Source organism: Carya illinoinensis, chromosome 9 (genome assembly GCF_018687715.1).
Source record: "Carya illinoinensis cultivar Pawnee chromosome 9, C.illinoinensisPawnee_v1, whole genome shotgun sequence".
NCBI classification, from domain to species: Eukaryota; Viridiplantae; Streptophyta; class Magnoliopsida; order Fagales; family Juglandaceae; genus Carya; species Carya illinoinensis.
The window spans coordinates 31,402,865-31,474,953 of NC_056760.1; the positions used below are offsets into that span (position 1 = coordinate 31,402,865).

General features: G+C 38.5%; 1 protein-coding gene across 1 annotated transcript; it reads right to left on the reverse strand.

The window, feature by feature from the left end:
* Positions 1-28,389: 28,389 nt before the first annotated feature.
* LOC122275760 (serine/threonine protein phosphatase 2A 57 kDa regulatory subunit B' beta isoform-like) lies at positions 28,390-35,652 on the reverse strand. Its single transcript, XM_043084975.1, has 2 exons — positions 34,022-35,652; positions 28,390-28,960 (listed from the first exon to the last, which is right to left on the reverse strand). Exons 1-2 carry the CDS (start codon positions 35,198-35,200, stop codon positions 28,637-28,639), a joined length of 1,503 nt encoding a protein of 500 aa, XP_042940909.1. The 5' UTR covers positions 35,201-35,652; the 3' UTR covers positions 28,390-28,636.
* Positions 35,653-72,089: the final 36,437 nt, after the last annotated feature.

The window sequence follows — 72,089 nt, forward strand, 5'->3', positions numbered from 1 at the left end:
TTGGGGGATTGTTACGCTTCTTGGGCTTGACTGAAACCAATGCTAAGGTGTACGTGGCCTTCAATTGCAAGAATGAAATAAATGACAGGTGTCTTGGTGCCAATTCGCCAGATTCTATTACCGAACTAGGCAGGTTAATGTGGAGTGTAAGTAGTGAAATTTCTCTTGTGAAAATATTGCTGATGGCCGATTTGTCGCATTGCACATGAAGGGGCAGCTAGGTGCCGATTTGCAGTGACTTGGTCATCTACATGGCTTTGCCTCAACAGACATTTCTTGGATCAAGACTGATCTTCTAATTGAACCCAAGAATCATGGAAAACAACAATAAAATCAACAACGTTTAAGGAAAAAAGGTAAGAAAAAATGTTAAAAGGGAATTGAAGCACAAAACATGGTTTGGAGATGAGTAATGATGTGTACGTTGAATATTGCCCTTTAACTATAGCTAGAAGCATAAACATGGCTAGATGTGAAGCTTGGGGGCTTGTTACACATTTTGGGCTTGACAGAAACCAATGGTAAGGTGTATGTGGGCTTCAACTGAAAGAATGAGATAAAAGACGGTAGTTTCTTGCAGCTAATTCATTGGATTCTAGAACTAAACTAGGAGGGTTAAGGTGGGGTGTAAATAGTGAAGTTTCCAATGAGAAAATGGTGTATAAGGCATGGGCTTGGTGCCGATTTGTTGCAATGCCCACATGAAGGTGCACCGACGTGGCGATCTGCGGTGACTTGGGCATTTACATGGCCCTGTTTTGATTCACATGTCTTGGATCAATACGAATATTCTAATTAAATCTAAGAATGATGGAAAACAACAATGAAAATAATAAGGCCAAGATAAAAAGGGTGAGAATGAATATTTAAAGATAAATTACTCTTAAAACATGGTCTAGAGATAAATAATCATGTGTAAGTCGATTATTGCCTTTAACTCAAGTCATAAGTTTAACCATGGCTAGACGTGAACCTTGGGAGATTGTTACGCTTCTTGGGCTTGACTAAAACCAACGGTAAGGTGTATGTGGCCTTCAATTGCAAGAATGAAATAAAAGACAGGTGTTTGGGTGCCAATTCGTCGGATTGTATTACCGAACTAGGCGAGTTAATGTGGTGTGTAAGTAGAGAGATTTCTCTTGCGAAAATATTACAAAAGGCGTGGGCTAGGGGCCGATTTGTCGCAATGCACACAAAGGGGCAGCTAGGTGCCAATTTGCGGTGACTTGGTCATCTACATGGCTTTGCCTCAACTGACATGTCTTGGATCAAGACTAATCGTCTAATTCAACCCAAGAATGATGAAAAGCAATAATAAAAGCTACATGTTTCAAGGAAAAAAGGTGAGAAAGAATATTAAAAGGGAAAATTAACCACAAAACATGCTTTGGAGATGAATAATCATGTGTATGTTGACTATTGCCCTTTAACTCTAGCTAGAAGCTTAAACAAGGCTAGATGGGGAGCTTGGGGGCTTGTTACACATCTTGGGCTTGACAGAAACCAATGGTAAGGGGTATGTGGGCTTCAACTGAAAGAATGAGATAAAAGACGGTAGTTTCTTGCAGCTAATTCATTGGATTCTAGAACTAAACTAGGAGGGTTAAGGTGGGGTGTAAATAGTGAAGTTTCCAATGAGAAAATGGTGTAAAAGGCATGGGCTTTGTGCCGATTTGTTGCAATGCCCACATGAAGGTGCACCGACGTGGGGATCTGCGGTGACTTGGGCAATTACATGGCTCTGTTTCAATTGACATGTCTTGGATCAATAATAATATTCTAATTAAATCTAAGAATGATGAAAAACAACAATGAAAACAATAAGGCCGAGATAAAAAGGGTGAGAAGGAATATTAAAAGATAAATTACTCTTAAAACATGGTGTAAAGATAAATAATCATGTGTAAGTCGATTATTGCCCTTAACTCAAGTCATAAGTTTAACCATGGCTAGATGTGAACCTTGGGAGTTTGTTACACTTCTTGGGCTTGACCGAAACCAACGGTAAGGTGTATGTGACCTTCAATTGCAAGAATGAAATAAAAGACAGGTGTCTGGGTGCCAATTCGTCGGATTCTATTACCGAACTAGGCGAGTTAATGTGGAGTGTAAGAAGTGAGATTTCTCTTGCGAAAATATTGCGAAAGGTGTGGGATAGGGGCCGATTTGTCGGCAATGCACATGAAGGGGTATCTAGGTGCCGATTTGCTATGACTTGGTCCTCTACATGGCCTTGCTTCAATTGACATGTCTTGGATCAAGACTAATCGTCTACTTCAACCCAAGAATGATGACAAGCAACAATAAAAGCAACATGTTTCTGGGAAAACAGGTGAGAAAGAATATTAAAAGGGAAAATTAACCACAAAACATGGTTTAGAGATGAATAATCATGTGTATGTTGACTATTGCCCTTTAACTCTAGCTAGAAGCTTAAACATGGCTAGATGTGAAGCTTGGGGGCTTGTTACACATCTTGGGCTTGACAGAAACCAATGGTAACGTGTATGTGGGCTTCAACAGAAAGAATGAGATAAAAGACGGGGGTTTCTTGCAGCTAATTCATCTGATGCTAGAACTAAACTAGGAGAGTTAAGGTGGGGGTGTAAATAGTGAAGTTTCCAATGAGAAAATGGTGTAAAAGGCCTGGGCTTGGCGCCAATTTGTTGCAATGCCCACATGAAGGTGCATCGACGTGGCGATCGGCGGTGACTTGGGCATTTACATGGCTCTGTTTCAAATGACATGTCTGGGATCAAGACTAATCGTCTAATTCAACCCATGAATGATGGAAAAAAACAATAAACGCAACAAGGTTTTAGGAAAAAAGGTGAGAAAGAATATTAAAAGGGAAATTAAGCACAAAACATGGTTTGGAGATGAGTAATTATGTGTACGTTGGTTATTGCCTTTTAACTCTAGCTAAAAGCTTAAACATGGCTAGATGTGCAGGTTGGGGCTTGTTACACATCTTGGGCTTGACAGAAACCAATGGTAAGGTGTATGTGGGCTTCAACTGAAAGAATGAGATAAAAGACGGTGGTCTCTTGCTGCTAATTCATTGGATGCTAGAACTAAACTAGGAGGGTTAAGGTGGGGTGTAAATAGTGAAGTTTCCAGTGAGAAAATGGTATAAAAGGCATGGGTTTGGCACCGATTTGTTGCAATGCCCACATGAAGGTGCACCGACGTGGCGATCTGTGGTGACTTGGGCATTTACATGGCCTTGTTTCAATTGACATGTCTTGGATCAATACTAATATTCTAATTAAATCTAAGAATGATGGAAAACAACAATGAGAACAAGAAGGTCAAGATAAAAAGGGTGAGAAAGAATATCAAAAGATAAATTACTCTAAAACATGGTGTAGAGATAAATAATCATGTGTAAGTTGATTATTGCCCTTAACTCAAGTCATAAGCTTAACCATGGCCAGATGTGAACCTTGGGAGATTGTTATGCTTCTTGGGCTTGACCGAAACCAATGGTAAGGTGTATGTGGCCTTCAATTGCAAGAATGAAATAAAAGACAGGTGTCTGGGTGCTAATTCGTCGGATTCTATTACCGAACTAGGCGGGTTAATGTGGAGTGTAAGTAGTGAGATTTCTCTTGTGAAAATATTGCAGAAGGCCGATTTGTCGCAATGCACATGAAGGGGCAACTAGGTGTCGATTTGAGGTGACTTGGTCATCTACATGGCTTTGCCTCAACTGACATGTCTTGGATCAAGACTAATCGTCTAAGTCAACCCAAGAATAATGAAAAGCAACTATAAAAGCAACATGTTTCAAGGAAAAAAGGTGAGAAAGAATGTTAAAAGGGAAAATTAACCACAAAACATGGTTTGGAGATGAATAATCTTGTGTATGTTGACTATTGCACTTTAACTCTAGCTAGAAGCTTCAACACGGCTATATGTGAACTTTGGGAGCTTGTTACACATCTTGGGCTTGACAAAAACCAGTGGTAAGGTTTATGTGGGCTTCAACTGAAAGAATGAGGAAAAAGACGATGGTTTCTTACAGCTAATTCATCGGATGCTAGAACTAAACTAGGAGGGTTAAGGTGGGGTGTAAATAGTGAAGTTTCCAATGAGAAAATGGTGTAAAAGGCATGGGCTTGGCGCCGATTTGTTGCAATGCACACATGAAGGTGCACCGACATGGCGATCTGCGATGACTTGGGCATTTACATGGCCCTGTTTCAATTGACATGTCTTGGATCAATACTAATCTTCTTATTAAATCTAAGAATGATGGAAAATACAATGAAAAAAATAAGGTCAAGATAAAAAGGGTGAGAAAGAATATTAAAAGATAACTTAATCTTAAAACATGGTCTAAGGATAAATAATCGTGTTTAAGTTCATTATTGCCCTTAGCAAAAGTCATAAGCTTAACCTTCGGAGATTGTTACATTTCTTGGGCTTGACCAAAACCAATGGTAAGGTGTATGTGGGCTTCAATTGGAAGAAAAAAAATAAAAGATGGGTTTCTTGTAGCTAAGTCGGCGGATGCAAGAACTGAACTTGGATGGTTAATCTGGGGTGTGAATAATGAAATTTCCCACGAGAAAATGGTGCAAAAGGCATGGGCCTGGGGCCGATTTGTTGCAATGCACATGAAAGTGAGCCTAGGTGCCGATTTGCGGTGACTTGGGCATTTGTATGGCTTTGCTTCATCAATTGACATGCCTTGGATCAAGACTAATCTTCTAATTAAATCTAAGAATGGTGAAAAACAAGAATGAAAACAGTAAGGTCTAGGTAAAAAACGAGACAGAATTGAAAGGGAAATTAACCTCAAAACTTGGTTTGGAGATGAATAATCATGTGTAAGTTGATTATTGCACTTGAGTCAGAAGCTTAACCACGGCTAGCTGTGAACCTCGGGGGTTTCTTACCCTTCTTGGGCTTGACGGAAACCAATGGTAACGTGTATGTGGGCATCAATTTGAAGAATGAAATAAAAGAGAGTTGTCTGGGAAACAACTCGTCGGATGCTGTTATTGAACTAGGCAGGTTAAGGTGGGGTGCAGGTAATGAGATTTGTCTTGCGAAAATGGTGTAAAAGGCGTGGGCTAGGGGCCAATTGGTTGCAATGGACATGAAGGGGCACCTAGGTGCTGATTTGCAGGGACCTGGGCATTTACATGGCTTTGCTTCACTTCACATGTCTTCGATCAGGACTGATCTTCTAATTCAATCTAAGAATGATGAAAAATAACAGCAAGAACAGTAACGTCCAGATCATAAAGTTGGGAAAGAATATTAAAAGGGAACTTAATCTCAAAAGATGGTTTAGAGATGAATATTCCATGTGCAAGTTGATTATTGCCCTTAACTCAAGTTAGAAGTTTAACCACAGCTATATGTGAATCTTGGGGGTTTGTTAACTTCTTGGGCTTGATGGAATTCAATGGTAAGGTGTATGTGGCCTTCAATTGCAAGAATGAAATAAAAGATAGGTGTCTGGTTGCCAATTTGTCGGATTCTATTACCGAACCAGGCAAGTTAATGTGGAGTGTTAGTAGTGGGATTTCTCTTGGGAAAATATTGCGAAAGGCATGGGCTAGGGGCCTATTTGTCGCAACGCACATGAAGGGGCTTCTAGAGGCCGATTTGCGGTCACTTGGTCATCTACATGGTTACTTCAATTGACATGTCTGGGATCAAGACTAATCATCTAATTCAACCCAGGAATGATGAAAAGCAACAATAAAAGCAACATGTTTCAAGGAAAAAAAGGTGAGAAAGAATATTAAAAGGGAAATTAACGACAAAACATGGTTTAGAGACGAATAATCATGTGTATGTTGACCATTGCCCTTTAACTCTAGCTAGAAGCTTAAACATGGCTAGATGTGAAGCTTGGGGGTTTGTTACACATCTTGGGCTTGACAGAAACCAATGGTAAGGTGTATGTGGGCTTCAACTGAAAGAATGAGATAAAAGACGGCGGTTTCTTGCAGCTAATTCATTGGATGCTAGAACTAAATTAGGAGGGTTAAGGTGGGGTGTAAATAGTGAAGTTTCCAATGAGAAAATTGTGTAAAAGTCATGGGCTTGGCGCCGATTTGTTGCAATCCCCACATGAAGGTCCACCGACGTGGTGATATGTGGTGACTTTGGCATTTACATGGCCCTGTTTCAATTGACATGTTTGGATCAATACTAATATTCTAATTAAATCTAAGAATGATGGAAAAGAACGAAAACAATAAGGTCAAGATAAGAAAGGGTGAGAAAGAATATCAAAAGAATATCAAAAGACATCAATGTAATGCTCTATCTCTCTAATAGGTGGCAATCCACTAAACACTCCGCTAGGAATTACGACCTTATATCCCTGCAACAAAGACATAACAATATTAGGCAAAGATTCATTAAATCCATTAGTAGTAAAATTCGCCTTAGCATAAAAACTCACTTCTGTCTTTATTTTTCTCTCAGTTTCTTCACTCCTGCTTTTCTATTCACTCTCTTTTTTCTTTTCACTCTCTCTCTTTTCTTCAGTCTCTTTATTCTTTTCACTCTCTATTTTTTCTTCACTCTCTTTGTTCTTTTCACTCTCTCCTTCTCTTGAGGTTTTGGCCTCACTATTTCTTTTTTTCTCAATCTCACTTTCACTTTTTCTTTTTTGATCAATCTCACTTTCACTTTTTCTTTTCTGATCACTCTCACTTTCTCCCTTTCTTTTTTGATCAATCTCACTTTCTCTCTTTGATGGGAACCAAGGTGGAGCTATCCTTAAAGATCCCTTGCAAATTCCAGATGGGCCAATTACAAGATCAAGAGCCAAGAAGATCAAGGAAGCAATGCAAGGATTGGTGCAATCCACTTGGGATGAAGCTAGGAAGAGCCCAACACTTAAGATGGGCTTTTAAAGGAAAAAGAACCAGTTTTGATCCACTTGATACAAGCTATCGAAGACATGACTTAAAGATTGGGCCTATTGTTGTTAAGGCTTTCAATTTGTTTGACGGTATTTTATTATTAGTTTAGAAGAAGTGGGCTTGAGGATGCTTGGCCCATGTATGTCTTATTTCTAATGGACTAGGGTTATTTTTGGGAAGGCCTTGTATTTTTGGCCAAGGGTTTATTTGGAAAGTTATAATTTTATGTCTTACTAGGGTTTCAGAAGTAACTGTAGCGCGGCGTATGGCACTGTTCACGCTACAGTACCCGACGCATTGTTTACTTAGGGTTTTTGGGGATTGTCTATTTAAACCACTTGTAACCTCATTTGAGAGGAGACTATATGGAATTGTTTGAGAGTTGAGTTATCTCCTCTTGTTCTTCTTGAACTTCTGAACTTATCAAAGGTAAATCAAAACCTTTGTGGCGTTCTTCCTTTGTAATCTAGGTTCTTGAGGCGGGTTCTTCAATGGGTCTAGATTTTGATATAATCTAGGTTCTTTAAACGAGTTCTCATCGGGTCTAGATTTTCCATCCATATACCTGAGTTTGGCTTTCTTGGGGTTGTTTTTCCAGTATTGTTGTTGGGTCTCAAAGCAAGTCTATTGGGGTTCACATCACTCTTTCTTTTTTGATCAACCTCAACTTTCAACTTCAGTTGGTCCTCATGGACCTGTGTTGGAGTTAAAGGAGCAAGTTTGATTGCTTTTCCATCCTTTTCAAAACTTTACATGTTCCTAAACTCATCATAGATCACTCTCCTATCACACTGCCACGGCCTCCCCAACAAAATATGGCCAGCATGCATAGGCACTACATCACAAAGTACCTCACCCTTGTACCTCCCAATTGAAAAAGATACTAACACCTGCTTATTTACCCTAACCTCCCCACAATCATTCAACCACTGCAACTTGTATGGTCTAGGGTGTTTTAAAGTAGGTAAATTCAATTTCTCAACTAAAGTAGTGCTAGCAACATTAGTACAATTCCCTTCATCAATAATCATACTACATACCTTGTTGTTGATGTGGCATCTAGTATGAAAAATGTTATCTCTTTGTTGCTCTATACCATCCATCTTAAATTCTGTATTGGGAGCATGTCTAACAACAAGAGACTCGCCATATTCTTCATTCTTATTGTACCTATTCTCAATACTAGGCTCACATCTCATCCTATCTCTCCCACTTTGCAAATTTCTAATCAATGCACCTTGTTTTTCCATCTTATCCCTCACTTCCCCCAACTTCAAATTTAACCTTTCAAACTTTTGTTGCATGGACTGCAACAAAAAGAATGAATTGTCTGACATCCCCTTTGGTTATGAGTTATTTTAATGAGACATCATATGTGCTGCACAAAAAATAATGTTAGTGGAAAAAGACCTCACACGCTCTCCCTCACATGTTTACACTCAAATAATGACACTCCACTCGTGTTTCAATCTTAATTGGCTTTTTCCCGATAATAATCTCACACTCTCTTGCCTTTTACCTCAAGAGTTTTCTCACTCAAGTTCTTTCAAAACTAATTGAACTAAATCAAGACAATACAACCTTATTTTATCCCAACTAATAATTAGGTCCTAGAAACAAGAACAAAAGAAACACGAAAGGAATAAAACAACAAGAGAATTAAGGAAATTATTGGATGGAAGGGTAACTATAAGACAAGATATCAACTAGATAGATGTATTCAGCCCCTTTAAAGATAACGCTCAATCAATGCCAAACCATTCAATCTCATATGGCAAAGTATTTCAAACAACTTATACTCAAAATCCTTTTCTTTCTCTACTTTTTTTTTCCGAATTTTTTTTTCCTTTTTTTTTTTGTTCTTTTCCTTTCCTTTCCTTTCCTTTTTTTTTTTTCTTTTCTTTTCTCAACAATTCAACCACAAACCGGAATATTCAATTGTGATAATCTTTTCTTTTCTCAACAATTCAACCACAAACCGGAATATTCAATTGTGATAATCAAACAACTGAATTCAAACACATACAAATTGATAAGGAAATCAATGAAACCCTAGAAATTTCAAACCCTAGATGGTGCAAATTTTGGCAGCCCTAGGAAAAACGAATTTTTTTGCTTTTTTTTTTTTTTGGCAATCCTAGAACATTGAAGCCCTAGAATTAACAATATAATATAAATAAAAAGATAGAATCAGACCTGATTGGAAACCTTGCTCTGAATACCAAATGATATGAACCCCAATCGACTCACTTTGAGACCCAACAACAATATTGGAAAATCAACCCAAGAAAGCCAAAATCAATCTATGGATAGAGAATCTTGACCCGTTAAGAACCCGTTTCAAGAACCTAGATTATATTAAAATCTAGACCCATTGAAGAACATGTCTTAAGAACCCGAATTACAAGGAGGCACGCCACAAAGGTTGTGATTTACCTTTGATAAGTTCAAACGTTCAATCAAGAACAAGAGCAGTAAACTCAACTCACAATGAAAATTGATCAATTGTCAAACCTTCTCAAATGAGACTACAAGTGGTTTAAATAACAATCCCCAAAACCCTAAGTGAGCCACGGTACTGTAGCATGAACAGTCCCGAGCTACAGTACTTCTAAAACCCTAGTTTATTTTAAATAATAACTTTCCAAATATGCCCTTGGCCAAAATACAAGGCCTTCCCAAAAATCCTAGTTCAATAGAAATAAGACGTGTGTGGGCTGACATCCTCAAGCCCACTTATTCTAAACTAACAAATAAGCTCTTTTATTGAAATAAATAAGTCCAAGGCCTTCAATAACAATAAGCCCAAGTCATGTCTTTCATAGCATATCACGTGGATGAAAACTGGATCTCCTCCTCTCAAGCTCATCTTGAATGTTGGGCTCTTGCTAAACACTTCTCAAGTGGATTGCACCCCCATCCATGCATAGCTTCTTTGATCTTTCTAGCTCTTGATCTTGTAATAAACCCATCTGAAACTTGCAAAGGATCTTTACGACTTGGTCCGCCTTGGGGCCCATCACCTTACTTCTATTGACATGTCTTGGATCAAGACTAATAATCTAATTCAGCCCAAGAATGATGAACAGCAACAATGAAAGCAACATGTTTCGAGGAAAAAAGGTGAGAAAGAATATTAAAAGGGAAATTAACCACAAAACATGTTTTAGAGATGAATAATCATGTGTATGTTGACTATTGCCCTTTAACTCTAGCTAGAAGCTTAAACATGGCTAGATGTGAACCTTGGGGGCTTGTTACACATCCTGGGCTTGACAAAAACCAATGGAAAGGTGTATGTGGGCTTCAACTGAAAGAATGAGATAAAGGACAGGGGTTTCTTGCAGCAAATTCATCGAATCCTAGAGCTAAACTAGGAGAGGTTTAAGCTGGGGTGTAAATAGTGAAGTTTCCAATGAGAAAATGGGGTAAAAGGCATGGGCTTGGCGCCGATTTGTTTCGATGCCCACATGAAGGTGCACCGACGTTGCGGTGACTTGGGCATTTACATGGCTCTGTTTCAATTGACATGTTTTGGATCGATACTAATATTCTAATTGAATCTAAGATTGATGGAAAACAACAATGAAAACAAAAAGGTCAAGATAGAAAGGGTGAGAAAGAATATTAAAAGATAATTACTCTTAAAACATGGTCTAGAGATAAATAGTCATGTCTAAGTCGATTATTGCCCTTAACTCAAGTCATAAGGTTAACAATAGCTAGATGTGAACCTTGGGAGATTGTTACGCTTCTTGGGCTTGACAGAAACCAATGGTAAGGTGTATGTGGCCTTCAATTGCAAGAATGAAATAAAAGATAGAAGTCTGGGTGCCAATTCGTCGGATTCCATTACCGAACTAGGTGGGTTAATGTGAAGTGTAACTAGTGAGATTTCTCTTGTAAAAATATTGCGGAAGGCGTGGGCTAGGGGCCGATTTGTCGCAATGCACATGAAGGGCAGCTAGGTGCCAATTTGCGGTGACTTGGTTGTCTACATGGCTTTGACTCAACTGACTTGTCTTGGATCAAGACTAACCTTCTAATTCAACCCAAGAATGATGAAAAACAACATTGGGAAACAAACCCAAGAAAGCCAATATCAAGTCTATTGGATGGAAGAATCTAGACCCAATGAGAAATTGTTTCAAGAACCTAGATTATATGAAAATCTAGACCCGTTGAAGAACCCGTCTCAAGAACCTAGGTTACAAAGAAGGAACGCCACAAAGGTTGTGATTTACCTTTAATAAGTTCAAACGTTCCATCAAAAACAAGGGGAGATAAACTCAACTCTCAATGAATAAAATTTTTCAATTTCAATAATGTCTAACCTGCTCAAATGAGGCTACAATTGGTTTAAATAAACAATCCCCCAAAACCCTAAGTGAGCCGCGGGTACTGTAGCTTGAACAATCTCACGCTACAGTAACTCCTAAAACCCTAGTTCAAACAATATAATACTTTCCAAATAAAATACAAGGCCTTCCCAAAACTCAAGTTCATTAGAAATAAGACATATAAGTACCCTCAAGCCCACTTGATGGGAACCAAGGTGGAGCTACCCTTAAAGATCCCTTGCAAATTCCAGATGGGCCAATTACAAGATCAAGAGCCAAGAAGATCAAGGAAGCAATGCAAAGATTGGTGCAATCCACTTGGGATGAAGATAGGAAGAGCCCAACACTCAAGATGGGCTTCAAGGAAAAAGAACCAGTTTTGATCCACTTGATACAAGCTATGGAAGACATGACTTAGAGATTGGGCCTATTGTTGTTAAGGCTTTCAATTTGTTTGACGGTATTTTATTATTAGTTTAGAAGAAGTGGGCTTGAGGATGCTTGGCCCACGTATGTCTTATTTCTAATGGACTAGGGTTATTTTTGGGAAGGCCTTGTATTTTTGGCCAAGGGTTTATTTGGAAAGTTAAAATTTTATGTCTTACTAGGGTTTCAGAAGTAACTGTAGCGCGGCGTATGGCACTGTTCACGCTACAGTACCCGACGCATTGTTTACTTAGGGTTTTTGGGGATTGTCTATTTAAACCACTTGTAACCTCATTTGAGAGGCAGACTATATGGAATTGTGATTGAGAGTTGAGTGACCTCCTCTTGTTCTTCTTGAACTTCTGAACTTATCAAGGGTAAATCAAAACCTTTGTGGCGTTCTTCCTTTGTAATCTAGGTTCTTGAGACGGGTTCTTCAATGGGTCTAGATTTTGATATAATCTAGGTTCTTTGAACGGGTTCTTATTGGGTCTAGATTCTCCATCCATATACCTGAGTTTGGCTTTCTTGGGGTTGTTTTTCCAGTATTGTTGTTGGGTCTCAAAGCAAGTCTATTGGGGTTCACATCACCACTTATTCTAAACTAATAAAATAATCTATTTTAATGAAGTAAATAAGTCTAAGGCCTTCAATAAAAAATAGGCCCAATTCCTATATTCCATAGCGTATCACATGGATGAAAACTGGATCTCCTTCTCTTATGCCCATCTTGAATGTTGGGCTCTTGCTAAACACGTCTCAAGTGGATTTCACCCATCATTGCTTAGCTTCCTTGATCTTCTTAGCTCTTGATCTTGTAATTGCCCCATCTGAAACTTGCAACAAATCTTTACGACTTGGTCCACCTTGGGGCCCATCATTCCCCCTTTACTCAAAAGGATTCAAGCTCGAATCTTCACCTGGATCAAAGCGAAAAATATCAGAAACATTGAAAGGAGTAGAAATATGGTACTTACCTAGAAGATCCACTTGATATGAATTATCATTAATTTTCTCAAGAATGTGAAAAGGTCTATCCAAGCCACTCATATCATCAACAAGCAAAAACATCAATACTAAAGGAGTAAGTGGATTAAAATCATATACAATTTCAAAATGAGAATAAAAAATGATAATATGTATGGTCCTATTATATGCAAACTCTAACAAAGGCAAACGATACTCCCGCAAACATTCATGCAACAAGTCAATGAAAGGAAAATGATACTCCCACAAACGTTCTTGAAACACATCTAAAATCTTCCTTACACCAAAATGACATCTCCAATTATATGCGACCTCAATGAATGGCAAACCGTATTCCCAAAAGTGTTCATGCAATACGTCTAAATTCTTCTTTACACTAAACTGACCACTCCAACTATATGCAAACTCAATGAATGGATAACAATACTCCCACCAATATTCATGCAACACTTCTAAGGTCCTCTTTACACCAAAATGTCCAATCAAAGCACCTCCATGTGCTCCAATCACAAGCAACTCACACATAAAACTATTAGGCACAAAAAGTCTATTCTCTCTAAATAAGTACCAATCTAGTCTATAGAACTTACCAAATGCTACTTTCTCACATACTCCATATACACTATCAAAGTCATCATCACTAGCATGCAATTTCTTATCATATTCAAATCTCAATAACTTTGCATCCAAAATGAAGACAAGGACATACCTTCTTGATATTGCAACAACCACCAAATTTTCCTTACCATGTGTGTATTTGATGACATGAGAAAAAGTCCCATTACATTCCTCCCACTTGGCATTCATTCTATTAAACTTACATTGTCCTTTCAAGTGAATCAAGGACTTATGTTTGGTATGTAGGACAAATTCTTCTAGCCAAAGGTAATGTTGCCAATTCTCCAATGCTGTCACACTATTAATTTGATGCTTTATTCCTCTAAAAAGTGACAATCCACAAAGAACATCACTAGGCAACATGACCTTATATCCCTCCAACATAGAGATAACAACACTAGGCAAAGATTCTTTAAGTTTGTTAGTATTAAAATTCACCCTAGTATAAAAACTCACTTCTCTCTTTTTTTTTCTCTCTCTCACTTTCCTCACTCTCGTTTTTTCTTTCAATCTCTTTTTTCTTTTCACTCTTTTTTTTTCTTTCACTCTCTTTTTCCTTTTCACTCTCTTTTCTTTCAATCCCTTTTTCAACATCTTTTTTTGAACTCTCGGCCTCACAATTGTTTTTCAACTTATTCTCTCTTTTTCTTGAGGTTTCATAATTTCTTTCTTCCTCAATCTCACTCCAACTCTTTCTTTTTCGCTCAACATCAATTTTACTCTCTCTTTTTTTATCAATCTCAGTTTCTATCTTTCTTTTTTTATCAACCTCACTTTCACTCTTGCTTTTTTGATCAATCTTACTTTTCAACTTCAGTTGGTCCTCATGGACCTGCATTGGAGTTAAAGGAGCAAGTTTGATTGTTTTGTCATCCTTTTCAAAACTGTACATGTTTCTAAACCCATCACACTACCACAACCTCCCCAACGAAATATGGCCAGCATGCATAGGCACAACATCACAAAGCACCTCATCTTGATACTTTCCAATTGAAAAAGATACTAGCACTTTCTTATTTACCCTAATCTCCCCACAATCATTTAACCATTGCAACTTGCATGGTCTAGGGTGTTTCAAGGTTGGTAAATTCAATTTATCAACTAGAGTAGTGCTAGCCACATTAGTACAACTCCCCCCATCAATGATCATACTACATACCTTGTTGTTGATGTGGCATTTAGTATGAAAAATGTTCTCTCTTTGTTGCTCTGTATCATCCATCATAATTTGTGTATTGAGAGCGCGCTTGACAAGAAGAGACTCACCATACTCTTCATTCTTATCATACTTATTCTCAATACTAGGCTTACGTCTCCTCCTATCTCTCCCACCTTGCAGATTTCTACTCACTTTATCTCAATGATCTATCCTATCCCTCACTTCCCCTAACACCATGTTCAACTGCTCAAACTGTTGTTGCATGGCCTACAACACAAAGGAGCTATCTACCATCCCCTTTGGTGATGAGTTACTTTTATGAGACATCGTATGTGCTGCACAAAAAGAATATTAGTAGAAAAGACCTCACACGGTCCCTTACGTGTTTACACTAGAATAATGGCACTCCACTCGTGTTTCACTAATAATTGACTTTTTCCTAATAATGATCTCCCACTCTCTTGCCTTTTACCTCAAGAGTTTTCCTACTCAAGTTCTTTTAGAACTAATTGAACTAAATCAAGACAATACAATCTTGTCTTATTCCAACTAGTAATTAGGTCCAAGAAAACAAGAACAAGAGAAACACGAAAAGAACAAAATGACACAAGAATCAAGGTAAAATTATACGAGGGAAAGAGTAATTACAAAACAAGACAACAACTAGAATGAGGTAACAAGAGGTAATTTAGCCCCTTTAAGGACAAGACCCAATCAACAAATTTTTTTCTCTCTCTTTTATTGTAACTATGTAGCAACCATTGAATATGCTACTTTTACTTTCCTTCTCTCTCTTTTTTTTTTTTGGATTTTTCTTCTCTTTTCTTTTCTTTTATTTTCTTTTCTTTTCTTTTCTTTTCTTTTCCTTTCCTTTCATTTCTTTTCTTTTCTTTTCTCAACAATTCAACTACAAATAGAAATATTCAATTGTGATAATCAAACAATTGAATTCAAACAAATACAAATTGACAAGGAAATAGAGGGGAATCAATGAAACCCTATAAATTTCAAACCCTAGATGGTGCAAATTTTGGCAGCCTTCAAACAAGGAATTTAGCCACCCTATGATGATGAACATGAAACCAAAATGATAGAGTAAATTGGCAGCCCTAGGAAAAAATGAAATTTTGCACCTTTTTTTTTTTTTTTTTTTGGGAACTCTAGAACATTGAAGCCCTAAAATTTAAGATGCAATAAATAAACGATAGAATCAGACCTGATTGGAAACCTTGCTCTGAATACCAAATGATGTGAATCCCAATTCTCTCGCTTTGAGACCCAATAATAATATTGGAAAAACAAACAGAAGAAAGCCAATATCAAGTCTATTGGATGGAGGAATCTAGACCCGATGAGAAATTGTTTCAAGAACCTAGATTATATGAAAATCTAGACCCGTTGAAGAACCCATCTCAAGAACCTAGATTACAAAGGAGGAACGCCACAAAGGTTGTGATTTACCTTTGATAAGTTCAAACATTCCATCAAGAACAAGGGGAGATAAACTCAACTCTCAATGAATAAAATTCAACAATTTCAATAATGTCTAACCTGCTCAAATGAGGCTACAATTGGTTTAAATAAACAATCCCCCAAAACCCTAAGTGAGCCACGGGTACTGTAGCTTAAACAGTGTCGCGCTACAGTAACTCCTAAAACCCTAATTCAAATAATATAATACTTTCCAAATAAAATACAAGGCATTCCCAAAAACTCAACTTCATTAGAAATAAGACATATGTGGGCTAAGTACCCTCAAGCCCACTTATTCTAAACTAATAAAATAAGCTCTTTTAATGAAGTAAATAAGTCCAAGGCCTTCAATAACAATAGGCCCAATTCCTATCTTCCATAGCGTATCACATGGATGAAAACTGGATCTCCTTTTCTTAAGCCTATCTTGAATGTTGAGCTCTTGCTAAACACGTCTCAAGTGGATTTCACTCATCCTTTCTTAGCTTCCTTGATCTTCCTAGCTCTTGATCTTGTGATTGCCCCATCTAAAACTTGCAACAGATCTTTACGACTTGGTCCACCTTGGGGCCCATCACCTTACCATTGACTTCCGTCAAGCCCAAGAAGTGTAATAAACCCCCAAGGTTCACATATAGTCGTGGTTAAGCTTCTGACTTGAGTTAAGGGCAATAATCCACTTGCACATTAATATTCATCTCTAAACCATGTTTTGAGATTAAGTTCCCTTTTAATATTCTTTCTCAACTTTTTTATCTAGGCCTTATTGTTCTTCTTGTTGTTTTTCATCATTCTTAGATTGAATTAGAATATTAGTCTTAATTGAAGGCATGTGAAGTGAAGCAAAGCCATGTAAATGCCCAGGTCACTGCAAATCGGGCTCCTAGGTGCCCCTTCGTGCGCATTGCAACAAATTGGCCCCTAGCCCAAGCCTTTTACACAATTTTCGCAAGAGAAATCTCATTACTTGCACTCCACCTTAACCTGCCTAGTTCAGTAATAGCATTTGTGATGCCCCCAACTCCCACGTATGGACACGTGGAAATTAAGGCGTCGGGATGATGACAACATAGGTCACGCATCCCATCGCCAAGTGCCAAGTGTGTCTACATACAACAAGTGTACAATAAAACCATGCAACAGATACTAAAAGTCTTACAACTAAGTACCATAATTTTGTTTAAATACAAACTCGCTTAAATCACACATAATAAAATATTACAAGTCTCAACATTGTTTCAAACCCAAATTACATAACATAAAAACTAGTAGAGATAATTTCCAACATAAAACAACTCCAAGTCAATACTCTGGCGGAGCCGCCTCCTCGAGCTCAGCCTCCTCCTGACCTCTGCATCAAAATCTACGGTACCAAAATGGTGCCGCAAGTAAGTAATAATCCAAACACCACAAGATAAAAAAATATTACACTCAACAATATGCATGAAAAGATGTTGAATACACATGTCCCAAAATTCACATTTTTCCACGCACGCCAAAAGTCTCATTTAGCCCCAAAATATTTCCTTTAACTGTTCCTCGCCATTTTCCCAAAAAAATGGCCCAAAATCAAAATCTCAAAACAATTTCCATTTTCATTAACCGAATACACCATGACCTCCCCTAGGGGTCATCCGCACACTCTGGCTCCCTTCGTTACACCCAGTTCTGCGCTCCTCGCGTACGTAGCCAAGAATCCTCTAGCCCCCGCCAGCAGTGGGGCCACAGAGTCTGTACGAGAGCGTTACCATCCCGCCTGCTCCAGTTGTTGTCCAGCGACAACCCAGGGGATGTCACTAAGTATATTACACTCCCGAGTGACCAGAGGAGCTCTACCGAGATAATGCCCCATTTCAGCTTGGGGTCGTGATACACATGCATCCAAAAATCTATTTACACATGAAAACTCAGTTTTCATAATTTAACACATGTACATGTATGCACCATGCAATGCAAATGGCAAGACACATCAAGATACAGACTAACCAACAAAACTCACATCAACAATAAACAAACAACTCCATCCTCAAATCCATCCAACCCCCGACTCCTCGGACTCAGTCAGGAATAACCAACCAGTCACAAATTTATTGTAAAAGCAATAATATATTTAAATCTAAAATGAAGTTTGGAAAATACTTACAGCACTATATAATAATTTTCAAAGGATCAACGAGCTGAAAAGGGCGAAGAAAAAGTAATGTACCAGTGTAAAAACACTGTGGCCGGGGGTTGTAAAATACCCACTTTTGAATGGGGACGAACCAAGACTTGAGATTGATATGGAATGGCTTAGAGGTGTTTATGAAGCTAGTGGGAGGGTTGGCTGTGGGTGGTGGCGAAAACCACAGTGGAAGGCCAAAAATCTAAAAATGGAAAGTGAGGTCGTGGGGGCTGCTCCGATGACAGATCAGAACTGGAAATGGGTGGTTTAGTACAGCAAGAGGTCAGTGATGAAGCTGTGAAGAGATGGTGGCCGGAGATGGAACGACGGCAGCGGAATGGCCCAAAAGCCGTGCGGCTTGAAGGAGTTCATGGGGGCAAACAGTGGCTCGGATGGAGGTGAAATTTGGTGAGGATGATCACCGGTTGGAGGGGAAGAAATCTGGATGGGTGGTGTAGGTCACAGCACCAGCGAACGGCGACTCTGGGCGGCTGAAGGAAAATGACGAAAATGGAAGAGAGAGAGACGCGCGCATGGGGAGAGAGAAACCTGAGGAAAGAAGTGGAGAAAAAGAAAGAAAAAAAAAAGAAAAGAAAGAGAAAGGAAAAAGAAAAAAGAGAAAAAGAAAAGATGGGGAAAAGAAATGAGGTCCAGTCCTTACCTCTGGAGTCCAAAAACTAATCCGGCGAAAATAATTTTAAAGGCTATAAATCGAATAAAATAATTTAAACACAACATCTAACTAAAATATAATAAATAACTAGTAAAAACTAACAAAAATTTTAAATCCAGAAACAAACTAAAATAAACTAAACAACAATTTAAACTAAAAATAATAATTAATATTAAGAAAGCTCTACAAAATAAAGTTCAATCCTAAATAAATTCAATTAAAATACGATAATTTAAAATAAAAAAACCAATATTTTAATTAAATCAAATTACTCCTTCAATAAAAACACACGTAAAACGGGGTATCACAACATTTGATGAATTGGCTCCCAGGCACCTGTCTTTTATTTCATTCGTCCAATTGATGCCCACATACACATTACCATTGGTTTCCATCAAGCCCAAGAAGTGTAAGAAACCCCCAAGGTTCACAGCTAGCCGGGGTTAAGCTTCTGACTTAACTGCAATAATCAACTTACGCATGATTATTCATCTCTAAACCAAGTTTTGAGATTAACATCCCTTTTAATTCTTTCTCTCCTTTTTTATCTAGACCTTATTGTTTTCATTGTCGTTTTTCATTATTCTCTGATTGAATTAGAAGATTAGTCTTGATCCAAGGCATGTCAATTGAAGCAAAGGCATGTAAATGCCCAAGTCACTGCAAATCAGCACCTAGGTGCACCTTCATGTGCATTGCAACAAATTGGCCCCAAGCCCATGCCTTTTGCACCATTTTCTCAAGGGAAATTTCATTATTTACACCCCAGATTAACCCTCCTAATTCAGTTCTTGCATCCGCCGAATTAGCTGCAAGAAATCCATCTTTCATTTTTTTTTTTTCTTCCAATTAAAGCCCACATACACATTTCCATTGGGTTTGGGTCAAGCCCAAGAAGTTTAACAATCTCCCAAGATTCACATCTAGCCATGGTTAAGCTTATCACTTGAGTTAAGGGCTATAATCGACTTACACATGTTTATTTATCTCTAAACCATATTTTGAGATTAATTTATCTTTTAATATTCTTTCTAACCCTTTTTATCTTGACCTTATTGTTTTCATTGTTGTTTTTCACCATTCCTAGATTTAATTAGAAGATTAGTACCAACACATGTCAATTGAAACAAAGCCATGTATATTCCCAAGTCACCGCAACTTGTCACCCTGGTGCACCTTCATGTGTGCATTGCAACAAATTGGCGCCAAGCCCATGCCTTTTACACCATTATCTTATTGGAAATTTCACTATTTACACCCGCACTTTAACCCTCATAGTTTAGTTCTAGCATCCGATGAATTAGCTACAAGAAACCTATCTTTTATCTCATTCTTTTAGTTGAAGCCCACATACACCTTACCATTGGTTTCCGTCAAGCCCAAGACTTGTAACATGCCCCCAAGGTTCACATCTAGCCATGTTTAAGCTTCTAGCTAGAGTTAAAGGGCAATAATCAACATACACATGATTATTCATCTCTAAACCATGTTTTGTGCTTAATTTCCCTTTTAATATTCTTTCTCTTCTTTTTTCTCTAAACCCTGTTGTTTTTATTGTTGTTTTTCATCATTCTTGGATTGAATTAGAAGATTAGTCTTGATCCAAGATATGTCAATTGAAGCAAAGCCGTGTAAATGACCAAGTCACCGTAAATCGGCACTAACTGCCCCTTCATGTGCATTGCGACAAAGAGACCCCTAGCCCACGGCTTTCGCAATATTTTTGCAAGAGAAATCTCACTACTTACACTCCACATTAACCCGCCTAGATCAGTAATAGAATCCGACGAATTGGCACCCAGACACCAGTCTTTTATTTCATTCTTCCAATTGAAGGCCACATACACCTTACCATTGACTTCCGTCCAGCCCAAGAAATGTAAGAAACCCCCAAGGTTCACATATAGCCGTGGTTAAGTTTCTGACTTGAGTTAAGGGCATTAATCCACTTGCACATGAATATTCATCTCTAAACCATGTTTTGAGATTAAGTTCCCTTTTAATATTCTTTCTCAACTTTTTTATCTAGACCTTATTGTTCTTATTGTTGTTTTTCATCATTCTTAGATTAAATGAGAAGATTAATCTTAATCGAAGACGTGTGAAGTGAAGCAAAGCCATGTAAATGCCCAGGTAACTGCAAATCAGCTCCTAGGTGCCCCTTCGTGTGCATTGCAGCAAATTGGCCCCTAGCCCACGTCTTTTACACCATTTTCGCAAGAGAAATCTCACCCCACCTTAACCTGCCTAGTTTAGTAATAGCATCCGACGAATTGCCTCCCCGACACCTGTCTTTTATTTCATTCTTCCAATTGATGCCCACATACACATTACCATTGGTTTCCGTCAAGCCCAAGAAGTGTAAGAAACCCTCAAGGTTCACAGCTAGCCGTGGTTAAGCTTCTGACTTAAGTGCAATAATCAACTTACACATGATTATTCATCTGTAAACCAAGTTTTGAGATTAATATCCCTTTTAATTCTTTCTCTCCTTTTTTTATCTAGACCTTATTGTTTTCATTGTCGTTTTTCATCATTCTTAGATTTAATTAGAAAATTAGTCTTGATCCAAGGTAATGGGCCCCAAGGTGGACTGAGCCTTAGAGATCCTTTGCAAATTTCAAATGGGGCAATCACAGGATCAAGAGCTAGGAAGAGCAAGGAAGCAATGGACAGATTGGTGCAATCCACTTGGGACGTGTCTAGCAAGAGGCCAACAATCAAGATGGGTTAAAGAAAATCCAATTTCATTAATGTGATATAACAAGCTACGGAAGACATGCCTTGGGCTATTGTTCTGGAAGGCCATGGACTTATTTATTTCATTAAAATGGCTTATTTTATTGGTCATCAAAATTAATCTAGAATAATTTGGCTTGGGGGATGTCCAGCCCACACGTCTTATTTCTAATGAACTAGGATTTTTGGGAAGGCCCTTTATTTTGGCCAAGGGCTTATTTGGAAAGTTATTGGTTTATTTGAATTAGAGTTTTAGAAGTTATTGTAGCGCGGCACTATTCACTAGGATTTTTAAGAATTGTTTTTTTAAAGCACTTATAGCCTCATTTGACGGGGTTAGACATTATTGAATTTTTATTGGTGAGTTGAGTTTACTCCTCTTGTTCTTGATTGTATGTTTGAACTTATCAAAGGTAAATCACAAACTTTGTAGCGTTCCTCCTTTGTAATCTGGGTTCTTGAAACAAGTTCTCAGTGGGTCTAGATTCTCCATCCATAGACTTCAGTTTCACTTTCTTGGGTATGTTTTTTTCCAATATTGTTGTTGGGTCTCAAAGCAAGTCAATTGGGGTTCACATCATTTGGTATTCAGAGCAAGGTTTTCAATCAAGTCTGATTCTATCTTTTAATTCTTGCATCTTTAAATTTAATTATAGGGCTTCATTGTTCTAGGGTTACCAAAAAAAATTAAAAAAAAAAAAGAGCAGAAATTCATTTTTCCTAGGGCTGCCAAATTACTCTATCATTTGGGTTTCGTGTTCATCGTCATAGGGTGGCTAAGTTCCTTGTTTGAGGGCTGCCAAAATTTGCACCATCTAGTGTTTGAAATTTCTAGGGCTTCTTACATATTTGAATTGTCAATTGATTGGTGTTCTGTTTCGTTGTTTCCTTGTACTTTTATCAATTCTGGTGTGTTTGAATTTAATTGTGTGATTTACACAATTGAATATTTCTATTTCTACTTGAATTGGTGAGAAAAGAAAAGAAAAAGAAAATTTCAAGAAGAAAAAAAAAAAACAGAGATTACAAAGGGGCTGAATTCATATCATTATAGTTTGTATCTTGTCCTGAGATTACTCTTTCCCTCGTATCATTTCCTTGAGTCTCGTGTCATTTTATTCTTTTCATGTTTTCTCTTGTTCTTGTTTCTTGGACCTAATTACTAGTTGGGATAAAATAAGGTTGTATTGTATTAATTGAGTTCAATTAGTTCTTAAAGAACTTAAGTCGGAAAAATTTTGAGGTAAAAGGCAGGAGAGTGTGAGATCATTATCGGAAAAAAGAAAATTGAGAGTGAAACACGAGTGGAGTGCCGTTATTCGAGTGTAAACACGTAAGGGAGCGTGTGAGGTCTTTTTCCACTAACATTCTTTTTGTGCAGCGCATACACTGTCTCATAAAAGTGACTTATCACCAAAGGGGATGGTAGATAACTCATTTGTGTTGCAGGCCATGTAACAACAGTTTGAACGGTTGAACATGGTGTTAGGGGAAGTGAGGGATAGGATAGATCATCGAGATACAGTGAGTAGAAATCTACAAGGTGGGAGATATAGGAGGAGACGTGAAGATGAGTATAAGAATGAAGGGCGTGGTGAGTCTCCTATTACCAAACGTGCTCTCAATACCCAAATTAAAATAGATGATATGGAGCAGCAGAGAGAATATTTTTCATACTAGATGCCACGTCAACAACAAGGTATGTAGTATGATCATTGATGGAGGGAGTTATACTAATATGGCTAGCACAACTTTAGTTGAGAAATTGAATTTGTCTACCTTGAAACACCCTAAACCATACAAATTGCAGTGGTTGAATGATTGGGAGGAGATTAGGGTAAGTAAGCAAGTGTTAGTTTCTTTTTCAATTGGAAAGTATTATAATGAAGTGCTGTGTGATGTAGTGCCTATGCATGTTGACCATATTTTGTTAGGGAGACCATGGCAATATGATAGGAGAATGATATATGATGGGTTCAGGAACATGTACAATTTTGAAAATGATGGAAAAACAATCAAACTTGCTCCTTTAACTCCAACACAGGTCAGTGAGGACCAACTGAAATTGAAAAGTAAGGTTGATCAAAAAAGAAATAGTGAAAGTGAGGTTGATAAAAAAAGGAGTAAAAGTGAGATTGATAAAAAAAAAAAAAAAAAAAGAACGAAAGTGAGGTTGTAAAAGTGAGTGTAAAAGTGAGGTTGAGCGAAAAAGAAATGGTGGGAGTGAGATTGAGGAAGAAAGAAATAGTGAGACTAAAAATAAGAGAGATAAAAAAAGAGAGGGAAAAGAAATGAGGGTAAGGCTGAAACCTCAAGAAAAAAATAGAGTCAAAAGAAAGAGGAGAGTGAAAAGAAAAGTAAGAGTGAAGAAAGTGAGAGAAAAACAAAGAGAGAAGTAAGTTTTTATGCTAAGGCAAGTTTTTATACTAACGAATTTAACGACTCTCTGCCTAGTGTTATTGTTTTTTTGTTGCAGGGCTATGAGATCATGATTCCTAGTAGTGTGTTTAGTGGATTGCCACCTATTATAGAGATGGAGCATTACATTGATTTTGTGACGGGTGCAACAATTCCTAACCGACCTCTCTTTGAAGAACATGAGTACTATAAAAGAAAGAATGAGTGGGTTGTTACACAGCCACACCCTTATTTTTTTCTCTCTCATTTTTTTCTCTCTCTCTCCTTTTCGGTCTCACTATTTCTTTCTTCCTCAATCTCACTCCTACTCTTTCTTTTTTGCTCAACCTCACTTTTACTCTCTCTTTTTTTTATCAATCTCACTTTCTCTCTTTCTTTTTTGATCAACCTCACTTTCACTCTTTCTTTTTTATCAACCTTACTTTTCAACTTCAGTTGGTTCTCATGAGCCTGTTTTGTGGTTAGAGGAGCAAGGTTGATTGTTTTGCCATCCTTTACAAAGCTGTATATGTTCTTGACCCTATCATGGATCACCCTCCTATCATACTACTACGGTCTTCCCAATAAAATATGGCCAGCATGCATAGGCACTACATCACAAAACACCACATCCTTGTACTTTCCGATTAAAAAATAAACTAGCACTTGCTTATTTATCCTAAATTTCCCACAATCATTCAATCACTGCAACTTGTATGGTCTAGGGTGTTTCAAGGTAAGTAAATTCAATTTCTCAACTAAAGTAGTGCTAATCACATTAGTACAACTCCAAGTCTCTAACAATGATCATACTACATACCTTATTATTGATGTAGCATCTAGTATGAAAAATGTTCTCTCTCTGCTGCTCTGTTTCATCTACCTTGATTTGTGTATTGAGGGCACGTCTAGCAGCAAAAGACTCACCATACTCTTCATACTCATATCCATTCTCAATACTAGGCTCACGTCTCCTCCTATCTCTCACACCTTGCAGATTTCTAATCACTGCACCTTATTGATCCATCCTATTTCTCACTTCCTCCAACACCAAATTTAGCCATTCAAACTTTTGTTGCATGGCCTACACACAAAGAATAAATTATCTGACATCCCCTTCAGTGATGAGTCACTTTTGTAAGACATCGTAATGCGCTGCACAAAAATAATGTTAGTAGTAAAAACCCCACACACTTCCTTACGTGTTTACACTCGAATAATGGCACTACACTCTTGTTTCACTCTTAATTGGCTTTTTTCCAATAATAGTTTCACTCTCTTTCCTTTTACCTCAAGATTTTTCCCGCTCAAGTTCTTTAAGAGTTAAACTAAATTAAGACAATACAACTTTATTTTATTCCATCTAGTAATATAGATCCAAGAAATAAGAACAAGACAAACACAGAAATAATAAAATGACACAAGACTCAAGGAATTGATACGAGAGAAAGAGTAATTACAAAATGAGATACCAACTATAAAGATATATTCAGCCCCTTTGATGATAAGGCTCAATCAATTTTTTTTTTTCGAATTTTCTTTTCTTTTCCTTTCTTTTCTCTCCTTTTCTTTTCTTTTCCTTCATTTTCTTTTGTTTTCTTTTCTCACCAATTCAATCACAAATAGCAATATTCAATTGTGTAAATCAAACAATTGAATTCAAACACACAAGGGAAACAATGAAACAGAATTCCAAGCAATTGACAATTCAAAGATGCAAGAAGCCCTAGAATTTATAAACCCTAATGAAGCAAATTTCAGCAGCCCAAGGAATTTCGGCCAACACCAAAAACCCTAAGACAAATCTTATGCAGCCCAAGGAAACCCTAAGAATTTCATCAGCCCCTTGTTTTTTTTTTTCGACCAATAAGATAATGTAATAATTACAAGATAGAATCAGACCTGATTGAAAAGCTGGCTCTGAATACCAAATAATATGAACCCGCGGAATTGGAATCCCTTGAACCAACAATCAATTTGAAAACTCACCCAAGAAAGCCAAAAAATCAAGTCAATGGATGAAAAATCTAGACCTGTTGAGGAACTCATTTCAAGAACCTAAATTATATTAAAATCTAGACCCGTTGAAAGATCTGTCTCAAGAACCCAGATTACAAAGGAGGAACACCACAAATGTTGTGATTTACCTTTGATAAGTTCAAAAGTTCAATAAAGAACAAGAGGAGATAAACTTAACTCACAATGAATAAAATTAATCAAAATTCATAAACTTTCATAAACTCCTTAAAATGAGGCTACAAAGAGTATTTAAACCAAAACCTAATTAAAACCTTAGCCAAAATAAAGCCCTTTCTTCCAAAAATGCCTCTCAATGAATTGTGCATGGCTACAGTACCGCTATAGTAACTTAGCCTCTTAAAACCCTAGTTCAACAAAACAAAATATATGTGGGCCAAGCATCCTCAAGTCCAATTATTCTAGACTAATTCCTATAACTAATTAAAAGTCCTTTTAATGAAATAAACAAATCCAATGCATTCAATAACAATAGGCCTAAGTCGTGTCTTCCAAGCGGATGAAAACTGAATCTCCTCCTCTCAAGCCCATCTTGAGTGTTGGGCTCTTGCTAGCTTCATTCCAAGTGAATTGCACTCATCTTTGCATAGCTTCCTTGACATCATAGGGGACCTTCTTATCTTTGGAGAAGCATTTGGGGGGCAATACCTTTGATCAAGGTAGGAATGAGATGGAGAGTCGAAAATGGAAGGAAGTTAATGATTTGGAGAGACAAGTGGTTATCTACCCCCAAGTATTTTTCAAGTGTAGTCACCAACGAAGATTTTAGATCAAGAAGCAAAAATTAGTGAGCTGATAAATCAAGATGACAAGAGTTAGATTGAAGGACTTATCTATCAGGTGTTTAATGAAGAGGAAGCAGCAACTATTTGTTGGCTGCCACTTAGCAAGTTAGGCCCTAACAACAAGTTTATCTGGGAGATGAGTAGAAAGGGCTTGTTTAGTGTTAAGAGTGTATATTTTTTAGCTATCCAGGAAAAGAAGCAGTTGGTGGGTGAGTCTTCAAATAATGATCGAGCCATAGCAAGATGTCAAGGCATATGGAGATTGAAAGTGGCACATGCAGTGAAGATTTTCATAAGGAAATTAATAAATGAGGCCAGTAACTGATATAGATTTATGCCCTATTTGTAACTTGGCAAAGGAAACAACCTACCATGCATTGTGGAGTTGTGCAACAGCTTCTGATGTTTGGGTAGACCATCTCAGTCTGTTACAGGAGTGGGGTAGTGCAGAAGCAGCAGATTTTAGAAGTTTATGGGAGAGAATGGTCTCAGTATTAGATTTGCAGAAATTGGGTGAGGTAGCCTGTGTTTTAAGGAAAATTTGGTTCAGAAGAAACAAGGTTATCTTTGAATCCAAGGGTGGCTTACAGTAGTGCAATAACTGAGCATGAAGAATATTAGCAGGCCCAAACAAGAGCTGTTAATGGTGACAGTCGTGATTCTGGTTCTGTTTCAACTAATAGGGAGGTGAGATGGCAGAAGCCAGATCATGAAGGGGTGAAGATGAATTGGGGTGCAGTTTAAGAGGGTGACACGTACAGAATGGGTGCAGGGCTAATAGCAAGAGATGTTGAGAGTGAGATACTAGTAACTCTGTACAGATCACAAGTGCATGTTAAGCTGCCAATCATTGCTGAATTATATGCCTTATGGAGAGGCCTAACTCTTTGCATGGAAATTGGACTTAATGAGGTAGTGTTTGAAGGGAATTCTCACGTGGTTGTTAGGGAAGTTAATTGTGCAGCAGTGAACTATTCTAAGTATGGTCAGATAGTGAACGATATTAAGGAAGTTCTAAGCAGTAGACCATCATGGCAAATTAAGTACACTCCTAGAGAGGGGAACAAGGTAGTCAATCAGTTAGCTAAGTTTGATTTAAATTGTGAGGATGAGAGAGTGGGTGGAAGAAGGTCCTTCTTATATTCATAATCTTGTCATGCTTGAAAAGCACGTTTCTGTATAACTGTTTATCACGAGTGAATGGAATACCAATGTTTTGAGTTCAAAATAAAAAAATAAAAAATTATGCATGTTTCGAACACCCGAATTGTATTTTAATATTTTCTGTCTTTTACTAACATCAATATACCAGATTCAAACTTGTCAAAAATCACCGGATTTATTAAATTGACCCTTGCCCAATTCTGAATTTGCTTATGATTTTTCAAGCCTTTCTTGTAACACAACTAGCTTAATTACCGCTTAAAAACACTACTGTGATAATTATGGTTTCTAATAAAATTAAAATTAAAAAAATTACCTTCAAGACATGATTGCCACATGAGAGGTATTATCTTGAGCGTTACACTGGAGGTGTTTTATATTCTATTTTAAAACAAAAACCATTGTAAACCGAACCACCCACAATATGAGGATTTTCAAAAAACTAATATGAAAGAAAAAAAAGCTCTATTCATGGAAGCACGAACCAAAAAAAAAAATCATCCTTCTCTTTCTAAAAGAACCAGAAAGAGGTAAAAAAAGAATACAAATATATTTCAAAACTCATTGTTAACAACATCATATACCTAACAAATTCCATGCACTTAAATTACATTTTTATCGCTGTTCCTTACGCTATCTTCAATAATTGGACCGATCAAAAAATAAAATACGAAAATTTTCTTAAAAAGAATAACAGGAAATGGAGAGTAGATTCAATATCTTATCTTCCATCCACCAAATCTCTTTTGATTGTTTCCACCCAACCCGAGTAATCCATCTACACTGTAACCATATCCTCTCCCGTGCTCTGTGCTGCAAAGTCTGCAAGTTTTTTCCACGTCAGCTCCCGTTGTTCTTCCACCTCTCTGGCCCTGCCCTCATTCTCTACATACTGCCTCTGGCACTCTTCAAACAATTCAGCATCCATTTCTAAGAACATTTTCCGAACATTGACGGTCAGCCCATGAACTGCCTGGTTCCAGTGACTCTGAATATTCTTCTCCAATGCCTCAAAGATAATTGGAAGTATAACACCCCGATTCTGGGCAATTAAGCTCACTATATGCTCATTATTCCAAAAAAAGAGGGCTCGTTCTGCAACCTGCAATGCAAATATAACTAAGCCAAAACTTCGAAGGAAGTGAAGCTTTTACAAAGTGAAAAGCTAAGGCCTAGTTTGCTTACACAAGTTCTCAAAATTTTTAATTTTTTTTTTTTCCAAATCAAAACAAACATCTTTAACTCTTGAAAAAATTCTGTCAACTTTTCAGCTTTTCATCAAACCTTACTCAAAACACAAAAATCAATACAACTTTTAACAACTCCAAAACAAAAATAATGACAAAATTGAGACAACTTTCCAACTCTACCTATTTACTACCTGGAAAATTTTTTTTTTTGATAAATACTACCTGGAAAAATTACAGAAAATCTACGTAAAGTTAGTTTAATATTCTCACCGATGCATTATGCAGTCGTCATATATAGGAAAACAAAATATCGGATGATAAAAGATGGCTGAAAGTTATTACTCAATCTTCAATAAGATAAGTTAATATTATAAGTAATGGCCATAAGCAGCAGAGACCACCCACTGAGTGCTTCATCTGAACTAAGGGACTCCACAAGCATAGAAAAAGGAGAAAGACAAAAAGGCATGGAGCGTTCAAGCTTGAAAAGACACAATCGCCTATTGGGGCAAAAAGAAAACAACTCTATATATCTGCATTTCAGACTCAGTTCTTGACTTGCGTTGATAAAGAAAGTGCAGGAATGGATAAGTTGAAAAACTGTGAACCTCTCCTAATGACCTTACCACACCAATCACTAAAGCTGTTAAAATACAATGAGAACAGTATAGAAGAATCATACATACCATAAGTAAAGTTCCAAATAGGCAACCATTGGTGATCATGTTTCGAAAGATGATGTAAACTAATTAAGATCAGGTCACCCATTTACTCATAACTCACCAACCAACACTGCAAACTGGACAGTCTGGACATGATTTCTGATAGGTCCCAAACTCAGATAATACAAGAATAAGTGAATTGGTTTCTCTTCGGGTGAGAAAGTACCACAAATTTTGAATAACAAATGATTTCTTTATTTCCATTGATAACTTCGGCTGCTTTAAATAAGCAAAGCCATGTACAAGAAACCCGAAATAAAAGGAAAGCTAGTAACTAACAATTGGAACTTAAACACACGTAAAAACAAACATACCACATACGTAAACACAAAGCATAACTAACAGAATAAAAGTAGCATAACGAATGGAAATACAAGTGACGTAAAATGCGCAACTGCAAGCGACCCAGTCCTGCAGGTGACCCAGTCCACCCCAGCGTAACCTTCTCATTCTTCATGTGCCCGTAAGCTCTTCTCTGCATGCATGTCGCATGCAACAAGCTTTTCACGTCCAACTTGTTTTGTTACGTGCGTTCCACGTACCTCACGTCCATCCTCACAGAATGTCGTGGCCTAACAATACCTTCCCCATCAAGTGGATCCTTGTCCTCTAGGTCCATATTCGGAAACATCTCCCGTAGCTTTTCTTTTTTTTTTTTGGATCCCACGTTGCCTCCTCAGCTAGAAGATGTTTCCATTACACTAAAATTTATTCCACTTCCCCTCCACCTCGATCAGCCTCCAATGTCCGTTGATCAATGATGTCCTCACATACCAAGTTACCCACTTGTCCCTCCAAGAGTAACAACTGGGGTCTTCGGCATCTATGCCTGGCTGTAAAATGATCATTGCAATGGAAACAAAGGTCTTGTGCTCTCCTCTTTTGCATTTCATCCCATTATAATCGCTTGATCGGATCAGCAGGTGCTGCGGGAGCTGCACGAGCTGCTGGTGGGAGAGCTAGAGGAGCTCGTGCAAGTGGGGGTGGTTGTAAGAACTCCCGCTGCCGTGTGAGCTGATCGTCTCTCATCCGTGCCAAGTTAATGGCATCTTTGAGGGATTGCGGTTTAAACATTCTGATCCCATCGGCAATTTCAGCGTTCAAGCCGCCCATGAATGTCCCAACTAGAGCCTTTTGAGTCCATCCTCGTACCCGATTGCCCAAGCGTTCAAATTCTCACTGGTAATCACGTAGAGAGCCTAATTGCATGATCTTTGAAAGAGCTTCATCAAAATCTTCACACTCCAAAGGCCCAAAGCGCGCCCAAAGTTCATCTTCGAAATCTACCCATGAGAGAACTCGTCCTTCTGCTTGGAAAGTCCTGCAGATCCACTGCCACCACTGGTTGGCCTCTCCTTCCAAGTGATAGGAGGCCAAAGCAACTTTCTGGGCTTCGGGAGTATTTTGAAATTAAAAAAAATTGGTTCAAACGATTGAACCACTCCGTCGATCCAGAGAATCGAGGAAACTCTAGTTTTTCCGTTTTGGAAGAGACAATGTGCCGTCCACCATCGTGGCCTTCACGGTAGTGGTTACCGTGCTGTGGAGGCTCCTGATTTGCAAGCAATACATCAGAGAGACGGTTAAGAGTTTCTTCTAAATGTCAAAGCTTGTCATCCATGCTGAGCTCCATCCTGTGTAGCCCATTTTGCACTCCACCGAGTCTTGCCTCCAACTGCTCAATACGTTCCTTATTTGTTCCCATAAATAACCAAGCTCTAATACCAATGATAGGTCCCAAACTCAGATAATACGAGAATAAGTGAATTGGTTTCTCTTCGAGTGAGAAAGTATCGCAAATTTTGAATAACAAATGATTTCTTGATTTCCATTGATAACTTCGGCTGCTTTAAATAAGCAAAGCCATGTACAAGAAACCCGAAATAAAAGGAAAGCTGGTAACTAACAATTGGAACTTAAATACACGTAAAAACAAACATACCACATACATAAACACAAAGCATAACTAATGGAATAAAAATAGCATAACGAACGGAGATACAAGTGACGTAAAATGCGCAACTGCAAGTGACCCAGTCTTGCAGGTGACCCAATCCACCCCAGCGTAACCTTCTCATTCTTCACGTGCCTGTAAGCTCTCCTCTGCATGCATGTCACATGCAACAAGCTTTTCACATTCAACTTGTTTTGCTACGTACGTTCCATGTTCCTCACGTCCATCCTCACAAAATGTCGTGGACTAACAATTTCCCTCAAGCAGGTTGTTTCTTTTTAACCTCTCACTTTAAACATAAATAAGGAACGTCTTCTCTCACGTGTGTGTGCATGCACATACATATTTCCATTTGAAGACAGTCTAGCATTGACAAAATAAAGTACATGGAACGTCTTCTCTAACATGAGTGTGTGCATGCACATACATATATCCATTTGAAGACTGTCTAGCATTGACAAAATAAAGTATTCTGACATGAGACATACTAAGGAAAAACAGTATGTTTGCCAGTAATGGCTTGTGGATAGTAATTTGTAGATCTGCAGTTAAGAATTCAGCAGAAAGCTTGGGTTTGTACAATGTATTAATTTTTTTGATAGTTAGGATTTTGTACAATGTATTATGGATTGAAATAGTTGAATTTTGATGGATGAAAGAAGCAGGAAACAAGGGCAATCACCAGGGTACAGTTTTCTGGCCGCAATCAAAGGCTGTGCTTTTAGAATTCTGGGCATCTTTGGATAACAAAACCCTCCTTGAATGGAGAGGGGCTTACGAAAATTTAGAGAGTTTTCATTACCAAACATAAAATATCAACAGTGTAAAAAATGCCTAGGATTTTCAAAAAGACCAAAAACTCAACAAAAATCTCCCAAACCTAATTTAAAAAAAAAAAACAAACAAACAAACACCACACAATGGGCCCAAAGATCCAACCGCCTTGGTGGCCAAAGGAGTCACCACCACCACGATGCAACCGAATCTGGGCAGCCATAGGGGCCAAACTGACAAGAGCCCAATCTGGGCAGCTTGTGGTGGCCAGAGTCTCTAGGCACTAAGACCAGCAGCCCAACTTGGGCTGCCTCTGGCTACCACGAGTGGCCCAATTTGGCCACCTTTGGCTACAGTTTTCAGGCCAACCCATGGTGGCAGCCACCACAGGGTGTAATTTTGTATACAAATCAGAATTCATAAGATTTCAGGAAGTAAATTGATGAATCACATTAAGGCGTCATTTGGTTACACAGTTCAAATGAGATGAGATGAGATGTTTTGTTGAAAGTTGAATAAAATATTGTTATAATATAATTTTTTAATATTAGTTTTTTTTTGCAATTTGAAAAAGTTGAATTGTTTATTATATTTTTTGTGGGAATTTCGAAAAATTACAATGATTATATGAGATGAGATGAGATGAGATAGTTTTGTATTGTGTAACCAAACCAGCCCTAAAAGTTATCTTGACCCTAGATTCCTAATGATTTGACCTTCAAGACGACCGTATGAGCATAATCTGACGTCTACGACATCTCTCTAAATCAATAACTAAGGAGCACTTACCCAAAACCTCCCCAGGGGTCCTAACAAGGCCATTGTCCCTCGTTTAAACACATTTCAAAATTGTACTTCTCCAACACATTAAAAGAAAGCATGAAATAAGCTAAGTAAACAAAAACTTTGTAGCTAGGCAATCTAAGATGAAGCAATTAAGAAGTGAAAAGGAAAGTAGCATGCAGAGACTGCAGAAAAAGGAGAGAATTGAGCCTAAACAGAGTTGAGACAGTTTCTTTTGTGGGATATAGAAGGGCACGGGACAGAGAAATGGTAGTTATAGTGTTCCTAGAAAGAGAAATTATACGGGGAAAAAAAAATCTTCAAAGACAGATTTCCGAAGATGAATGTCCTCATGGACGAGCTCAAAAGATTCTTCTACAGCACTTTATTTTTCTGGGCTACTGTTATTGACTACAATGGGATTAGTTTTCATGATTTTCTTGTATCCATTTCTAGTTCCTAAATAATAGATAGGTGTTCTCTCTGTATACCTACACTATTCTATTGATAAAATTTTATTTTACCTATAAAAAAATGAATGTCCACCTCAAACAACAACATTGCCCTAAAATTCTATATAATAATGTCATTCAACATGCAAAAGATTCAAGACTACAAAGACAAGTTCCACAAAAGCAAAAAGAAAGAAGAAATGTGTATGAATGAAAGTATAAAAAGGGCAGAACTCACTAACTAGTCAGCAGAAACAAAATCTTAGGCAATATTTTTAATTATGAAACCTGAAAATGAAAGCTATTGAGGCAGCGGGCAATCTGTCTGAAAAGAGGAACCATGCAGCGCTGAAATTCGGCAGATTGTGTAGCTTCCAGCACTTCCTCAAGTTCTCCAAGGAAGAGAACTTCCTTCTGGCAGTTGGTTACGGGCCAGTACTTCAACAAACCCCTTATAACAGTATCAGCCAGCTTGTAATCTTTCTCCACGAATTGCGTAATGCAATACGAGAGCTGCTGATGGTACAATGCGATGGGCTTAGGCTTATGCAGCGGTATAAGAGCACGAACCAGAAACAACTTATGCTCCTCTTTCATCGGCAGGGCAAAACCGTTAATTATACTTCCCAGAATCTCCAAAAGCTCCCCGATACCACTGTGCCTCTCCGTTTCATAAATGAACCGATAAAATATATTATTGATCGCCTTACGAATAAACGGGCGATGCACCATGAACTTCCCATAGATACGGTGCAGAATTGTCTTCAAATACTCCCTCTCCCGAGGATCCTCCGAGTCAAACAAATCCAGGAGTTTTAGCACGAACCAATGATCAATGTACCGTTTGGCTACCTTCGTATCGGTATCAGACGACACCACGTATCTCAACAGCAGCTCATATACTAGTTGCAAATGCGGCCACGACGGCTCCAAATACGGTTCCTCCTCTTCGGGATCGGTAGTTTCCTGGCCGGTATTCTCATGGGATGCCGGGGGCAGACACCGGAAAATGTTAACCGATACCATTTTTATCATCTCCTCCTGACACGTCTCGGTGATTTTCCCCGAACCGGATTGTATGAAATCGACCAACTCTAAGAGGCTTTGCCGCTTGATTTCTTTCTCTCGGACCGATTTCAAGGTATCCGAGAAATCGAACTGGAAGCAACAAATCTGTAGTTTTCGGATAAACAAGCTCTGGCGTTCCGAGACAGGTACGTCGCGGAACAACGGGAGGGGATCAATGGTGCCCGAGGGCGGGGCCATAGGCGGAATCGCGGTGGGACCGCCCGAATTGGGGCCCAATGTCGCCGGGCCAGCCCGGGACGCGTGGTTGACGACCACATTTGGGGTAGAAACCGACCCGGAGTTGCGGCCCCCGGGCGGGCCGTACCCGTATGCGTAGGGGTCGTTCGCGTCTGACTTAGAGGGCTTGCGGTGGCCGGCTTTTATGATTTTCTTGAACATGTTTCCCTGGATGCAGCAAACCCTAACCCTAAGGTTAATAAGCCAACCCCAAAAGATCGCGCTGGATTGTGGAGCTTCAGGATCAAATCAAAGCAAGCTCGTGATTGGACGGTGATCGTGGAAAATGATGAACCGGCATGCATCGAATCATTGCCCTAGGCTCCCTTGTCCCAATCAATAAGCGAGACTTCTTCCTTGTAGCCTCCGTGAATGAAATGAAAAGGGGATGGATCTGATAGAGGATTTGTACGGTAGCTTTTGGATTGAATCGGAGAGGAGTTTGAACTTACCAGATCGATGTGACGAGACACCCGAGTAGGAATGCCGGCGCGTTGATCGGACGTGCGGCGGGTTCCGGCGATCCAATGAGAGAATTCAGAGTTGGGAGTAAGAGGAGGAAAGTTGTGGCTAACGAAACGAAATAGAGCACAAAACAAGAAAAAAAATATGAAAATGAATGATTGCATATAAATGCTTTTATAAACTGAATATTTTTAGTAACGAACCCTTTTTTATTTTATCCCAATATACTTGACTTTTCCTAGCACACGAAGCATATTTTTGTTATATTATCTCCTTTTGAAATCATTATTTTTCAAATTATATTTTAAATTATCCGAACAAATAATTTAAGGTGTAAATTAGTTAATGTTTCTAATAAATTATGCTATGTAGTTTATACTACAATATGTCACAACTTTCCATATTTTTATATCTCTAATGCCATCTTAATTCAATATTTTTTCAAGAAATTCATATCATCCATGTCATTTGTTAGAAACGTAAAATTAATAATAAATAAAATACAATGTTCTAACTTCTTTCCATGCCAAATCTTAGAATCTAATCCACCTACTGCATGCTACCTCTATAACCTTGCAATGAGGTACAAAGACAATGCAATAAATTATAATGTTCACCCTCCTTATTTTTGGCCAATTCATAAGTTATGACATATAACCTTCAATGATAAAAGTTATTTGGCACATTATGGGCATGTTTGGGGTTAAGTTAACAGTTTTGAAAAGTGTTTAAATAATGTTAAAAAATTTTTAATAAAAAAAATTAGATTGTCTGGTATTACATATTAAAATATTTTTTCTCTCAAATAAATTAAAAATTATGTTTTCTTCAAATGTACTTTTTTAGATAATTCGGAATGTAATTTAAATTTTAAAAAAACTTTCAATAAGTGAAAATATCTATACAACTTTCAGATAATTAAAACTTTTGTACTTTTAAACATATAGTCATAATCTTTAAAATATCAAATGATTTTCATTTCTACCTAAGAAACACTTTTTTAATTTGTTTACAACAAATGTAATACGTTTAAAAATGTTTTAAACATATGGTTACTATACAGTCAATAACTTTTTAATAGTAGAACTTATTACTTCAACTATAACTTATAAGTCCTAAAACTATAAGTTATATTTCCTACCGCAATCCCAAACATGCATTATATTAAGAGCCCCAAGTCTTTTTGACCATTCAAGCGAAGCTTGTGAGATTTTTTATTTTTTATTTTTAACACAAAGATGAATTCTGTTACTTTTTTTTTTTTAAAAAGTAGTTTAGACTTTTATGATAAAAATGAACTGTGTTACTTACAAGTCTATATAAAAGCACCACTTATTGTTGAAAAATATTTCTATTATCAAGTTTGTATATAAAACATATTTAGTAAAGTGCTTGCATGGTCAGGGACGGAGTCAAAATTTATGTAGAGGGAAAGCCATAGGATTTAGAAAATTTTGTATATAATAAAAATTAAAAGATTACTTAAAAGCGTGCATAAGTATATAAGAAGTTTCAAATTTGAATGTAAAATAAAAATATATATATTTAAAATGCCAATTGATCTCAATGTTCTTTTAACAAATAAAGATAAATAATTATCACATTCCTAAGTTAGTCTTGGGTGTTTAAAGCCTTTTCCTTTTAATCATCTAATTTAGAGAGCATTCTTTTGTACCTGGAATGTAGCTTTTATACGAGGTTATTAGGAACATTCTATTCCTCGTGTCAAGGCTAAGCCATCTCGCCCTCGTCTATCTTAGTCTGGGTATTGATGCGACATGGTCTCTTAAGGCAAAGCTTTCAATGCAACGTGGGCTCCTAAGACTGCGCAAACGCATTTAGGTTATGTTTGAGTAGAGAGGTGATATAAGATATTTTGTGAATAGTAGTGAAAAGTAATGATAAAATATTGAATAGTAGTTAATAGTAGTACAAAATAGTAAAAAGTATGTGAAAAATTAATGATAAAATAATGAATAGTAGTTGAGTATTCTCAAAACACTTTACTACCCAAATAGCCCTTAATGCGGCGTGGCTTTAGGGCACATCCCAGTGGTGGGTGAATGGTGCGGTCACTTTGGTCCCCTCAATCAGAGAATGGAAGGTCCATCGCATCTTCCATTTACCTGTTGACGTAGGTCCTTTAATGCTAGGTGTAACAAGGGACATCAGAGTCAGCATATCCCATTTGTCCCCCTTATCTAGCTTCTTGTGATTCACATCCTCCTTCCTCTTATGCAATTTTGAGGGCTGGACCCCATTGTCAATTTTGGGGCCTTGAAAGGGCGAGACCCAAGTTGTAACGGGCCCCAACGTTGGGCCCAGGCCATATTCGGATGGGCCAGGGGGAAATATCCCTCCCAGTTACGTCATCGATCCTTGTTGAACCGTTTCATCAGGAATTTCATTATTGTTGTTTTCTTTTCTTTTTCTTTTTCTTCTTTTTTTTTTTTTGGGTGGCACACTTTTGACAGACCTGTTGTGCACTTGATTACGCCCATTAGGCTCTCATTGCATGGGCTAATTGAATGACAATTCCTCTCCCAGTTACCTAGCTAGTTCAACCGACGCGGGGGGCTATATAAGCCCCCCTTCCCATTTCTGGTTTGTTTGCCTCTATTCTCTTTCGGTATCTTAGAACTTGCTTTATTGCTTCCTTTCTTCTCCATTCCCTTCTCTCCTTCTTTCATGACCCTAACCAATTCCATTCTCTCCTTCTTTTATGACCCTACTGTTTGACGCCTTGGTGATGATAACCCATCACTACTAGTGAGGCGTCTTAGCCTTCGAAGGTTCAGCCAACTGGAGATTGGAGGTTACTTCTGTGACTCTACGGTCGTTGAATGCCTCCTATGGTTTCCCAGACTCAGTCTTCCTAGAGATTCTCATGGCCCGTGAAGGGGCTGTGGATCCCGAGGGTTTCACCTTGAAGGTGGTGCTATACCTTGGTATGTTTACCAATGGGTTGTAACTCCCTTTCTGCAAACTGGTCCACAAAGTTTTGGACTTCCTTGGTTTGGCCTCTATGCAACTCCACCCCAATGTGTGGAGGATCTTAGTGTGTTGCTGCATCGTCTGGAGTAGGGCATTGGAGGAGGTCGACCTTGAGCATCCCAACCTCACTGCTCGAGAGTTCCTCTTGGCCCACAATATCCCAAAACATAAGGGGAACATCTACAGCTTCTGTTAGCACCCGGCAAGTAGTGGCCCGTTTAGAGCCACAATACAACTAGGTCAAAGATTGGAACCAAAGATTCTTTTTCTCATCCGGCAAGGGATGGGAATTCCTTGTCTAGCAGACTGTATGGAGGGAGTATCTTGTGCAAGCCATATGGGGGGTCATGCCTGCGGACAAAGAAGTATGATCAAAGGTGACTCTAGCATAAGCGAATTAGTTGAAGATCATGTGAACCGGGGCCAAGGCACACACAGATGACGTTCTCTCTGAGGCCTTGTTGACCGAAGCTAACATAAAGTGATATCTACACCCCCCAGCGTGAGAAGCCACGTGTCAAGACTGTAAGCGGCCCTCGAGCCTACCGCTAGGGGGGAAAGAGAAAAAAACAACGGGTCGAGGGACCCATAGATAGTAGTTTCAACTCCGCTCCATTGCCTCCTCCTGGATAGCCTTCCCTCCCCATCTTAATCAATCACCCCAAGACTTCTACCTCTATGTTGAAGGTTGTTGTTCGCGTCCTGACACCTTTGGTTTCTAAGACCATGTCGCTTCCCACCCCGCTGAGTAAGGCAGGGGCTACTGAAGCAAGCCAAGAAGTCTATATGGCTCTCGAGATGGCCAAGTCCCTATTCAAGATGTGGTCCCCATTCAAGCTCCTCCAATTATGTCTTCTTCCATCCCGTTGGGCGAAGTGAGGGCAATTAAGACCCTTACGCTGGCCCAGGAGAGGCTTTCGCCGCACTTCAATGGGGCTCTCTTGAATCCCACCCCCAAAGAGTCTATAGTTTGTGTCTCGCTACCCGAAGTTGACATTGAGACGATTTCCTCCCTGGAGGTTGTTGAGGAGGACGGCATGAGATTCCCAGCTACTGTGGAACATGAGAGGGCTGACGAAGAGGAGAGAGGCTATGTAATGCTCGTCCTTGTGGTGAGTCATTTAGAAAATGATTTTATGAAAAGAGACGGGAATTACCATTTGTTTTAAAACTTTTTCCTTCCATGCCAAGATACAAAGGATTTTGTGTTTATAAAATAAAATGTGATTCTTAATTTAAAGGGTTATAGCGAAAAATATTAAATTTTATAAATTAAGTCTCTCATACAAACATCGTGCCTAGACTTTCGTGCTTTTCCCCTTAGGCCATGTCCGTCCTGATGCATCGTGCTAATTTTGTCCATGGGAGAGCACACATAAAAACTAAAATGAGTCAAAAACTGATAAGCATTACTTCATACGGTTAAAATATCATAACATAAGTTTTCAGTCATGCATTCATCACCTCATACATACTTATACTTAAGACATTTGTTCAATTGTCTTAGAGTTGGCTTAAAGACATGTGTCATTTATGGATGGAAATGAGGATTTAGTATGGGTTAGGATGCATGAAGGTAGTAATGGTTATGTTGTCTAGGATTGGGATGCGTAACTTAGTCGGCCTGAGTCATGTATTAAAATGTGGTTAATAGGAGAGTAAGACGAATGTCTTAGTGTCTTAACCTTAAGGTGAATCATGAAGGTTCACTTTAAAGGATATGACCTTGAAGTAGAATGTTGAATTTGGAAAAGGTGACCCAAGTGGGTCCCAGAAAGAGGAAACGTGATAAAAAAGACATAAAAGACAGAGGCAGTGACTGTAAATGGATCCTAAAGGTTTTAGCATAGTAAATGACATGTGAAAACATGGGATGGAAGGAGAGTGTTCCAAGAGAAGTGTATTCTATTCCTAGTTTAGTTGCTTATGTACGAAGATAGAAAATGACGTTAAGGTTATGTGTATGCAAGTAGGTTGCCATCTGATACGCATATGAATGGACTGCATGAAATGAGTATGGCATGGAGTCCAGGTAAGTATTATGTTTATACACTTCTAAAGTTTTCTAAAGATCTGAAATGAAAATGAAATGTTTTTCCTTTACGATACTTTACGAAATGAAGCGGACAACGTTTTAAGAAAGAATGCTAAGTATAAGTTTTCAAGTATAAGAATGTAATGGCCTTTCTTGGCAGCCCCTTTTTATGCATCTAAAGTATTAAGTGTGCATGTGAATAGATGGTATACATGGTAAGTATTGTATGCATTTTCACGAAATGAAATGAGAGGCTAAGGGCTCATGCTTTAAGCGATGCTTTAAATGATATGAAGAAAATGTGTTAAATGTCCCTATGAACTGAGGTTTTAAAATGCCCCTATGAAAGATGATATTTTAAATGATTTCATGAAAGATGGTGTTTAAGGATGCCATGGACTGATGTTTTAAACGATGCTTATGTCATGATTTCAAATACTGCTTTTAAATGTCGAGATTTAAGTCTCTACTTTTAAATGATGCTTAAGAACTGAACGAATTGAAAAGAATGAAAGAAAAGGACTGAAATGACTGAATGAATGGAAGTACTGAATGCTTTAGTGTATGAAAATACGTAATAGCCACATGAATGAATGAATAGGTACCAAATGAATCAATGGGCAGATTGCAATGCCGGGTAAGTAATACTGGTAGTGCACCCAGTGTTGCACCCTAACGGAATGAATTCCTAACTCGTGGCCACGGGTGGAATCAAGGTCCAAAAAACCTCTAATCCTCGCACATGAGGCGTAATAATATGCACACGAGGCCAATAAAAGTGATAAGAAAGAATGTATGCATGTTAAGAAAGAATGCATGTATGCTCAGACTCTTTAAAAAATGAAGACGCGAGGCGTGAGAAAATATTTTACGAAAGAAAACCTTTTTTCAAGAAAAATTCCGCATCGAAATGTTTTATGTGTAGCCATGCTTATGACAGATTACCCATTATATATGGTAAATCTGTTCGATACAAGTGTCTCACCAGATGCACATGTAACTTACCCTTTATCATCTAAGATCAACTTATAATCTATTAAATGCCCACTTTTATAAACAAACTCCATACTCCGATATCAACTTCTACTCAAACCCGATCATCAGGACCTTCCTACTTCCCAACCATTTATAAGTTCATCCCAACACTTACATAACAAGACCTATTCATTCTATGCCTCGGTCTCGTTGTGTAGCTCGAAACTAACCTCAAGCTACATCGTGGCACCCGTCACTGTGACAATGTCACATCACAACTACTCCAGGACACTATTCCACAGTTTTCGACGCCACACAACACGCTCTATACTCCTCAACTAAACGTTCGTGACACGTCATCCAGTGCATCACGCCACTGCACATAGTACACTTCACGTGAATTCTCTTCCATCCACACTAGGTCATACACTATCACGATACACGCCACACGATGCATTGCTACACTACATAGAGTACATATCATGTGGACTCCCTTCACACTATGCCACATCACATCAGTACTACAGCACACACTTCACAGCACAGTCCACTACACTACATAGCACACCCCACAACTACGCCCAACACTTTACTACACAATGAACTCAACAATTAACCAACTAACATTTAACATAAATAACGAGGGATAGAGGGTTATACCATCGACAGGATAACCGGTGCTTTGCTCGTCATGGTTAAAGGTGTCAGAAGAGTCGTACGTGGCGGCTAAACCGCATACAGTGGCTATCCACCTCGCATGGTGGCTATCCACCATGTAAGGTGGCTGTTTGGGCTTAGGGAAGAAGGGCTAAACTGCATACGGTGGCTATCTACCACATAAGGTGGCGGTTTGCACTTAGGGAATGGCTAGGGGTGGTTTTGGGAGGCTGAGGGTGGTGGCTGGTGGCATGGGTTGTCCTGTACAGCGACGCATGGGAGAAATCCGTGTAGGTTCCATGGGTTTCATGTGGGGTGATCCGAGGAAGGAGAGAGGGCTGCGGGGAAGGGAGGCCATGAAGGTGGAGCTGGTGAGGTGGTGAAGCTGTTGGTGATGGTAGGAGGTCGTGGTGGCCGCGTACGGCGTCGTAGGAGGAGAGAAATGGGTTTTCTTACCCATTTCGAAAAGAGGGAGGAGGAGAGGGGGGGCTGTCGTGGGACTCACCGTTGGTGAGGTTGGACTCGCCGACATGAGTGGGACACACTAGTGGCGGCGGTGAGGCTAGATGGTGGGCAGCAACGCCGGGCTGGAGAAGAGAAGGCTATAGTAGAAGGAGAGAGAGGCTTCCGTCGACCTAGGAGAGAGAGAGAGAGAGAGAGAGAGAGAGAGAGAGAGAGAGAGAGAGAGAGAGAGAGAGAGAGAGAGAGGCAAAGTGAGGGGAAAAAGGTAGGGGCTTGGATATTTAATTCAGGCTCTTCATCTTGGAATCTTCAAAATGATCTAACGGTGAGTTTTAAGAGAAATTCTATTTGCAGTCCTTAAGTGGGGACTGCATGTGCCAGTCCTTAAGTGGGGACTGCACGTGCAGGTCCTTTATTAAAGGAGAAAAAACATCATTTCAAGAGGGATATTTTAATAATTTTAAAAAATATTAAAGATAAAATTGTCTATGCCTGCATTGCAGTCCCCAAATAGGGACTGTATGTAGCATTGCTCGAGTTTTAAACACTAATTTAAAAAAGTATAAACATTTATTTAACTTAAAACACTAAAAGGAATTAAGATAGAATATTTTAAACGAATTTTTTGTTTATAAAAATAGTCTTCATCATTTATCGAATGATAAAGTATTGCTAATTATCTTTTAAGAGAATAAAACCATTTAATTAAATTAGAGTTTTTAAAATAAATTTAAATCTCGTAATATTTTTAAATGACTAAAATCATTTAAATAAAATAATTTTTCACAATTATAATATTTTTGGAGCTCTTCAAAAATATTATAATTGTTTTATTTAAAATCGTTCTATAACACTTGAAATATCCCATATAAATATTTCTAGGACATTTAAATATTTGAATCTTTTAAAACACTGGCTTGCTTTAAATCATGATATCTTTAAAAACACGCCATTAAGGCTCGGTACACAAAACGAGACTCGTAACCATAAGAGAAAGAAGGAGTGAGATGTTACAAGCTATGATCTTGGCGAGGGGAGGATTTCTATCCCCAAATCCCCATTTGAAAACTCTTTTGAGCACAAGGTTTCCTCAACGGAACCCCCCCTTAGAAGTCGGGTTCAAGGCCCCAACAACTGGAGGGGAAGATTGAAGGGAGGTGGAGAGTGAGGCTGGGACGATGCCATCTAAGGGCTGGAAGGGTTTGACCATCTTACTCGAAGCTGGGGCCGGGACAATTTAGATAGGGGCTAGTGAAGTCTCACCCGCCCCACTAAAGACTAAGGTCGAGATGGCATTAATGCTGGTAAGAGACTGAGGTGGTGATGTTAGGCTCAGGTGGGAGTAAACCTCCCTCTGGCGAGGACTTGGTGTGGGTGCCGGAGCAAGTCCCATCCACTAGTCCAAGGGGCGGTTGTGTCCACGAGGAGCTAGCATTCGAGGGGTCTAGGGACCAAGTCGATGAGCCCACATCAGGACCTAGATGCAATGATGAGTAAGGGTGAAAACTTAAACCGAAAAATCAGAAAAACGGCCCAGACTGGATCGGTTGGTCCGATTTTCAACCAGTTTGGTCCGAGTTCCTACATTTTAAAAAACGGTTAAATCCGGTCTGGTTTTGATTCTTGACTTTTCAAGACCGGACTAAACCGGCTTATAAAATATATATAAATATAATTAATTTTTAATATTATATATATATAATATATAGTTATATATGAAATTTTTATAATAATATATATAATTATATATGAAATAATTTTATATTATAATTTATAACATACAGTTTTAATTTTAAATATGAACATTTGTTTGATCATATGTTATTAATATATAATATATATTAATTACATTTTATGGCCTAATAAAATCTCAACATATTCCTTTTGATAAATACATAATACATTAGTAATACTAATATATATTAATATATTAATTACATTTTACTTTAATTAATTAGTATACATTAGAAAATTACATTTTTTATGAGATTGACACTTGATTAAAATTGAAAAACTTGACCGAACCAGACCGGAACTAGTAAAACGAAAAGTACTAGTTTAGGAGGGCAACAGGTCTGGGATCTGTTATTGAAAGTGCAAAATCGGTGTATACAAGTTCAGTCCTAAAACTTGTATAAAATTGGACTGAACTGGACTAGTTACACTTCTAGTACCAAGGCCCACCCTCACCCCAAGGGGCAGGGGGTCCAACCTTGGATTCCCTTTCACCTCCCCATCAATTGGGATTGGGGAGGGCACACAAAGAGTTCATCCAAGAGATGGCTGGGTCGCTTAGGGACCTGTTCTCCAGGGTATGTTTTGTCCCACTACTTTCTCTTTTTTCTCCTTAGTTCAGCTTAAATGCTCTAACCTTGTTTTGCTTTTGTGGTAGGCAGTGGAGCAGCTGGTAGCTTTCATCGTAGATGGCCAGGGAGCTCTGGAGGAGTAGAACCGAGCACTCCGTTCTTTGGCAAGTCTACCCTTATGACACGCCAAGTGGGACAGGGAGGAGAATGAGAAGTTGGAGGGGGCCCTTGTCAAGGCTGATTTCAGTCATCAGCAAAGGTGAAAGTGGGTCGCCCAGCTTTGTTGGCGGAAGGCCACACTCATATTTGATCTCGCCAAGTCATGGGAGGAGGCCGGGTAGCACTGGCTCGAGGTTGTGCTTCAAGGGCAAGCACATGTGACCTTGTAGGAGTCACTAGACATCCAGGCGATGGAGCTAGAGAAGTTGCGGGAGGAGAACTCGCAGTTGAGGGAGAAATGCAACTCTGACACCTGGTTATACAATTGTATTAATACGGAGTATGAGTCATTTTTCGACTCCTTGAAGAAGAAAAAGGATTCCCTCAAGTCTAAGTTGTAGCGGGTGAAGGACTTAGAGGTCGAGGTTGTTCTGGCCCGTGCCACAAAATTACAAGAGAAGATGCAGGCAGACTAGGCGATAGCCAAACTGGCCAAGGCGGAGAGTCAGCTAGCCACCGACAATGTTATTTTCGAAGAGTTGCGAAGTGACTTGGTAGATGTGAATGACGTGGTCCCTCACCTGGATACCAATTGAAGAAGGCACCATTCATCCGAGATAAGGCCTGGATGTACAGTTATATAGAGGGCTTGAAGAGGATGCGGGATCATGTGTAGGAGAATCTGCAGGACAACTTAAGCTCTCTTGACCTGGCGACCTTAACACAAGACCCACAAGTGCTGGAGCATGGCACCTTTATAGGCCTAGATTTGATGCCTAACGCATTCCCAAACGACCTTGCCGACTGACTTTCCGTTTACTTGTAGCCTTTTTTGAACCATAAATTTTTTCTTTGTACTTTGTATTTATTCGCGCTTTTTGTGTGCCCTTTGTGCCATGTAGGTTAATGAAATTTAGCCTCTTCTCATTTCATTTTCTTTATTTTCTTCTCTCCCTTTGTCACTTTTTCTTTACTATTGTAGTGTGTAAAACAACTCAGCTTAACCGTTACCAATAACCTAACCTTATATTTACAAATAAACAAATCAAGCCTACAAATTTACAACTTGTGAACTTGTAAATTTGTAGGCTTGATGGTTAGATTCATAAGACTAGAGCCATTCATAGGATTTATAAACTAGATGGCCTTCACTTGCAAAATTTTAAACCAGATTGAGGTCGAGCAGTATGTTAGACTAGACTTGCATTGTTGGGGCCTCGCAAGCATAAGGGTGGTCAAGCAGTACGTTAGACTCGACTCACCTTGTGCCTTTTAAACTGGATGGAGGTCGAGCAGTATGTCAAACTAGACTTGCCTAGTTGACCCTTGTAGGTGCTAGGGGGTTGAGTAATACATTAGACTTGACTCGCCCTCTGCCTTGTAAATTGGATGAAGGTCGAGCAGTACGTCAAACTGGACTCTCCTCCTTGACCCTTGTAGGCGCGAGGGGGCTCGAGCAGTACGTTAGACTAGACTCACCCTGTAAAATTATAAACTAGATGCAAGTTGAACAGTACGTCAGACTGGACTCGCCTCATTGACCCTTACAAGTATAAGGAGGGTCAAGCAGTACGTTAGATTGGACTCACCCTTTACCTTGTAAACTAGTTGGAGGTCGAGCAGTATGTCATACTGGATTCGCCTTGTTGATCCTCGCAGGTGCAAGGGGGGTCGAGTAGTACGTTAGATTGGACTTACCCTATGCCTTATATACTGGATGGAGGTCGAGCAGTACGTCAGATTGGACTCGTCTAGTTGACCCTCGTAGGCACAAGGGGGGTCAAGTAGTGTGTTAGACTAGACTCGCCCTATAAACTTGTGAACTAGATAGAGGTCGAGCAGTACGTCAGACTAGACTCGCCTCGTTGACTCTCACAGGCACAAGGGAGGTCACGCAATACGTTAGACTAGACTCACCCTGTAAACTTGTAAACTAGATGGAGGTAGAGCAGTACATCAGACTGGACTCACCTCGTTGACCCTTGCAGGCTCGAGGGGGCGGGGGGGTCGAGTAGTATGCTAGATAGACTCGCCCTGTGCCTCGAAACTGGATGGAGGTTGAGCAATACATCAAACTAGACTCGCCTCGTTAGTTTGGATGAGAATATACATACTCTTGGTGGACAAACACAATTTTATTTATTGTTTATATACTATTGAAATAAATACAGCTTACACTTTCAATAAAAAAAACTTCAGCAGGTATTTGGCGTTCCATGGGTGTGGTAGGTCCTTCCCTTGTGCATCTTTGAGCCTATATGAGCCCAGGCAGTTGTTGGCTATTACTACATAAGGACCCTCCCATCTCAACCCCGCCTTTCCTTCCTCCCAGGTGGTTACCCCCGCTTTCCTTATCACTAGATCATTGACTTTGAAGGATCTCAGTCAAACTTGCTGGTTGAAGCAGCGTTCAGGCCTTCTTTTGTTGACCGATGTCCTTAACTCTACTTCTAACCTTCTTTCTTCTAACAAGTTGAGCACTTCCTCTAAACTCGCATTGGTTGAATCTTGATCGAAGTGTTGGATCTTGTAGGTGGTCCTTCCTACTTCAACAAGTTCTTCTGCCTTGTGTCCGTAGGTGAGGGTGAAGGGGGTATTGCCTGTCGAAGTTCTTCTGCCCATCTACCCTTCTTGTCATTGAGCTTCTTCTTAAGGATCCCAAGTAATGTTTTGTTTCTCACATTGACTTGCCCATTCGACTATAGGTGTCTTGGGGAGGAATACTTAAACTTCATTCCCATATCCTTACATCAGTCACAGTAATGGTCCGAGTCAAACCGTCTTCTGTTATTCAATATGATAAAATAGGGGATGCCAAACCTACAGACGACCGCCTTCTATAGGAACTAGGTGATATTGCTCGTTGTTATCGTCTCTAAGGACTTTTACTCAATTCACTTAGTAAAGTAATCGATAGACACCACTACAAATTTTACCCCTTGTTTGCCCGGAGGACGATGGCTGACCAGGTTGACACCTCAATAAATGAAGGGCCATGGTGATGTTATTAACATCAGCTCCTCTAGTGGGCAATGGGATATTGGGGAGAAACTCCTTCACATCTCTGAGGGCGTGTGGCCGTAGTATCCCACTCTCATTACTTTACCCGCTAGTGCTTTCACTCTCGAGTAGTTACCACATATTTCTTCATGTACTTCTACCAGAACATACTGCGTTTGGTCTAACGAGACACACCTTAACTGGGGCATCGAATAAAATCATTTGTATAGGACCCCACCTATACATGACCCCATCAGTAAGGATGAAGCGAGCTGTCCTATTCTTGATTTTCCTAGCTTCCCACTTATCACGGGTAACTTGTCAGCCTTGAGGTAGTTGATTATGTCTATAGCCCATTCCGAATCTCCTAGCCTTACCTCCGAGATTTCAACCCCTATTGTAGGCATCTCTATTGTGATGGCCACTGTCTGCTCTGGCAGGGGTGAGTCTTCCTGCTTGGACATAGCTCATTCCATTTTATCAGCCTTTTGCTTCTCAGCCCTTGGTATTTGTTGAATCTGAAAACATCCGAAGTGATCACGCTTGACTCCCACCAGCGTCAAGTATTTTTTTTCAATTTTTTGCTCTACGTAAAGAACTCTCCCTGGACTTGGTTGAGGACTACCTGGGAGTCAAATTTCACCTCTATCTCATTGGTGCCCAACAACTTAGTGAATGCTAAACCAGCCAGTAGCGCTTCGTACTCTACTTCATTGTTAGTGATGTTGAATGCCAATCTGATGGCGTAGTTGTGCTCTTCTCTAGCATCCATAACGATATGTAGGGGTGTAAAAATTAACTGGAAAACCAGACCAACCCAAACTGGTGGAACGGTTGGTTCGCTATATTATATATTTTAAATTAATTTTTTTTAATATTATATATAGTATTTTTTATATTATCTATAATATATATAATAATATAAATTATAATTATATATAAGATAATGTTATTATAATTTATAAAATAAAATTTTAATCTTCAACATGAAAATTTATTTGATCATATGCTTTAATCATAAAATATATATGTATTAATAACATTTTATGGTCTAATAAATTCTCAATATATTCTTTTTGATAAGTACATTAGTAAATTAGTAATACTAATATACATTAGTATATAATGTATGTAGTATATTAATTACAATTTATATTTTATGGCCTAATATTAATAGTCTAATACCATATTACTATAAGTAATATATTTTAAGTCTATATATAAATTACTATATAAATGACTATACTAAATAATTATATATGACATAATGATATAGTAGTACTAATACTGTCATTATCAATGACATAGTTATAATAAATTAAAATCACTATAACAAATACTAATATATAGTTATTCTAATCACTATAACTAATACTAATATATATTAATACTATTAAAACTGAAAACCAAACCAGAAACGATAAAACCGGATGTACCGGTTTAGGAGGGTAACCGATGCATAATTGGTTTTCAAAAATGCAAAAACGGTGCATACCGGTTCGGTCCCAATTTTTGTCCAAAACAAAACCAAACTAGACCCGTTACACCCCTAAATATATGCACCTTCCCCCTCCAACCCGATAGGATGAGCCATCGACGAAGATTTGCCCTGGCATCACAGGAGGTGCATCTCGGATCTTTTCCAAGAAGCTAGTGAAACTGCGATGAAGTCTCCCAGTACTTGTCTCTTAATAGAGTTTATGGGGATGTACTCGATGTCAAACTCACTCTGTTCCATTGTCCAATTCATTACCAACCCAAGACATCTGATCACTATAAGATCGTCTTTAGGGGGGCTTCAGTCAAGACCTGTATCAAGTGTGCCTAGAAGTATGGTCTAACTCAGTGGGTAGTCATTATAAGGGCAAAGGCAAGTTGGTCCATGCGAGGGTATCTTGCTTTTCGCATCCAGGAAAGCACGGCTGGTGTAGTACACCGGCTTCTGGGAGTCTTTCAAGTCTCACTAAAGCTGTGGAGACTGCATATGGGGAGATGAACAAATATAGGCTCAAGTGATGTGAACCCCAATAGACTTGCTTTGAGACCCAACAACAATACTGGAAAAACAATCCCAAGAAAGCCAAACTCAGGTATATGGATGGAGAATCTAGACCCGATGAGAACTCGTTCAAAGAACCTAGATTATATCAAAATCTAGACCCATTGAAGAACCCGTCTCAAGAATCTAGATTACAAAGGAAGAACGCCACAAAGGTTTTGATTTACCCTTGATAAGTTCAGAAGTTCAAGAAGAACAAGAGGAGATCACTCAACTCTCAATCACAATTCCATATAGTCTGCCCCTCAAATGAGGCTACAAGTGGTTTAAATAGACAATCTCCAAAAACCCTAAGTAAACAATGCGTCGGGTACTGTAGCGTGAACAGTGCCATATGTCGCGCTACAGTTACTTCTGAAACCCTAGTAAGACATAAAATTTTAACTTTCCAAATAAACCCTTGGCCAAAAATACAAGGCCTTCCCAAAAATAACCCTAGTCTATTAGAAATAAGACATACGTGGGCCAAGCATCCTCAAGCCCACTTCTTCTAGATTAATAATAAAATACCGTTAAACAAATTGAAAGCCTTAACAACAATAGGCCCAATCTCTAAGTCATGTCTTCCATAGCTTGTATCAAGTGGATCAAAACTGGTTCTTTTTCCTTGAAGCCCATCTTGAGTGTTGGGCTCTTCCTAGCTTCATCCCAAGTGGATTGCACCAATCCTTGCATTGCTTCCTTGATCTTCTTGGCTCTTGATCTTGTAATTGGTCCATCTGGAATTTGCAAGGGATCTTTAAGGATAGCTCCACCTTGGTTCCCATCATTCCTCCTCTCCTCAAAAGGATTCGACCTCGAATCTTTACCTACATCAAAAGGAGAAAGATCAGAAACATTGAAGGTAGCAGAAACATTATATTCACTTGGAAGATCCACTTTATATGCATTGTCATTAATTTTCTCAAGAATTTGGAAAGGTCCATCTCCTCGAGGATGCAACTTAGTCCGTCTATGGGCTGGGAATCTTTCTTTGCGCATGTGAACCCAAACCCAATCTCCTGGTTCAAAGGTGACACGCCGTCGCCCTTTATTGGCTTGGGAAGCAAACCTTTCATTCTTTTGGGCAATTTGAAGCCGTACCCTCTCATGAAGTGACTTCACCAACTCTGCCTTCTTTTGTCCATCTAAGCTACTCCTGCTATCAATAGGTAAAGGCATCAAATCTAAAGGAGTAAGTGGATTAAAACCATAAACAATTTCAAAAGGAGAGTATGAAGTAGTAGTATGCATGGTCCTATTATATGCAAACTCTATAAATGGCAAACAATCCTCCCAAGTCTTTAAATTCTTATGAACAACAGTGCGTAAAAGCTGAGTTAAAGTCCTATTAACTACTTCAGTCTGACCATCAGTCTGTGGGTGACAAGTAGTGGAAAATAAGAGTTTAGTACCTAATTTTCCCCACAACACCTTCCAAAAGTAGTTAAGAAATTTAACATCCCTATCAGAAACAATGCTCTTGGGCACACCATGGAGTCGCACTATCTCTTTGAAAAACAAGTCAGCTATGCTTGTGGCATCATCTGTTTTATGGCATGGAATGAAATGTGTCATCTTGCTAAATCTATCCACAACCACAAAAATAGAATTTCTACCCCTTTTTGTCCTAGGCAGCCCCAAAACAAAGTCCATAGATATGTCTACTCATGGCTCACTAGGAACGGGTAAGGGTGTATATAACCCATGTGGCAAAACCTTAGATTTGGCCTTTCTACATGTGATGCACCTGCTACAAATGCGATTGATGTCTCTTTTCATCTTAGGCCAAAAGAAATGTTCATGCAATATGTCTAAGGTTTTCTTGACACCAAAGTGTCCCATTAATCCCCCGCCATGTGCCTCACGCACCAATAACTCACGCATAAAACAACTAGGTACACACAGTTTGTCTTCTTTAAACAAGTAACCATCATGCTTGTAAAACTTACCAAATGCCGCCTTATCACATGCCATGTACACATCAGAAAAGTCAACATCATCAGCATACATATCTTTCACATATTTAAACCCAAGCATTTTAGCACTCATAGAAGTAAGAAGTACATACCTCCGTGATAAAGCATTAGCAACAATATTCTCCTTACCTTGCTTGTAACGGATGACATATGGAAAGGTCTCAATGTATTCCATCCATCTAGCATGCCTCTTATTCAACTTACCTTGACCCTTGAGATGCTTCAACGATTCATGATCGGTGTGGATCACAAATTCTCTAGGCCACAAGTAGTGCTGCCAAGTCTCTAATGCACGAACAAGAGCATAAAGTTCTTTGTCATAAGTAGGGTACTTTAGGGATGCCCCACTTAGCTTCTCACTGAAGAAGGCAATCGGTCGCCTATCCTGCATCAAAACGGCTCCAATCCCTATTCCTGAGGCATCACATTCTATCTCAAAAGCTTTGTTAAAATCTGGTAATGCTAACACGGGTGCAGAGCACAACCTTTCTTTAATAGTGGCAAATGCATTCTCTTGATTAGCCCCCCAATGAAACCCAACATTCTTTTTAATGACTTCAGTGAGTGGTGCAGCAATGGTGCTAAAATCTTTAACAAAACGCCAATAAAAGCTAGCTAAACCATGAAAGCTTCTTACCTCAGTGACGCTCTTTGGTGTTGGCCACTCCTTAATAGCCTTGACTTTCTCTTCATCCACTTCAATACCCTTTGTACTAACAACATAACCAAGAAAAACAACTTCCTCCATACAAAAGGTACATTTCTTGAAATTAGCATACAACTTTTCACACTTCAACACATTAAACACATATCTCAAATGCTCAATATGCTCATTTAAGTCCTTGTTGTACACTAGGATATCATCAAAGTATACAACCACAAACTTGCCTATGAACGCACGTAGGACATGATTCATTAATCTCATGAAAGTACTCGGCGCATTTGTAAGTCCAAATGGCATAACTAACCATTCATAAAGCCCATACTTAGTCTTAAAAGCAGTTTTCCATTCATCACCCTCTTTCATTCTAATTTGATGGTACCCACTTTTAAGATCAATTTTACTAAAAATACATGAGCCATGCAATTCATCGAGCATATCATCTAATCTAGGAATGGGATGGCGATACTTTACCGTGATATTATTAACCGCCCTGCAATCAATGCACATCCGCCACGTCCCATCCTTATTAGGCACTAGAAGCACTGGTACTGCACATGGGCTCATGCTCTCTCTCACGTACCCCTTGCTCATCAAATCCTCAACTTGCCTCTGAAGCTCCTTTGTCTCATCTGGATTACTTCTATAAGCTGGTCGGTTTGGAATAGCAGCCCCGGGCACGAAATCAATCTGGTGTTCAATGCCTCTAATGGGTGGCAACTCATTAGGCATTTCCTCTGGGAATGCATCCTCAAACTCCCGCAACAAAGAAACAGCCAAACTAGGAAGAGGTTGGTTAGTTTCATCAAGATTAAGATAAGACTCTTTATAGACAAGAAAAATCATAGGGCGATCTGCTAAGAAAGCTCTCTTAACCTCACTCCCTCTTGCATAGAAACTCACTTTTGTTTTTCCTTTTCTCTCAGCAGACTCTTTTTCTTTTTCACTCTTTCTTTTTTGCTCAATCTCTTTTTCACTCTTTCTTTTTTTATCACTCTCATTTTCACTCTTTCTTTTTTGAGCAACCTCACTTTTCAGTTTCAGTTGGTCCTCATAGACCTGTCTTAGAGTTAAAGGAGCAAGCTTGGTTGTTTTGCCCTCCTTTACAAAGCTATACATGTTTTGAATCCATCATGTATCACTCTCCTATCATATTGCCATGGTCTCCCCAACAATATATGGCCAGCATGCATAGGCACAACATCACAAAGCACTTCATCTTGATACTTCTCAATGGAAAAAGTAACTAACACTTGTCTATCCACCCTAACCTCCCCACAATCATTCAACCACTGCAGCTTGTATGGTCGAGAGTGTTTCAAGGTAGGTAAATTCAATCTTTCAACTAATGTAGTGCTAGCAACATTAGTACAACTCCCCCCATCAATTATCATACTACATACCTATTGATGTGGCATCTAGTATGGAAAATGTTCTCCCTTTGTTGCTCTGCTTCATCCATCTTAATTTGTGTGTTGAGAGCACGCCTGGCAACAAGGGACTCACCTGTTACGGGGTATTCTACTCCATCATTATCACTAGCATCCTCCAACTCAGGTATCTCATCACGATCATCCTCACTTGCAGTCATCACCTCCCCATTGTCACGCATAATCATCACACGTTTGTTTGGACATTGAGAAGCGATGTGGCCTGAACCCAAACACTTAAAGCATTTAATATCTCTATTTCTAGAAGGTTGGGATGCTAACTTGGGTTTGTTGCTAGTTCCTTCATCGTTTCCTTTAGGTGGTTCTGTCTTTGCCTTTGTTACAGCTCGATCATCTTTCTCCCACTTTGGTTTCCAAGGAGTGCTAGAAACTGAAGTGTACCTTGATGTCCCTTTCCTCTTTAATTGCCTCTCCACCTTCATAGCCATGTGAACCATGTCTTCTATTTCTACGTAATGTTGCAACTCAACCATATTGGCTATCTCCCTATTCAAACCAGACAAAAATCTAGCCATAGTGGCCTCCCTATCCTCCTCTACATTCGCCCGTATCATAGCCACCTCCATCTCCTTATGGTAGTCCTCCACACTCCTAGACCCCTGTGTAAGATTTTGTAATTTCTGGTAGAGGTCCCTATAGTAGTGGCTAGGTACAAATCTCCGCCTCATGAGAGCTTTCAACTCTCCCTATGTCTCGACAGACCTCTCATAATTCCTCCTCCTATTGGTCACTAATTGATCCCACCAAATAATAGCATAATCAGTGAACTCAATTACTGCCAACTTCACTTTCTTCTCCTCTGAATAGTTATGACACTCAAAGATCAACTCTATCTTCTTCTCCCACTCTAAATAAGCTTCAGGGTCAGTTCTACCTTGGAAAGATGGTATTTTCATTTTGATGCTCTCAAGGTCCCTATCTACTCCATCACGACCCCATGGGTTTCCCCTAAATCCTCTTTCACGCCTGACTCCTCTATGCCTACCCATCCCAACTTCAGAAATTAGATCTTCCTCATCCTCACCATCTCCTTCATCTTCATAATCATGTTCTCTTCTAGGTTCACGTCTCTTCCTATCTCTCCCACCATGTAAATTTTTAATTACTTCATCTTGTTGATCCATCCTATCTCTTACTTCTCCTAACATCATGTTCAATCGTTCAAACTGTTGTTGCATAGCCTGCAACATAAAGGAGTTATCTGCCATCCCCTTTGGTGATGAGTCACTTTTATGAGACATCGTACGCGCTGCACACAAAAAAACTAATAGTGGAAAAGACCTCACACGCTCCCTTACGTGTTTACACTCGAGTAATAGCACTCCACTCGTGTTTCACTCTTAATTGGCTTTTTTCCTATAATGATCTCACACTCTCTTGCCTTTTACCTCAAGAGTTTTCCCACTCAAGTTCTTTTAGAACTAATTGAACTATAAATCAAGACAATACAAACCTTGTCTTATTCCAACTAGTAATTAGGTCCAAGAAACTCTTAACAAGAGAAAATATAGAAAGAATAAAATGACACAAGACTCAAGGAAATGCTACGAGGGAAAGAGTACTCACAAGACAATACACCAACTATAAAGATAAATGCAGCCCCTCTGATGATAAAAAATTCGGATTCCTAAACTTTTTTTTTTTTTTTCGAATTTGTTTTTTCTTTTCCTTTCTTTTCTTTTCTCACCGATTCAATCACAAACAACAATATTCAATTGTAACAATCAAACAATTGAATTCAACACATAAAAATTGACAAGGAAACGGAAGAGAATCAATGAAACGACACTCCAAGGATTTGACAAACTTAAAGATGCAAGAAACTCCAGAAATTTCCAACCTCTATATGGTGTAAATTTTGGCAATCTTCAAACAAGCAACTTAGCCAACCAATGTTGATAAACATGAAACCAAATGATAGAGTAATCTGCCAGCCCTAGGAAAAATGAATTTCTGCACCTTTTTTTTTTTTTTTTTTTTTTACAACCCTAGAACAATGAAACCCAAGAATGAAAGATGCAATAGATAAAAGATAGAATTACATCTGATTGGAAACCTTGCTCTGATTACCAAATGATGTGAACCTCAATAGACTTACTTTGAGACCCAACAACAATACTGAAAAAACAACCCCAAGAAAGCCAAACTCAGGTATATGGATGGAGAATCTAGACCCGATGAGAACTCGTTCAAAGAACCTAGATTATATCAAAATCTAGACCCATTGAAGAACCCGTCTCAAGAACCTAGATTACAAAGGAAGAACGCCACAAAGGTTTTGATTTACCCTTGATAAGTTCAGAAGTTCAAGAAGAACAAGAGGAGATCACTCAACTCTCAATCACAATTCCATAGTCTGCCCCTCAAATGAGGCTACAAGTGGTTTAAATAGACAATCTCCAAAAACCCTAAGTAAACAATGCGTCGGGTACTGTAGCGTGAACAGTGCCATACGCCGCGCTACAGTTACTTCTAAAACCCTAGTAAGACATAAAATTTTAACTTTCCAAATAAACCCTTGGTCAAAAATACAAGGCCTTCCCAAAAATAACCCTAGTCTATTAGAAATAAGACATACGTGGGCCAAGCATCCTCAAGCCCACTTCTTCTAGACTAATAATAAAATATCGTTAAACAAATTGAAAGCCTTAACAACAATAGGCCCAATCTCTAAGTCATGTCTTCCATAGCTTGTATCAAGTGGATCAAAGCTGGTTCTTTTTCCTTGAAGCCCATCTTGAGTGTTGGGCTCTTCCTAGCTTCATCCCAAGTGGATTGCACCAATCCTTGCATTGCTTCCTTGATCTTCTTGGCTCTTGATCTTGTAATTGGCCCATCTGGAATTTGCAAGGGATCTTTAAGGATAGCTCCACCTTGGTTCCCATCATCAAGACTTCTCCCAGGTCAACTTGACTAAGTAGGGGAGGGTTGGTGAGGTATTACTTAAGGTTCTTAAAAGTCTAGCCACATTAATCATTCCAAGTATGCACCTTTCACAACAATTTGAAAAACGACAGGCACTTGTTCATTGATCAGGATACAAATCGATTAAAAGCCATCACTCGACCGGCAAGCCTTTTCACATCTTTGACACTTCAAGGTGGGGCCATGTTGAGTATGGCCTTTACCTTTTTTGGGTTGGCCTCTATTCCCCATTCTAATACCATGAAACCCAAAAACTAGCCAGACTCTTCACCGAATGCACACTTTGTAGGGTTAAGTTTCATCTAGTAGTGCCTTAGCACCACGAAGGCCTTGTGCAGATCGGCTAAGTGCTGTTCATGGGCCTTGCTCTTCACAAGCAAGTTGTCTACGTACCTCCATGCTCCGCTCTATCTGTTCTTTGAACATGTGGTTGACTAACCACTGGTAGATGGCCCCCTCATTTTTCAGGCCTAAGGGCATGGCCATGTAGTAGTACAGCCCCCTATCCGGGATGAATGATGTTTTCTCCTCATCGTCAAAGTTCATGCAGATCTGGTTATACCCTGAGTAAGCATCCATAAAATTGAGCATGCAATGTCCCATGGTGGAGTCCACTATCAGGTCGATCTATGGAAGAGAGAAGCTATCTTTAGGGTAGGCCTTGTTCAAATTCATGAAATCAACGCACATTCCTCACTTGTTGTTGGCCTTCCTCACAAGCACAACATTGGATAGGCAATCTGAGTAGCATGCTTTGCATATGAATCTCATCGCTAAGAGGCAATCAACTCTCCCATGATGGCTATGCATTTCTTAACACTGAAGCTCCGCCTTTTTTGCCTAACCTTCTTTGCTTCTAGGCTCACACACAGGTGATGTTGAATGATGTTCAGGTCAATCCTGGGTATGTCTTCGTGGCTCCAAGCAAACACATCCTAATACTTTGTAAGGAGTTGGATCATAGCTTGCCGCATTCTGGATGCCATCCTCCTGGTAAGTAGTCTAGGGAAGGTTCAGGTCCAGGGGAGCTAGCTAGAGCAGCTCATTTGGCTCTACTATCAGTTCTTGCATGTCATCTGATAAGGTTTTTGGCCCCCGAGTTGCTTGAGAACGGTTTGTCGTCGGCATACAAATGACACGTCACCCCTATAGAAAAGATACTATAGATGCCATCACTGTTAATGTTTCGTATGCCTGGCGAAAGCTCTAGCAACTTGGGCTAGGGTGTTCACCTACAAACACAAAGAAGAAGGTGGGCTTGGAGTGATCCAGGAAACTTCCGATGCCTAAGCCAGTCTCTAGTGTTTAGAGTCTTGTCATTTTAATCATAGAGTTCAGAGAGCGTTCTTTACACCTGGGATGTAGCTTTTATTCGAGGTTGCAAGGGAACATTTTATTCCCCATGTTAGGGTTAAGTCATCTCGCCTACATCTATCTTAGTCTGGGTATTTGATGCGAGGTGGTCTTTTGCGGCAGAGCTTTCAATGCAGCGTGGCTCCTAAGATGACACATTTAATGCGACCTGGCTTTTAGGGTGCGTTTTGGTGGTGGGTGAACAATGCAATCACTTCTGGTCCTCTTCGTCAAAGAATGTAGGGTTGTTCGTGTCTTCCATTTACATGCTGACATACGTCCTTTCATATTAGGTGTAATAGGGGACGTTAGGGTCGGCATGTCCCATATTACCCTATCTAGCTTCCTACGCTTTGCATCCTCCTTCCTCTGATACAACCTTGAGGTCTGAACCCTGTTGACAATTCTAGGACCTCGGAAGGATGAGACCCAAGCTAGAATGGGCCCAACGTTGGGCCAGGCCCAATTCGAATGGGCTCAGGTGGGGGTTGGGGGGAGGGGGGGGGGGGGGGAGAATATCCCTCCCACGTGGATTATGGATTGTGGTTTAAAAGCTTTGAGTGTGGACGTACCTCCATAATCATAAAGAACTTGCAGGTAATTAATGGACAAGGGTGTGAAAAAAAAAATCAGTAAACTGGTAAACGGGACCGGATCGGACCAAACTGGTGGGATCGATCCAGTTTGATATTGGTTTTATTTTTCTTAAAACTAGTCAAAATCGATTTGGTTCCCATTTTTCTTTTTCTAAAACCAGACCGAACTGGTTTACATATATTAATTTTTTTCTATTGTATATAATTTATATATAAAATATAAAATTATATATAAAATAGTTTTGTATTATATGAAAAATTACTAATTAATATAATATTAAATTTTGAAATCTTATATTATTTTGTTTATTGTATTAATAGTTATACTAATATTATATAGTGCGTATTAATTATATCTCTATATATTATAATATGTCATTATATTATATATTATAATATATCACTATAGTCTATAGTACAATTATAATATATATTATAATATATTACAATATATTGTCACTATAGTATTATATACTATATTATATAATATATAATATAGATATAATATAGTATATTAAAATCGAAAAAGGGACCAAACTGGACCTAAAACTGGTAAAATTAAAATATCAGTTTAGGAGGATAACTGATATATAATTAGTTTTAAAAAATATAAAATCAATACATATCGATTTGATCTTAAATTTTGTCTAAAACTAAATTAGACTGGACGGATTACATTCCTATTAATGGACAGCATGCATGCCTTCCCTTGGAACCATTTCCAATGAAAATCTCGTCCGTTTTCTTATTGAGTTAGAAAATGACAAGTGCCCCTCACGGCCTTCCTCTCCTTATTTTATCTATAATATATCTCAGTGTATGATTAGGGGTAAAAAAGACATTATGAAGATCATGAGACAAATTGATACAGCACACGAAACTGAATGATTACCTTATTTGAATACAAGAAGTATTTTATCTTAACTTATTTTATTATTATAATATTTTTAAATTTTTATATAAAATAAAACAAATAATTTTATTTTTTTAAATTTTAAAATAATAATAATATTCTAATAATATTTTATTTAACTTTCATTTCAATTTACTATCTAAACGGTACTTAATGCAAATTGCATTTCTTAGAAATGAATTAAGTTTTAGATTGCTGCTCAGTCTATATATATATATATATTATGGGTCTCTTCACAGTTATCACTAGTACAAATTGTACCTTTTTTTAAATTTTTTTAAGTATTGTTTTAAATATTTTTTAAGTATTGTTAACCATTACGAAATAAATAAATAAATAAATCCACAACATCACTAATATTTATTTATTTTTACTATTCAAAAATAAGAAAAAATTATCCTAACAGTAATTTTAACTATAACGAAGGGCAAAAATATGAAACTAAGTATCATTTTCCCAACTTTTATTATGTATGGATTTTTTGGTCTATGACAAAACTCCTAATTGCAAAGTCATATAAATGAAAGCGTTTTCATCTTTAGCACCGGTGTGGACCCATTTTAAATGAACTTGACTGGATGTAAGGTCATTTGAAAATTATCTTCTATTTTTTATTCTTTTTTAAGATTAGATGAGGTGGGACCCTAGGAGTATAAGGTTCAATTTCATTGAAATAAGTGTCACCAAAGGAGTGAGCGATCGTGTCCATCTCCACTGGTGCAGTTCCGGCTATAGCACTCGCACCGAAAAGATGACGGAAATTGGAAAATGCTTACGCCACCTACATTTTCTATCGAGAAAGTATCTCTATTTAATTTTTTTTCTTTTTTTAGGATTTGTGTTTCTTTTTATTACAGTATTGTACTTTTTCTCTTTTTATATTTTATTTTTATTAAAAATATATTTCACACTACCAACTACAGGGTTGACTTACAATAATAGATGAGATGGTATCACGAGGTGTCCAGACAAATTCCGATGCCTAAGTTAGAGATAAGTGATTTCAATATAAGTATATGAATGGATGCGAAATACATTACCTTTAAGTGTTATTTATAGGAGTATGAAGATTATGATAATGACTAGCTTCAGAGTTTATCTTTGAGACTCCTCAAATTACTTGGTAAAATAACCTTCCTGATCAAATGTTGTCTATTCTCTATATTATCCAACATATATTAGTAGGTTCAATCCTTAGACTTGCAGATCAACCCTGACTCTTGAAGCCTTAGATCATTTGGACCCTCCAACACATGGGTTTATTCCTTCGAGGCCCTAAATATCATTTCTAATTTTTGAAAAATACGTTAAAAATATTGTAAAAAGAAAAAAAAATTACACAATCAGTACAAATCCTCGGTGGATTTTCTCGGTGGCTCTAACAGCTCTAAAAAATGATTGATTTGATATTATATTAATTTTAATTTTATAATTATTAAAATATTTTGATTTAATAATTATCTTGAATTAATTTTTATAATGATTGTTTACCTTATCTTATTTATATAATTTTTTTTTTTTTATAAATAGAGACCAATATTTTGTATTAGAATAAAGAGAAATGATATTTGCAGTCGTGGATGTGCAAGCACCGTGCAATCTTTTTGAAAAAAATGAATTAATACGGGACTTACATGAAAAAAAATTAATTTTTTTAATCATAAACCCCACTTTTTTTCAAAACGATTGCGCGAGATTTGTACACTTCACAACTGTATGTAGCATTACTCTAGAATAAAAGAGATGTAACTAATAAAATCACTCTCCCACCTTCTGTCTTCTCCATCTCCATTTCTATTTTATTTATGTTTCTATCATGCTATATATCACAGGCTACATAAGGTTACGAAGAAAAAAATTAGAATAGCCAATCATCATTTATAGTGATAGTAATTAAATTATATTTTCTAATTTTTTTTTATTTAAATCTAAGCTCGAATTTATATCATCATATTATAATTATAGTTTTAAGTAATAGTACGTATTATATTCTATCTCATTATATAAAAAAGATACTTTAATCATTATTAGATCATCCATTATTTTTTTGAAGAAGAATTCAAAAGTTAATGGACAATATCAAGTCATAATAACGAGATGAAAATGTGTGAGGTAGAATTTTCTTATAAATTATGTTCACAAGTGGCATATTTATTTTTCAAGCCCGGCTATTCAATTTTGAAATAAATAAGTACTTATATTATATCTTATAACTTTATCTATAAATTTTTGACCAATAAAGTTTGTGTTTTTATATATATATATATATATATATATCTTAATATACATATATCAATGAGTATATTGTAAGGATTCGAATAACGACATGTATAATGTTAAAAACATGATTTCCTATTGTTTTTCTAGTATTTAAAATATTCTTATTTCTATTGAAAAGAGCGAGAGTTTAGCTTTATATAACTTGTATATATCACATAATAATCAATTATAATCTTATATTCAATAATAATTAATTTTATAATTTTGTTATAAAAAATTTAATTTTATACTTATATTGACCCAAATGCGAGTTTTGTCAAGTCAGTCTAAATCGACTTATCGAATAATCTTTGTAGTTCTAGTTAGGGCTGAGTAAAAATCTAAAAATCTGATTTTCCTTCGACTTTGCTTCTACTTTGAAGTTGGAGTATTTTCTACTTGGGAAATTGGAGCTAGAGTTGGAGTTTTTTTTTTACTCGGGAAGTTAGATTCGGAGCTGGAGTCAGAGGAGGAGTTTTTCTGTGACGCCTCCAAATCCCACGTACAAATACGGAAAGATCGAGACGTCGGGATGATGACAATACGGGTCACGACCCTATTGCCAAGTGCCAAGTGTGTGTACATGCAACAAGTGTACAACAAAAACAAGCAGCGGATAAATAGAGTCATATAACTAAGTACCAGAATTTTTCTTTGTTTAATACAAACCTGTTCAAAACATACATAATAAAATATTACACGTCACAAATATCGTTTCAAACCAAATTACAAAGCATAAACTCCAAATCAATACTTCGGCAGAGCTGCCTCCTCGGGCTCAGCCTCCTCCTCCTCCTCGATTTCTGCATCAAAATCTATGGTACCAAAATGGTGCCGCAGGTAAGTAAGATCCAAACGCCACAAGATAAAAACATATTAAACTCAACAATATGCATGAACGAATGCAAATGTACATAACCCATAAAACCACATTTTTCCACGCACGCCAAAATCCCATTTGGCCCAAAAACATAACATTTAAAACCAGTCCTTGCCATTATCCCAGATAATGGCCCAAATCAAGTAACCACCATTTTCCCAGAAAATGGATCACAAAGCCTCAAACATAACCTCGCTTTTTTCCCAGAAAATGGCCTACATCCAAAATCCAAAATCCGATCCAATTATTGCATGCACCGTGATCTCCCCTAGGGATCACCCGAACACTTTGGCTCCTGTGCCACACCGCAAGTAACGACTACGCGTGTGACACCTAAACAAGCGATGCCCAGTACTCGCGCCTGGCGCGTACCTGGACCAAGCCATCCTCTAGTCCCCGCTAGCCTAGGAACCACGGAGTCGACACGACAGCGTTACCGTATCGTGCGATCCGGTCGTCGCCCAGCCACAACCCATGGGATGTCACTCAATATTATCCACTCCCGAGTGACCAGAGGATCTCTACCGAGATAATACCTCATCCCGGCTTGGGGTCGTAATACACACGCACCCGAAAATCCATTTACACGATTAAAACTGGATTTTCTCAATTTAAATAAAATGCATAAGAATGCGTCATGCAATGCACACCTCAAGATACAAATCAACCAACCAATCACAAAATCAACCTAACCAAGCAACTCCGTCCTCAATCCATCCGACCCCTGAACTCCTCGGACTCGGTCCGGAATCAACCAACCAGTCAAATAATTTATTGTAAGAGAAAAAATATATTTAAATCTAAAATAGAGTTTGGAAAATACTTACAGCGCTATAAGGTATTTTTCGAAGGATCATGATGTTTCAAACGGCGGAGAAAAAGCAACGTAACAGTGTATTTTACACTGTGGCCGTGTGTAGTAAATTACCCACTTTCGAACGGGGCCAAACCAAGACTTGAAATTGATAGGGAATGGCCTAAAGATGTTTATGAAGTTAATGGAAGTGAATTTTGGCCGTGGGTGGCGGTGGAAATGGCGGTGGAAGCGAAAAAGGGGCAGATCGGAGTTGAGCTCGTGGGATCTGCTCCGGCAACGGATCGGGGTCGGAAATGGATGGGTTAGGATGGCAAGAGGTAGGGGATGAAGTGGTGAAGAGGTAGTGGCCGGAGGTGGAGCGACGGCGCCGGAAATGGCCTAAAGCTGTGTGGCTTAGATGGGTTGTAGGGGGTTAATGGCGGCAATGATGGGGCTGATTTTTGGTGGGGTGGTGCGCCGGCTGGAGGGAAGTCGACCGGTGGGGGCTATGTTGGCCACGTCGGCCGGCGGCAGTGGGTCTGGGTGGGAGAGCTGGACGGTGACGGAAGAGAAGGAGAGAGGTGTTGCGCGTACGGGAGGAGAAGGAAAAAGAAGAAGAAGAAAAGAAAGAAAGAAGAAAAGAAGAAAAGGAAAAAGAAAAAAAAGAAAAAGGGAAAAAGAAAAAGAGAAAAGAAAAGATTGAGAAAAAAAAATGAGGTCCAATCCTCACCTCCGGAATCCAAAAACTAACCCGACGAAAACAAATCTAAAAACCATAAAACGACTAAAATAAATTAAACACCACATCAATTAAAATAAAACCAATTTAAAATACAATAAATTAAAATAAAAGAACCAATATATTAATTAAATTAAAAAACTCCTTCAGTGAAAATACACGTAAAAACGGGGTACCACATTTTCCGACTCTGCTCCGACATAACAACTTTGACTTCGACTTTACCCTCCGACTCTACCTCCGATATTGCCCATATGTTATAAAAATATATATATTTTTCTATGCATTTGTGATATATACTTATATAATTATAACTTATATAGTTAGTTAAATTTAATAATTGCATGAACTAATTATTATAAAATAATATACTTATACTATAATATAAATAAACTAATAATAGTTTAGTATATAAAATATCTAAACACCGTACTATTACTACCATGCAACACTAATGTATAATAAAATGTAATACTAATGTATAAAGACTAATATATAAATAATATGTAATATTAATATATAATAACATGTAATACTAATCTATAAATTTATACTAATGTATAAACACTAATCTATAAATTTATAATAACATGTAATACTAATGTATAATAACACTAGTGTATAATAACATATAATACTGAATCTAGTATATAATTAAATTAGAAATGAGTTAGAAACTAATATAATAATGAGTAATTAATCCCTATAGTACTAGTACAAGTCCATAGATTATAATAAGAATAAGTTAGAGTCTTAGACACTAGTATAATAAAAATATAATGAGTTAATAACATGTAATACTATGGCATAGAAAAAAAAAGTCTCCTCTCTAGTTTTTCTCTCAAGGTCCTCTCTTGGGAGAATTATAGAGGTGGTGTTTTGTCCCTAAGGAGTGGTCTCCTTTCCAGTCTCGGTGGTGTTAGTCTAGTATGGATGGTTTGCAAAATCAGTGGTGTAATCTGCGGCTGAGTGAGGAGGAGGATGCATCAATTGTGTTGGAGGATGTGGATGTTTCAATGGTGAAGAGTAAGGGTGATCTGAGTTTGATAGGGAAAATATGGTGTGATAGACAACTGGGGAAGCATGTGGTGGAGTCGACTATGGCAAGAATATGGAGGCTTAGCAAACCTGCTGTCTTGAAGGAAGTTGGCAGGAATGTGTTTGTGCTGAGTTTTGCAACTCACGCTGATAAGGAAAGAATTGAAGCAGGAAGGCCATGGTTCTTTGATGGCCAATTGTTTGTGATTATCCCATTTGATGGCATTACTCCAGTGCAGGCTTTGAAGTTTGATGCTGCACCTTTCTGGGTGCAATTCCACAATCTTCCTTTATTTGGTATGAATAAGGAGTATGGGCTCAAGTTGGGCAGATCTATTGGCAGTGTTTTAGATGTGGATGTTGATCATGATGAGGTAGGATGGGGTAGTTGCCTCAGAGTCAAGATTTTGATTGATCTGAAAAAACCTTTGGCTCAAGGAAGGACCTGCACAGTGCAAGGTACTAAAGTGTGGTGTCCTATTCAGTATGAGAAGCTCCCTAGATTTTGTTTCACATGTGGTCGAGTCATACATGAAAATTACACTTGTCAACTAGAACCTCAAGCAACTCCTCAGTTTGGTGCTTGGCTGCGGGCAAAGTCCAGTTTCAAGAGGAAATGGGAGTCATTGCAGGAGCATAACATCAAAGGTGGAGCCATGAACAATGGGGTGATGCAGGAGCAGAATAAGGTGGTGGCTGGTGGTGCAGTGGTGGTTGAGGCTACAACAGGTAACGAAAGTTCTTATTCATTGCACCATAATGAGGGGAGCATTCATTCAGGAATAAAGGGAGGAATGAAGACATCAGTTACTGAATGTAACAGTCATCAGGATGTTTCTGATGTTATAACGCCTGCTGTGTTTTTTGAATCTGAAGTAATTACTGAAGATCATTTACATGAAGTATGTGATAATGGGCCTTCCAATGGGCCTATTGGGGCTGAATATGGGCTGTCTGATGCAAATGGAGGGGAGTGTGCAAAGCCTGTCCAACTAACTCGAGACCACCTGAATGTGTCCCACTGTGATCAAGCTCAACCACTACAGAGAAGATGTACCAGAAGCATTTGGAAGAAAAGAGCCAGGGCAGCTTATCATGTCTCTACTGAGCAGTTGCCAATCCAAGCTGAGGAAGATGCCAAGAGGAAGAGATCATTGGTGGGGACTGATGATGCTGAAGTACTTGGAAGTGGACATAAAAGAGGTAAGTATACAGTTTTATCCACTGATGTTGATAAAGAGTTTCTTTCTAGAAGAGGAAATAAACAATTGGGATCGGCAGAGGCTGTTCAACAGCCCTGCCGAGATCAATGAGCTTCATAAGTTGGAATTCCTATGGGCTTGGGAACCCATTGGGAATTCAAGTTTTATCTGACTTGGTCAGAAAAAAAGCCTCTGAGATTTTATTTTTACAAGAGACTAGAATGCATTCTCGAGCTATGGAAAGGTTGAAGTTTAAGTTGGGTTTTTTTGGTTGTTTAGCTGTAAGTAGTGAAGGGAGAAGTGGAGGAATAGTTTTATATTGGAAGAAGAAATATAGTGTTAAAATTCAAAGTTTTTCAAAGTGTGATATTCATGCTGAGGTAATTGAGGAAGATGCAGTGGGTGATTCTTGGTGGCTGACTGGATTTTATGGTCAACCAGAAGTTAGTAGAAGGCATGAGTCATGGTCTTTGTTGAGGTCTCTAAAAGTTCATCCTGATATAGGTTGGATTATTTTGGGAGATTTCAATAAGATTATGAGCAATGCTGAGAAAAGTGGTGGTAGAGCCAAACCAGAAAGACAATTGCAGGCTTTCAGAGATGTTGTTGAGGAGTGTCAAGTGCATCATATGGGGTTTAGAGGCAGTCCTTTTATTTGGTGTAATGGGAGGGAAGAGGGTCAGACAATTAGTGAGAGGTTGGATAGATGTTTTTCGAATTTGAAATGGCACTCTTGTTATCCAATGGTTGTGGTCATTCATGGAATAGTGGCTTATTCATACCATAAGCCCATTATTCTAAAGCTGTCAGATGAGGTGCAAGAGGGACCAAGAAGGAAATTTTTTCGTTTTGAGGCAATGTGGATTGAAGATTCTGGATGTAAGCAAGTGGTAGATGGTGCTTGGAAAGCTGTTGAAGGGAGAAAGGAGCTTAGGACAATTATGAAGAAGATTGAATATTGCAGTGAAAAATTGTCACTTTGGAATTGAGCAAGCTTTGGCAATGTGCAAAGAAGTTTAAGGTTGGCTCAAGAAAAACTCAAAATGGCTCACCAAATTGACCCTTTATCACTGAATAGACAACATATTCAACAAGCAAGAAAGGAGGTCCAACCATGACTGCAAAGAAGTGAAATAATGTGGAAACAGAGATCTAAGGTTATGTGGTTGGCTGAGGGAGATAGGAATTCTAAATTTTTCAATCATAAAGCATCCCAAAGGAAAAAGAAGAATTTCATTAAAGGGGTAAAAGATTCAACTGGAAGGTGGCAAGTTCATGAGGCCAGAGATAGAGTTATTAATGAGTATTTTCAGAATCTTTTTGCAGCAGCTGAGGAACTAGGTAATATGGATTTCTTGCAAGATCTAAATGGGAGAATTGATGCTCAGATGGCAGAACAACTTGATGCAACCTTCACAGCTGAGGAAGTTAAGAGAGCTTTAGATGAAATGCATCCTACAAAAGCTCCTAGACCCGATGGAATGGCCTCTATCTTTTCTCAGAAATTCTGGTCTATTGTTGGTACTGATGTCACTGAGGCAGTGCTTAAAGCTCTTAATACTGGTTCATTCCCTTCGGAGATTAATCATACTTATATCACACTGATACCTAAGAAGAAACTACCAGAATTTGTTTTTGACTATAGGCCCATCAGTTTGTGTAATGTCATTTATAAGTTAATCTCAAAGGTCTTAGCAAATAGACTAAAGTCAGTTTTGCCTACTGTTATTTCTCCATCACAGACAGCTTTTGTACCAGGAAGACTAATCACAGATAATGTTCTTGTGGCATATGAAATGGTGCATTTTTTAAGAAGGAAGAGGAGTGGTAAAGATGGATTCATGTCTCTAAAGCTGGATATGAGTAAGGCCTATGATCGAATCGAATGGAAGTATCTTGAGGAGGTGATGAGACAGATGGGTTTCAGCTCAAAATGGATTCAATTGCTGATGTTTTGTGTTACAACAGTCTCTTTTTCTGTCCTTGTAAATGGAGAACCTAAAGGGCCTATTCAACCAACTCGTGGATTAAGACAAGGGGATCCCATCTCCCCATATCTATTCCTACTATGTACTGAGGGACTCATAACATTGCTGAACAAGGCAAATGTGCAACATTAGATTGAAGGCTTTCAAGTATGTAGAGGTGCTCCTAAGCTAAATCACCTACTGTTTGCAGATGATAGCATTCTATTATGCAGAGCTAATATGCAATCTTGCTTAGTTTTGAAACATAGACTTGATATCTATGAGAAAGCATCTGGACAGAAGATCAATAGAGCAAAGACTTCAATGGTTTTCAGTCATAATGTACCTTCAGGCCCGAGAAGGGAGATCATGCAATTTTGGGGTGTTAATCACTTTCAGCAATATGAGAAATATCTTGGATTGCCACCTATGGTTGGAAGAGGAAAGTACCAAGCTTTTTCAGTGTTGAAGCATCGGGTATGGTCTAAATTACAAGGGTGGAAGGAAAAACTTTTATCACAAGGAGGAAAAGAAGTGTTGCTGAACGCTGTAGCTCTATCTATACCTACTTATACTATGAGCTGCTTCAAGTTGCCTAAGTCCCTATGTGCTGAACTTGAGAGCTTAATGACAAGTTTTTGGTGGGGTCAGAAGCAAGATGAAAGAAAATTGAGCTGGATTAGTTGGAGGAGGATGTGTGAGTCAAAGATGGAAGGAGGTATGGGGTTTAGAAGTATTCAAATGTTTAATAAGGCCCTATTAGCAAAGCAAGGGTGGAGGATAATGCATGAAGAATCTTCCCTTTTACATAAGATTTTTAAAGCAAGATACTTCCCAACATCTAGTTTTTTTGACTCAAGATTGGGTGTGAATCCTTATTATGTATGGAGAGGTATTTGGGACACTAAGAACAGCTTGCTAAAAGGGTGCAGGTGGAGGGTTGGCAATGGTCTATCCATTAATATTTGGTCTAATTATTGGTTACCAAAACAAAAGTTGCTATCCATGGTGGTTGATATTCCTCCTGAAGCAGGATTACAGAAAGTATCTTCTCTGATGATGCCAGAACAGAATAGCTGGGATGTTGAGAAGTGTTTTGCCACCAAGAGAAGCTACTGAAGTGTTAAGTATTCGATTGCTTATGGATAATATACCTGACGTGCTTATATGGGAGCATGAGACAAGTGGCATTTTCAGTGTTAAAAGTGCATATGAATTTTTCAAGACCATTGAGCAGAATGGAGATGTGGCCGAAAGTTCAAGAGCAGAAGATGAAAAATTATTATGGAAACACTTATGGAAGATGCATGTTCCTCAAAGAGTTAAGGTTTTTGCATGGAGAATGTGTAAGAACATTCTTCCAACCTTTCAAAACCTAAAGACTCGAAGAGTGATAGAAGAAGCTACTTGTTACTGCTGCCAAACAGAAGAAGAAGATCTACCTCATGCACTGATTTATTGTCCTGCTGTTGTTGATTGTTGGTCACAGGTTTTCCCTTCTCTAATTCAAGTAACAAAAAGGAAGCAAATTATACAATTAGCTACTGCTGTAATCAGAAGAAGAAGAATAGGAGAGTTAGAGAAGTTTTTCCTACTTGCATGGGGGCTTTGGTATAGAAGGAATCAAAGTATATATGAGGGAAACATTCTATCAATTCAGCAAGTGATGGAGCATGCTTTTACCTTATACAAGGAACATAAAGCTACAATAAAGGCCACGAAGATCAAGCAAACGTATAAGTGTCAATGGTAGCCTCCTCCAGAAGGTGTCTTGAAGTTAAACATTGATGGTGCTCTCTTTAGTGATCAATGTAAAGCTGGTATAGGGGCTGTGTTGCGTGACAAGGAAGGGAAGGTTATATTTGCAACAAGCAAATCTGAACCTGCTATAGCTGATCCTATGGAAATTGAACTTCTTGCTTTGTTAAGGGGTTTGCAATTATGTGTGTCCCTTGGCATTACATCTCTTCAAGTGGAATCTGATTCTTTGTTAGCAATTCAAGAGCTGGAGAAGGAAGGGTATTCTACTACCTTATGGGGTGGATTGATTAAGGAGGTTAAGTCTTTGCTTCAAATGTATCCAAATTGGTCCGTTCACCATAAGGGAAGGGAAGCTAATGGAGTTGCTCATTGCTTGGCTCGGTTTGCATGAAATTTAGATGACATTTCTATTTGGTGGAACTCAATTCCAGATTGTATTTCCCAAGCTATTTGGGTTGATTCATCTTTGTAATGCTTGAGTTTGATGAATAAAAGTTATTCTTTCCTGTAAAAAAAAAAAATACTATGGCATAGATAACCAATACACTCTAGCAATTCATATAGATTCAGGCCACCACAATCAATCAAAACACTCAGGTCATAAATGACTTGCGAGGCATCATTAATAAGATGAGCACAACATTGGACACTTTAGAGAGGAAAATTTTCAACACAACCTCAACTTTTTTTTTTTTTTGAAATAGACTTCAATTCAATTCAATTCATGAAGGAAGTTACAGCTGTGACCTATAAGTCCGGATACAAACCCCGATTACAAGCCAACTACTCAATCGTTATAAGTTCCCATGCACACAACTTTCATTGTGCCATACACTGTCTAAAAACTTTAAAAACTCTCTAATGACACAACCATTCTGAAATGTGAGACTCTATAAAAAACAGAGATGTCCATCTCAGCTTGTCTGCGAGAAAACCAACTCATTTCACCCTTCACCCTCCACCGGAGGAGGGGGATTTTCCACCCTCATCCTCCAAAGAGGATAGGGACTCACTACCGTACTCCTCCAAAGAGGAAAGAGAATTGCCTATTTCAAATTATTCTCATTAACTTAACAATACAACAAATAAAACTCCACTAATATACCCTAACGGAAAGACAAAAAAAGAAAAAAAATACTACGCACTCCACTAACTGCCCACGCCGAAAGCCCATGCCGTATGCACGTTCTCCATCTACTCTAGTATGCTGCTACCCATGCCCTTCTCCCATTACCGAACCATCCCCCACCTCCCAGTCCAGGTATCCAGCCCCGTCGCCTTCAACCTCTCGCATTACCGGTACTCCAAATGGCAACCACCATTTTGGACTGACAAAGACAAAAACCAAAGACATCTCCATGCACAGAGCAATTAGAGCTTATTCACATACATCCAAAACAGAGTACTACAGAAAATGAAACAAACAAAAGTAGAAAAAAA

Bases quoted from the DNA above. Each gene is read 5' to 3' on its own strand.
- LOC122275760 (XM_043084975.1), bottom strand. From the start codon at position 35,200: ATGTTCAAGAAAATCATAAAAGCCGGCCACCGCAAGCCCTCTAAGTCA. The intron at 28,961-34,021 runs GTTTCATAATTA...TTTGCATTGCAG, and splicing joins TCAATAGCTTTCATTTTCAG to GTTGCAGAACGAGCCCTCTT.